This window comes from Teleopsis dalmanni, chromosome 1, assembly GCF_002237135.1.
Source record: "Teleopsis dalmanni isolate 2A chromosome 1, ASM223713v2, whole genome shotgun sequence".
In the NCBI taxonomy this organism is placed as follows: Eukaryota; Metazoa; Arthropoda; class Insecta; order Diptera; family Diopsidae; genus Teleopsis; species Teleopsis dalmanni.
The window spans coordinates 132337968-132410056 of NC_051846.1; the positions used below are offsets into that span (position 1 = coordinate 132337968).

General features: G+C 35.3%; 2 protein-coding genes across 2 annotated transcripts; both read right to left on the bottom strand.

Annotated features, from left to right (window-relative positions):
• Nucleotides 1–23931: 23931 nt before the first annotated feature.
• Nucleotides 23932–25048, bottom strand: LOC119666168 (uncharacterized protein K02A2.6-like). The gene is made up of 2 exons (XM_038075450.1): nt 24825–25048; nt 23932–24748 (listed from the first exon to the last, which is right to left on the bottom strand). Exons 1-2 carry the CDS (start codon nt 25046–25048, stop codon nt 23932–23934), a joined length of 1041 nt encoding a protein of 346 aa, XP_037931378.1.
• Nucleotides 25049–27002: 1954 nt separating this feature from the next.
• On the bottom strand, nt 27003–28442 carry LOC119666169 (uncharacterized protein K02A2.6-like). Its single transcript, XM_038075451.1, has one exon. The coding sequence runs from the start codon at nt 28440–28442 to the stop codon at nt 27003–27005; it is 1440 nt and encodes a 479-aa protein (XP_037931379.1).
• Between the last annotated feature and the right edge of the window lie 43647 nt (nt 28443–72089).

The following is a 72089-nucleotide window of genomic DNA, read 5'->3' on the forward strand; positions in this document are numbered from 1 at the left end:
ACCAAAGGCTTTTCTTTGATCTGAGTTAAAATTACAATGTTCACAAAAAATAAATATAGCAAAACGTAAAAAAACCAAAAACTCTTCAATTATTCAAATTCGCGAAAAGTAATGAAAACACCAACTTTTTTTAGTAAGAGTAAATGAGAAAACTGAAACTTTATTTTTCTTAGGAGTGCACGAAACTCAACGAGTATATTTTAACAATTTGTTTTTGTAAAATAAAAAAAAATATAATATTTTAAGTAAAGTTCAACCCAACAAGCTCAGTCATTGTTTCCAATTAATTGTCACAAAATGTTTTCAACTTTTTTTTTTGATTTCAAGTAGCAAGTCTAAGTAGACGGGTTAATTGGAGATGTTTCAGAAAAAACAGAGTCATAGGTTTTTTTTTAATTAAAACATGTGAAGATGTTAGCAAGAGCTCAGTCATTGTTTAAAATCAATTATCACAAAATATTTTCAACTCTTTTTGTATTATCATGCAAAATAACGAATTTTATTATCATTTATTGGGTTATCAAATAATTGATTAATGCTAAAATTTGTCAATGGATCTATTTCTTCGGCATCAGCAATATTAGTGTACAAAACTTCAGGAGCATTTCTTTCATAAGAATCTTAGTTTATATCATCTGGTTTTTTGAATGCTGCATTCTAATCTTAATCAAAGTGTTCGTCGTTGTCCTGTTCACAATTTTGATATCTTGATGCAAAAAACAGTTTAGATGCTATAAGTTTTGCACAAATTTGATTAAACTCGAAAATGTTTGGATTACTTTTCTTGACATATTGAGATCTTATTAACGAAAAAACATTTTCAACTAGACCTTGATTAAATTTGCACATCATTAATACACATAATACATATAATACACATCACTATGGATTGTGAAAATGTTTGATTGTATATACTATCAATAAATTGCTATCAATAGTACGAATAAACAAAATGAAGATGTACTCTCACAGATCCTGCATAAACTTCAAAAGCAGGAGGCAGTAGCCAACAAAGTAAGCTAGAACAAAAACTTAACGAAAATTCAAAAAATAAAAAATGAAAAATTGCTTAAGAATTATGATATGGAATGCGAACGGTCTGTTAAAACACCAAGAAGAACTAGAAATATTACTTAACATGGAACAAATCGATGTTTGCCTTGTGTTCGAAACACATTTTACTACACACTCTTTTATAGCATTCAAGATTTATTTTATATATCACACTATACATCCAGATAACTGTGCGAGAGGAGGAAGTGCTGTAATTATTCGGAAAAGCATAGATCATTATAAAGAAAGCAAATGTAATACTCAAATATTTCAAACAACAACTATCGCAGTAAAATCAAATAATCAGCCTTTGTCAATAACTGCTATTTACAGTCCCCTAAGGCATATCATTACAGCAGAGTAATATAAACAGCTAATAGGAAGACACAAATTTAAGTTTATTATAGGTGGAGATTTCAATGCGAAACACATTCATTGGGGCTCATGCATCACAACGATAAAGGAAAGAGAACTGTATAAGACTGCAATAGAAACGAGATGCGAATTTATTTCAGCAGGAAAGTCAACTTACTGGCCGACCGATCCAAATAAATTGCCTGACCTCATAGATTTTTTTCTCACTAAAAAATATCATTAAACTACATGGAAATCAAACAAGGCTTAGATCTGCACTCCGATCCTTCGGCAATATATTTAACTTTAAGTGATACGATCATAAGAAAAATCCCGGTCCGTACCTGACTAATAAATCTACAGACTGGAGCTGTTTTAAAGCATTGCTTGAAGACAGTGTAAACCTCTCAACTCCACTGAGCATTTGTGATAAAATTGAAAGAGACTACGATCAGTTCATTAAGCAAATTCAAAGAGCGGCTTGGAACAGTACACCTAAATATAAAAGAATCAAAGCATCAAACTCGATTTCCTCTAGATAAAAGCAGGGTTAATGAAGCTACTTAACGTTTAAAAACTGAAATTTATCTTATCAAAAATGAGTCAGTAAAAAATTATATTTCATCACTCGGAGTTGACAAAAAATCAGAATACTCATTGTGGAAATCGAAAAAAACCTAAAGAAACCCATTACCTTCACACCAACGTACAAAGATAGCAATAGAAAATGGGCTAGAAGCAATGAGGAAAAAACCGAAGCTTTCGTAAATAGCCTGACAAATATATTTCAGCCTAATAATGTACAGTGTGATGAATTACTGATTGTCACAGAGAGTAGAAACCAGCAAATCGATCGAATAACAATACGCAAACTAAAATCAGCAATAAAAGACTTGAAAAATAAAAAGGCGCCTGGCTTTGACCTTATAACATCCGAAGTTTTAAAGCAGTTACCAGATAAAGCTGTTCGCAAATTATTAATGAAATTCAATGCAACAATAAATCTAAAATATATTCCTAGCCTATGGAAGATCGCAGAGGTAAATATGATTCCAAAAGCAGGCAAGCTGCTAGAATGCATATCGTCATAAAGACCAATTTCAATTTTACCAACCATTTCGAAGCTCTTTGAAAAGCTATTCTACAAGAGACTAATTCCTATAATAGAATCCGAAAAGCTAATACTAAACCATCAATTTAGTTTTCGTGGCAAGCATTCGACTATAGATCAAGTACACCGCATTGTCGATGAAATTGAAAGGGCTATTGAAGGTAAAAAGTGTGTTCTGTTATATCCTTCGATGTCGCACAGGCTTTCGACAAAATCTGGCACAAAGTTCTTTTGAATAAACTAGAAACATGTTTGGGGTCGTCATATTTTGCGATTTTGAAGTCTTACATTACCTCGAGGTTGTTTTATGTAAAACACGAAAACTGTTATTCAAATCTTTCTGCGATAAAAGTGGGTAGTTATAATGTTGCTATGTGCTCAGTGCATTTCATTGAATTTCAAAAATTCGGCAAATCTAAATATCTCAATGAAAAATGGTTACTATAATTAATAAAATTTATTCTCAATAATATGTTCGATAAGAATTAGTTAATTGTTGCGTCGAAGGTGTAGTTTATTATAGTCGTTATACAAGCAAAGCTCATATTCGACTCCTGTGGATCAAGGGTTCTTGGACTAGTACTATGCTTGGGTGCGATTTTAGCGGTGCCCTTGCAATAACTGTCGATGCAGCTCTTGCATGGTGAAGGATTATTCAGGCTTCTTTAGTGCTGGGAATTATGTCATTCTCTACTTTCTTCTACCAGACCATGGATTCTGATATTCTGTCTTAGTCGTCCGCAGGCACCAAGAGAAATCTGAAGCATCAATGCCCTCACTTTCGTGATGCAGTAAAACTTATTTTTCCGATCTTCTCATTCCTGGTCGCTTCCTCCTCTACCTGTTCCGCAACAGTTTTAGGTACGGTTCATTTAGCTGGTGTGGTTTTCCGAACTGAGTTATTTTCCCTCTTTGTTCTCCCGTCCTATGTGTAGATATATATCATCATATGTATACTCGGTATGTTGTCCCCGGTACTTGTGGTGAGCTCAACGCTTACCCATACGTCCAACTAAGGTGCCGACTTGTGAATGAGTTTTGTGACTTTTCCGTCAATACAATTCCACAAAATCTAAGCTTTCCCTGTTCGTCTCTCGAGAGAGTTATCACCGGAGAGGACTTTGGAAGGATGACGGTTCCCAAATTTTTGGAAACGTTTATGATAACGTTTTTCTCGAGTAAAAGCTTGTCATTCTCTTTGTTTTTCTTAGGCGAATGAACCAGAATCGGGGTAATCTTCTGAGCGGACTCCTTCTTAGAGTCTTGACTACCCTTTGGGCGATTGAGCGCGTTTTCCTTTGCTTCCTCAGCCTTTAAGCCTTCTTTAAAATAGCGCAAGTACCATTTCATACCCACACTACTCAGATCGTTTTATTCGCATCGCGAGTGTTTTGGTCGGAGGTTAGTTCAGTACCTGTCGAGAGCTGTGGTAGTGTCTTGACGGTTGCATCTTATGGTGCAACTTTCGAGCCCACAATTTCTTGACTTTTTTTCCGTATCGAAATTCCCGTTTTACTTTCAGTCAGCATTGAGCTATACTTGTCCCTAGTTTCTTTGATCTCAATGCGCTTTTTCCCTTTTCGTTTAGGAAAGAGTACATGGTGATAGGTATGTTGGATATACCATAGACTCCTGCTGTGATCCTGCTAGTTTTTTCATAACATTTTTTGATTCTACATAAATTCTATGAGTGCGGGAAAAATGAAGTCCGCTATGTCATAGCCACGGGTAATAAGGTAAGTCTATAGTTACTCACTAATGTGGGCAGGTATCACACAGGTGCGACACTGAAATACAGTCTGTTACCCCTGACTGCAAACAAGTCCGATGAAAACGCACAATTCCTGATTAGGGGAAATGGAGAAGGATTGGGAGAAAATACTGGAATAATTGCAGTTAGGCGCTCAATTAATAAACATAAAATACCATTTAATTGTAATTTAATACTATTCGAAACACGGCTCTATTGAAAACAATAGTTTATATCAAAAATTTAGTTTTTTTCGTCTTTCGTCACGTTTAAATTCAATTTAATTAAATTGATATAATTATAATTAATTAAATACGTATACATATCAATTAAATTAGTATAATTATTATTAATTAAGTTGAAAATTCACAACAATAAATCAGCTTATAAATGTTACAGAATGGCATTACTATAATCATGACAGTTAACAATAGTGACAGAAGAGAATCGAAGCAGTTGTTGACAGTTAGTGTAGGGAGTCGGTTGTGTGTGGTCGGCCGGAGAGTGCAAATTAAATAAGAATTATTATTTTTTTGTGTAGCTTCTGCTACCACTTTATTTAAAATGTTTCTTAAGACTAACTATATCCATAATTTTTACTTGTATTTATACCAAGAATTCGAAGTATCGAATCCCGATAATATATTTTGTTGTTTGCTTAGGACAGCCAACAATAATAAAAAATATTTGGTTACAATGTTTAGTTACAATGATTAGATAATACAATAGATAATATTTCGTTGTTTACTTAGGACAGACAACGATCATTAAGAAATGTTTAGTTACAATGATTAGTTACAATGTTTGGTTATTTCCAATTTCCTGTTTAATACAATAGATAATATTTCGTTGTTTACTTAGGACAGACAACGATCATTAAGAAATGTTTAGTTAATACAATAGATAATATTTCGTTGTTTATTTAGGACAGACAACGATAAACACAATAATCAGTGTAGGAGACGAGACTTGATAACTTGCATTGCGATAAGCGTTGACCATATAACAAGCAATAATCACTGAACATTTAACAAACAATAATCACTTAGCATTTAATAAACAATTTTTATAACTTAATAATAAGCGTATTATTATTATTTCTTACATAAATATAGGTATAACGATTAAAAAAAATATATTTATCATTATCTAAATTTTAATAAAATGTTTCGACAATGAAAATACGGAATAAAAAATGTACAAAAAAAATGCAATTTTCAACGACTGTACTCTGATTTTTTGTTTGTATTGTTTTTACTGCAAAAATTTGAACATAAAATAGCAAGAAAAGCAATTGTATTTCGTTCGTTTAGCTTTCAAAATATGAAACAAAAAAATTATTCCTCATTTTGTAACGACTTTTCCTCACGGTCGTTGCTTATTTGCTGAGGTATGAACAATCTTGCCAAAGTCGTCACAATAAATTTATAAATTGCGACTAAAATATGTCGTAATGTTTTTTGTTTCAATTTCTTTAATTCTACTTTTATTAAGTATAGCCAATTTAAAATTTATAATTTAAAAAAATATATATATATAAAAAAATAAAACTTCAGAAAATATAGATTTAAAAGAATAGCGATGACTTTCTAATAATCTTCAGTATAAACGTATTTAAGTGTCTTTTAAGAGGTCTTCTCCCATCAGGTCCCTGTGTTATATTCTTATTATTTTATTTACCTAAGAGAATTTCATAAGGATATATGATTGTTAGAGAGCTTATTTTAATGTTGCAAGGAATAACTTCATACACAGTCGACGTGATACCATCTGTCGTGTCTTAGTATTTCAATGCAATTATTTCTTCGTTTGGAGACTTTTGTTATAGAAAGTATGCCTATATAGATAAATATAAGTATTTATTTCGGGCACAGTCGGAGTGAGACCACCTGTCGTGCCTTGGTAATTCTATATTATGTAACGACCCTATTTTTCCCTGGAAAAAAAATAAGGGTTACATAATACCACGCTGCCCTAACGTATTTATGCAAATAATAAAAATAAGCATGAGCAAAAATTGTAAATATGCAAAAACAAAACTTATACAAAAAAAAATGCATCACAACAGCAAGCCGTAAACGGCCAAGAACAATTCTGCACAGAGAAAAAAAAAAACTTAGAAAATAATAAGCATGGGCATAAATGGTAAACAAGTAAAAACAATACTTATATGGAAAAAAATGCAAACTTGAGGATAGCGGGATCAAAAGCATCGACAAGATCGAATAAAAGGGGACAAAAATGTGAATTCGGTCTCTTTTTTGAATATCAACCTCGAGTAGAGTGGACGTCTTTTTTATCATCCTAGAGCAGAGTGAACGTTTTTTTTTTAACATCATCTTAGAGCAGAGTGAACGTTTTTTTTTGAACATCATCCTAAAGCAGAGTGAACATTTTTTTTAACATCATCTTAGAGCAGAGTGAACGTTTTTTTGAACATCATCCTAAAGCAGAGTGAACATTTTGTTAACATCATCTTAGAGCAGAGTGAACGTTTTTTTTGAACATCATCCTAAAGCAGAGCGAACGTTTTTTTTAATATCAGTTGCGGATAACAGTTGCTGGACCATTGCGCGCCCAGGATACCGATCTGGGAGCTTTAAAAGTTGCCAGATAGAGAAATCTCATAGGAGGCTTCAGAAGTACCCTATGGGAAATCTCAGTGAAGGTATGAACTGGCACGTGACTTTGGCAGACACCAGAAGAAGCGAGGTACTGAAGAACTGAGCAGCCGAGAAAACGATAAGATATTGGTAAGCATTTTTAAATACTTTATATATTGGCGTCTTCGACATGTGCGTTGAATAATTATAAATACGTAAATACTTTATATTCCTGCGTCTCCGACTTGTGGTTCGAACAAATGCAAAATACGCTGGGGAATCGTAGTTATATTCCTGCGTCTTCGATCTGTGCTTTGACTAAATTAAATTTTTAAATACTTTCTATTCCTGCGTCTTCGAATTGTGGTGCGAACAAATGCAAAATACGCTGGGGAATCGTAGTTATATTCCTGCGTCTTCGATCTGTGCTTTGACTAAATTAAGTTTTTAAATACTTTATATATTGGCGACTTCGACATGTGCGTTGAATAATTATAAATACGTTAATACTTTATATATTTGCGTCTCCGACTTGTGGTGCGAACAAATGCAAAATACGCTGGGGAATCGTAGTTATATTTCTGCGTCTTCGATCTGTGCTTTGACTAAATTAAATTTTTAAATACTTTCTATTCCTGCGTCTCCGACTTGTGGTGCGAACAAATGCAAAATACGCTGGGGTATCGTAGTTATATTCCTGCGTCTTCGATCCGTGCTTTGACTAAATTAAATTTTAAATACTTTATATATCTGCGTCTTCGACATGTGCGTTGAATAATGATAAATACGTTAATACTTTATATTCCTGCGTCTCCGACTTGTGGTGCGAACAAATGCAAAATACGCTGAGAAATCGTAGTTATATTCCTGCGTCTTCGATCTGTGCTTTGACTAAATTAAATTTTAAATACTTTATATATCTGCGTCTTCGACATGTGCGTTGAATAATGATAAATACGTTAATACTTTATATTCCTGCGTCTCCGACTTGTGGTGCGAACAAATGCAAAATACGCTGGGAAATCGTAGTTATATTCCTGCGTCTTCGATCTGTGCTTTGACTAAATTAAATTTTAAATACTTTATATATTTGCGTCTTCGACATGTGCGTTGAATAATTATAAATACGTTAATACTTTATATTCCTGCGTCTCCGACTTGTGGTTCGAACAAATGCAAAATACGCTGAGGAATCGCAGTTATATTCCTGCGTCTTCGATCTGTGCTTTGACTAAAGTAAATGTTAAATACTTTATATATCTGCGTCTTCGACCTATGCGCGGAATAATTATAAATACGTTAATACTTTATATCCCGGCGCCTTCGGAAATTGTTAAGATTTTTGTTAAGAATTATATTGCTCAAGATAAAATCTCTTTATATGATAATAAAATAAAGTTTATTGTAAACTCTATTGTATTGAAATAATATCTAGACTTGTATATATAAACTCTATTTTTTATTTATGAAAAAATTGTTAAGATATTTTTTTTAAGAATTATATTGCTTAAGATAAACTCTCTTTATATGATAATAACATAAAGTTTATTGTAAACTCTATTGTATTGAACTAATATCTAGACTTGTATATATAAACTCTATTTTTTATTTATGAAGATTGTTAAGATATTTTTAAGAATTATATTGCTCAAGATAAAATCTCTATATGATAATAAAATAAAGTTTATTGTAAACTCTATTGTATTGAAATAATATCTAGACTTGTATATATAAATTCTATTTTTTATTTATGAAAATTGTTAAGATATTTTTGTTAAGAATTATATTGCTCAAGATAAAATCTCTATATCGCAACAAAAATAAAATTTATTGTAAACTCTAGTATACTGGAATAATATATGTAATACCAATAAAGAAGAAGTAGATATAAAAGTACTGTGGTTTTAAATAAAACAGAGGCTAGGGATGGGTGAATCAGACGAAATTACGCGGGGAATCGCAGTCGAGTCTAAAAATATAAATGGTCTTGTAAGTACCCTGGACACCGTTGAACTATCCCAGCTATAGACTGCCCCACGTAAAGGGGTTCATTACAAGTGGCGCCCGAGCAGGGACCCTCGACTTAAGAACACGATTCGAGAGCTGATCTACAGTATAGCACCGATTTCACCTGACCGAGTAGTGACGTTAGACGCTAGATTAGAGGATACGATTTAAGTGGCGAGACACATTGTTTAAATCAAATTAACCGTTCGGTATAGAGTAGCACATTAGCAACATGAAACGTACATGGATAAGAAATGTGCGGAAAGAGGACTTAATTACATATCTGGAGGAATTTGGCTTGGAGATAACGGGGACCGTCGAAGACTTACGTCGTCGTCTGTCTAACTTTGTGGCCCACACAGATCATAAACCAGCAGAACACCTAAGGTTGAGTGAGTTGGAGGCTAAACATAGTAAAACATCTACTGAAGAGTTAAATACGGACAGCGGAGACCAGGAACCTGTGGAACCACTGTGTAACCCCCGACTAGAAATACCCATGAAGCAAAGGACTCCAGATGAGCCGCCTCTGGCAGAGCCGCCAATGCGTGATGCACTTACTCTCTCAGTTCCGTATACGCCGCATAGGAATACGCAGGCAGCAGTCATCGACCAGGTTAGAAAATGGTCACTTCGGTTTGACGACAATCAAGATCCGTTAGCATTCGTTGAACGAGTCGAAGAATTAGCGGAAGTTTATGACATTTCAAAAGATATGCTGGCTAGAAGTATGCCCGAACTATTAAAAGGACAGGCTCTGGAGTGGTTTCGTCATAATAAAAAAGAGTGGAGGTACTGACACTTGTTCAAACATGACTTTTTAAGCTTCTTCCTGCCGCACCGATATTTTGAACGTTTAGAAGATGATTTGCGAGCCCGGTTGCAATGAGCGGGAGAACCATTTCGACGATATGTTCTTCAAATGCAAAAACTGATGCGACACTTGAAGCTGACTGAGCAGGAGAAATTAGAACGACTATATCGTAACTGTGGAACTGAGTATCAGAAATATATAAAACGGCGAGACTTTAGTTCGTTGGACGAACTCATCACCCTCGCAAACGATTATGAGAACATTAACAACGAGGAGCGCGGAAGAGAGGAAAGACAAGCAAGAGTCTCAAGGCGTGGTAACATACCTCTTGAAGATGCTAACGCTGAGGAGAAAGGTAGGAGAATAAAACATGATAATTCCTTCCCACGAGCAAAGAAAGATATTTCATTTGCGGAGATCGTGCCAATAAACATCTCAACAGCATGCTTCCGGTGTGGCAGATCAGGCCACATAGCTAGAACATGCCGGAATCCCCAAATCCTATTTTGCTGGCGATGTGGTAAGCGGGATGTACGGACCATCGAGTGTTTTACTAGAAGGCCGGGAAACTCCAGGGGGCCACGTCTACCACAGCCCCGAGACGTGACGGAAAATCCAATACAGGGGCCCAACTGTTCACAATAGAACAAAATCGACTCTTTGTGTGCTTATTTATCGAAGGACAACCGATGAAGGCAATTATCGACACGGGAGTCAGCAAAAGTTTTATAAACCCTAATGTAATACGAAGCGTGCACGGAAAGGTTGCCGACACGAATGTAGTGGTTCGATTGGCGGATGGCTCTCCACGACAGGTGAGTGAAAGTTTCAGAGCGACAGTTAAAATAGGCACGCAACAGCACAAGATGGACTTCTTACTACTGGATGGAATGACACAAGAGGTAGTATTGGGGATGGACTTTCTAGCTCTGACGCAAAGCGTACTCAATGTTAGTGGTATTAATATAAGGCTCGATGGAAATACACCACCAAGTGAACAACGGATAATATATAATTCGACATTGAACGAAGCACAGACTATCGAAGATTTTCTCCAAAAAGAACTGGCGGATTTTGATACAGTAGCTGGATTGTCAGACATCGCCTCTCATGTAATCACTATGAGGGATGACAAACCTATCAAACAGCGTTATTACCCAAAGAATCCGGCAATGCAGAAAATCGTTAATCAGGAGATCGATGAACTCCTGGAAAAGGGTTGTATAGAACGCTCCAACAGCGCATATAGTTCCCCGTTGGTGCTCGTGAAGAAGAAGGACGACAGTTGGCGTTTGTGCGTAAATTATCGGCAAATAAACGCGCGATCGATTCCGGATGCTTACCCAATACCACGAATCCAGCATATTCTAGACCAACTGCGAGATGCGAAATACATTAGTAGCTTGGACTTAAAAAGTGGGTATTGGCAAATCCCGATGGCTGAGAATAGTAAGGTATATACGGCTTTCACGGTGCCAGGACGAGGGCTATACCAATGGCGCGTGATGCCATTTGGACTGCATTCGGCGCCAGCAACTTTTCAGAGGGCGTTAGACACTGTAATTGGGCCCGACATGGAGCCGTATGCCTTCGCCTACCTAGATGACATCATAGTCATCGGTCGCACGCTGGAAGAGCATATGACCAATTTGAAGGAAGTATTCCATCGGCTTAGAAAAGCGAAGTTAAAGTTGAATATCAAGAAATGTAAGTTCTTTGCGAAGGAAATCAAGTATCTTGGCCACCTGGTAACACCAAAAGGCATCCATACTGACCCGGATAAGATTGCCGCCATTAAAAATCTCCCGGCGCCGAAGAACATCAGTGAATTAAGACGCTGCATTGGAATTGCCTCATGGTACCGTCGATTTGTTCCACAATTCTCGAGTACTATACAGCCCTTAACTCGGTTGTTGAAGAAGGGTAAGCGATGGCAGTGGAAGTCGGAACAACAATCCGCGTTTGACATGTTGAAAGAAAAGCTAACAAGCGCCCCAATCTTGGCTTGTCCCAACTTTAATGAGCAATTTATGTTACAGACAGATGCCAGCAATTATGGTTTGGGAGTTGTCTTAACGCAGAAGATAGATGAAGAAGAGAAGGTTATTGCTTACGCTAGTCGCACGCTAAACCCAGCGGAGAGGAATTACACCACGACAGAAAAGGAGTGCCTGGCAATTGTGTGGGGTGTCAGGAAAATGCGGCAATACGTTGAAGGGTATCGTTTCACAGTCATTACAGACCATTTGGCTCTGAAATGGCTAAATAAGATTGAAAATCCTTCTGGTCGCATTGCGCGATGGGCGTTAGAGCTCCAACAGTATAATTTCGAGGTACAATACAGGAAGGGTAGGCATAACATAATAGCAGACGCTTTATCACGACATCCCCAAACCATACTTACACAACTCGATACCACCGAGGGCCAGGAAGACGCATGCGCATGGCTCAGCAATCTGAAGAAAGCAGTATTGAAGAACCCGAAGAAATATCCAGACTACACCGTAGAGAACAAACAATTATATCGCCGCCTTCCAACACAGTATGGGAATGAGGGACAACCCGCTTGGAAACTATGCGTACCCCGAGGAGAGAGGGAACGAGTATTAAAAGAGTCCCACGACGACGCTACCGCCGGACATGGAGGACAACACAAAACCATACTCCGAGTTACGGCCAAGTACTATTGGCCAGGTATGTACCGGGATATAAAGGACTATGTGTGGAAATGCGTAGTGTGTCAGAAGTTTAAAGTAAGTCAGAACCTAGTCCCAGGGAAAATGTTGACAGTGGTTCTTGATGAACCATGGTCTATTCTTTGTGCCGATTTCATAGGCCCATTGCCACGCTCAATCCGAGGCAATACGATGGCCTTAGTATTCTTCGATAAATTCTCGAAATGGGTGGAGATAATTCCTATGAGGACAGCCACGACTGCAGGTGTGAAAAAAGCATTCAGAGAAAATATATTGGCGAGATTTGGGGTACCGAAGATTTTGATAACCGATAACGGTACGCAATTTACAAGTCACGCGTTTAGACAATTCTTAGAGGATCTGGGAATTAGGCATCAGACAACCGCACCATATTCTCCGCAGGGCAACCCCACTGAGCGTGCAAATCGCACTATAAAAACAATGATTGCACAGAACACAGAAACCGAGCAACGGCGTTGGGACGAGGGTATACCTGAGATAATGTTGGCCATAAACTCCAGTATTTCCGCTTCAACAGGCTTCACGCCAGCGTATGTTGTCCAAGGTAGGGAACCACGATTACCCAGAACATTGTACGATGATGTAACTCTGGGCAGTGGAGAGAAGTCAGAGTCACCAGACAGTAAAGCACGACATTTGATCGAAATTTGCGGGATAGCCAAAAGATACATGGCCAAGGCAGCACTGGATCAATCTAGGTATTACAACTTACGCCGACGGGAATGGAAACCATTACTCGGGGAGCTGGTCTTAACAAAAACGCACCCACTGTCAAAGGCACAAGAAGGTTTTGCTGCGAAATTTACACCAAAATACACGGGGCCCTATGAGGTTATTGATTTCACGTCACCAGTTATAATAAAATTGAGGGAAATGTCCACGGATAAGGTTATTACGGCACATGTGAGTCAGTTAAAGCGATATCAATCCTAGAAAAGGTTAAGGTTTTTTTTATATACATAATTTATTTTAACATACATTTACATCTAATACCGTTGAATATATAATTTCTCTTAGAAAGACAAGGAAAAAATGAATATATTAAACGTACAACTGAAAATAAATCAGGGTGGACGATTGGCATATAAATTCATGGATTCTATTAGTTAAAAAAAAAAAAGTTTGCCTAGAGCGGCATGATGCCTTTAAAATAATTAGACTAACTCTTTTATTAGTGTTGATATTGAATAACTTTAAATAGCGTTTGTAAATTTTAAGTTAAAAAAAAAAAAAATAATAGTTGTTCACACAATAATTACACGTAAATATAAATTTTGAAAATTCCAACGTTAAAAGAGAAAAATTATAGTAAAAAAAAAAACGATTGTTATAAATACATTCTAATATAATATTAATATAGTATATATGCATTATAATATATTAAGAAATAATATAGTAAAGAGAGAGTTGTTCTAAATACATTATAATATCAATATTAATATAGGATATGTATTATAATATAGTATCGAATAAGTTAGTAAAAGAATTGTTAGTAATACATTATAATATATTAAAATATATTATTAAATAAGTTAGTAAGAAAAAAAAAAGAGAATTGTTATAAATACATTATAATCTTAAAATTAATATAGAAAAGATGTATTAAGATATATTATTATAAGTGCATTATAATTTCAATATTAATATAGTATATATATGTATTATACTATATTATTAATTTAGTAAAAAGAATTGTCATAAATATTATAATCTTAAAATTAATATAGAAAACATGTATTAAGATATATTATTATAAGTGCATTATAATTTCAATATTAATATAGTATATATGTATTATAATATATCATTAATTTAGTAAAAAAAAAACGAATTGTTATAAATACATTATAATATACATATTAATAGAGGATATATGCATTATAATATATTATCGAATACGAATTGTACAAATACATTATAATATAGTAAAATACAGAATATATATATATTATAATATATTATCGAATAATTTAGTAATAAAAAAAAAAAAAGAAGAATTGTTATAAATACCTTATAATATCCATATTAATATAGGATATATGCATTATAATATATTCTCGAATAAGTCAGCAAAAGAATTGTTACAAATACATTATAATATATTAATATATATCATTAATTAAGTTAGCAAAAATAAATAAGTTAGTTATAAATGCGTTATAATGTCAATTTTGATATATTATATATATACTATAATATAAAGATCACTATAGTGTGATGTATGTAATAATTATTACTGAAAATTGTTTGTACTAAAGTATGCTAAATTTGTAAAAAAAAAAAACAATTGAATAATGGAAAGAAATGAATTATGAAGTAGAGTATTATTATTTTAAAGAAAAATTTTGTTGTTGTATTTCATTGATTGAGTATTATTAGTATTTAAAGCAAACAAAAAAAAAAAAGGAAAACAACAACAATATACACGCCTGACCGTTGAAACGCTATAGCGCATCATATATAACTAATGCCGCATCGAAGAATCCAGACAAATGTGAAATAAATAAACACAAGTAAACATCACCATGAAACGACAAGACAATAAGATAAACCTAGCAACAAAGCGTAAACTATATTTACGGTATATCGAACTTTTCGGGGAAGATTCGGATACCAAAGCTATGGGACGCGAGGTGCAGCAAAGCATGATCAGGCAGGCTGATACCGGAAAAGGTGCACATGATAGGGAGAATAGCAGGTCTAAGACCAATACCTCTTTGGAAGACATATTACTGGTCACAACCTTACCGACGAAGTGGGATGAACCATCGTCTCCACATCATGGAAAATTTAATTGGGGATATCCGCCAACTCCACCCCTGGCAAAAACTATGCTAAAACTAGCCAAGGAGCATGAATATGATCATCCCGTGATAAACCATGAGACACCACATGAAGACATCTTGTTGGTCACAACATCTCCTATACCATGGGATGAACCACATTCCCCATTACATACAGCCTTTAATTGGGGATATCCACCAACTCCACCTACGGCAAAAACCATTCTAAAGGCATCAACCGAGAATGAAGACGATAGCCCAGTAATGAACCATGCGGTTATAACCAAGAACAAAGGTCCATCGCCCGATACATGCCTGGCCGACACACTGGCAAGACATGGATATGATTCGGCAAGATGGGCCAAAGGGCAAAGACACCGCTTCAAGGCACTGCTTGATGGCAAATGGATGCTCGTAAGGATTGCGAAAAATGGAACGATTCGACTTACTCCATTTTCTGAAAGAAAGGGGGGAGTGTAACGACCCTATTTTTCCCTGGAAAAAAAATAAGGGTTACATAATACCACGCTGCCCTAACGTATTTATGCAAATAATAAAAATAAGCATGAGCAAAAATTGTAAATATGCAAAAACAAAACTTATACAAAAAAAAATGCATCACAACAGCAAGCCGTAAACGGCCAAGAACAATTCTGCACAGAGAAAAAAAAAAACTTAGAAAATAATAAGCATGGGCATAAATGGTAAACAAGTAAAAACAATACTTATATGGAAAAAAATGCAAACTTGAGGATAGCGGGATCAAAAGCATCGACAAGATCGAATAAAAGGGGACAAAAATGTGAATTCGGTCTCTTTTTTGAATATCAACCTCGAGTAGAGTGGACGTCTTTTTTATCATCCTAGAGCAGAGTGAACGTTTTTTTTTAACATCATCTTAGAGCAGAGTGAACGTTTTTTTTTTGAACATCATCCTAAAGCAGAGTGAACATTTTTTTTAACATCATCTTAAAGCAGAGTGAACGTTTTTTTGAACATCATCCTAAAGCAGAGTGAACATTTTGTTAACATCATCTTAGAGCAGAGTGAACGTTTTTTTTTGAACATCATCCTAAAGCAGAGCGAACGTTTTTTTTAATATCAGTTGCGGATAACAGTTGCTGGACCATTGCGCGCCCAGGATACCGATCTGGGAGCTTTAAAAGTTGCCAGATAGAGAAATCTCATAGGAGGCTTCAGAAGTACCCTATGGGAAATCTCAGTGAAGGTATGAACTGGCACGTGACTTTGGCAGACACCAGAAGAAGCGAGGTACTGAAGAACTGAGCAGCCGAGAAAACGATAAGATATTGGTAAGCATTTTTAAATACTTTATATATTGGCGTCTTCGACATGTGCATTGAATAATTATAAATACGTTAATACTTTATATTCCTGCGTCTCCGACTTGTGGTGCGAACAAATGCAAAATACGCTGAGGAATCGTAGTTATATTCCTGCGTCTTCGATCTGTGCTTTGACTAAATTAAATTTTAAATACTTTATATATTGGCGTCTTCGACATGTGCGTTGAATAATTATAAATACGTTAATACTTTATGTTCCTGCGTCTCCGACTTGTGGTGCGAACAAATGCAAAATACGCTGGGGAATCGTAGTTATATTCCTGCGTCTTCGATCTGTGCTTTGACTAAATTAAATTTTTAAATACTTTATATATTGGCGACTTCGACATGTGCGTTGAATAATTATAAATACGTTAATACTTTATGTGCCTGCGTCTTCGACTTGTGGTTCGAACAAATGCAAAATACGCTGAGGAATCGTAGTTATATTCCTGTGTCTCGATCGATCTGTGCTTTGACTAAATTAAATTTTTAAATACTTTCTATTCCTGCGTCTCCGACTTGTGGTTCGAACAAATGCAAAATACGCTGGGGAATCGTAGTTATATTCCTGCGTCTTCGATCTGTGCTTTGATTAAATTAAATTTTTGAATATTTTATATATTGGCGTCTTCGACATGTGCGTTGAATAATTATAAATACGTTAATACTTTATACTCCTGCGTCTCCGACTTGTGGTTCGAACAAATGCAAAATACGCTGGGGAATCGTAGTTATATTCCTGCGTCTTCGATCTGTGCTTTGACTAAATTAAATTTTTAAATACTTTATATATTGGTGTCTTCGACATGTGCGTTGAATAATTATAAATACGTTAATACTTTATATTCCTGCGTCTCCGACTTGTGGTTCGAACAAATGCAAAATACGCTGAGGAATCGTAGTTATATTCCTGCGTCTTCGATCTGTGATTTGACTAAATTAAATTTTAAATACTTTATATATTTGCGTCTTCGACATGTGCGTTGAATAATTATAAATACGTTAATACTTTATATCCCGGCGCCTTCGGAAATTGTTAAGATTTTTGTTAAGAATTATATTGCTCAAGATAAAATCTCTTTATATGATAATAAAATAAAGTTTATTGTAAACTCTATTGTATTGAAATAATATCTAGACTTGTATATATAAACTCTATTTTTTATTTATGAAAAAATTGTTAAGATATTTTTTTTAAGAATTATATTGCTTAAGATAAACTCTCTTTATATGATAATAACATAAAGTTTATTGTAAACTCTATTGTATTGAACTAATATCCAGACTTGTATATATAAACTCTATTTTTTATTTATGAAGATTGTTAAGATATTTTTAAGAATTATATTGCTCAAGATAAAATCTCTGTATGATAATAAAATAAAGTTTATTGTAAACTCTATTGTATTGAAATAATATCTAGACTTGTATATATAAATTCTATTTTTTATTTATGAAAATTGTTAAGATATTTTGTTAAGAATTATATTGCTCAAGATAAAATCTCTATATCGCAACAAAAATAAAATTTATTGTAAACTCTAGTATACTGGAATAATATATGTAATACCAATAAAGAAGAAGTAGATATAAAAGTACTGTGGTTTTAAACAAAACAGAGGCTAGGGACGGGTGAATCAGACGAAATTACGCGGGGAATCGCAGTCGAGTCTAAAAATATAAATGATCTTTTAAGTACCCTGGACACCGTTGAACTATCCCAGCTATAGACTGCCCCACGTAAAGGGGTTCATTACAATTATTATTCCTTTGTGCACCAAGTGCTTAGCAGAACTCGATATTTGAGATGTATGTGCCTTAGAAGTTACATTGCTAGTCGCCGTCTGAACAAAAACTCTTTCTTAAATACCCAACCGACTGAGCTTTTTCGTAGCGTATCATTTTTGTTTACAGCTGATCTCACACAATTCTTGTTTACTTTGCTTTTCTGTAATTTTTTGTTTCATGTTGTGTGCTTGTGCATTTTACTTCGCTTACGGCGAATATTTTGGCAGATTACTTTGAGGTGTTTCTACGGTTTGCAAGCGGGTTGGCTTTTGGTAAGTTGTTTTAAATAAATACTTTAAATATTAAGTATTTCATTTAATTTCAGATATTTGCACATTTATTACCAGTGAGTGCATTTTTTTAAATTTAAATATAAATATAAAAAATGTGTTTTACAAAAAAAAAAAAAACTGTGTTGTGTTAGCGTGTTTTAGTTCGTATTGTTATTGTCTTTAGTGCATGTTTATGTAGGTGGAAATTTAGTGTACATTTCCATCCATACATTTCCCTCCTTCTTCGGAAAATTGAACTGAATCTGAGCCACTACATGCTTGAGTGATTTCTTTTTCGTTCTTTTGGAGATTTAAACACCTTGTAAAATTTGTCTTGATATGTGTTAATATGATCGTGATCGCTCTGCTGGAGTAAACCTTGATTTTCCATTTGTTTTTGCTGAGTTCGATTGCTGAAGGAATTTCGAGTTCCGACATCTTTCTTTTTTTGTCCAGAAGGATATTTACTTTTTCTTTCGGTTGAGTAGAATTATCTTTTCCTTGATGTGAAAGTCGTTGTGATTCTTAAATGGGACTAAAGGTTTCAAATTCCAATTATGCAACAGCATGGCAGTTATTTACAAGGAAGGTATGAAAATCCTTGAGTGATAATTTCAGCCATTCTGCAACGTCTGACAGGGCAACCATCTCTACCAGATGATGCGTCTGCCCATGCAATAAAAACAATGCCTGACGTTATAAGTGAGAGTTTTTTGGAACTAAACAATCTTGACGTCAACACTTCATCATAGGATTCGATCCTATTATATACCTGCTGATCAAAAAAGAACGAGAGACCTATTTTTGAATTCCTGCGCTTATCTAATCAGTAAATTTCTATTATTTTCACGCTGGCAACACTATTACACACATTATGTCAAAGTTTAACGCATATCGTACGATTAGTTTTTGCCGAAACTGTTAAAAAATGATAAAAAAAGGCCTTTGGTGATTTGTGTGTGGTGCAACCACGAGTATACGAATGGTTTAAAAGGTTTAAAGACGGTCGTACAAGCTTGGACAATGATGAGATCCTTGACCGCCCAACAACTTCTGCTACTGAAGAAAACATTGAATCGGCGAAGCAGATCGTGTTGGAAAATCGTTGTGAACCGATTAGAGAAATTGCAGTGTTGTTGGGCATCTCATATCTATCGACTGAACACATTTTAACTGATGTTTTGGGTTTAAAACGCGTCGCTTCTCGGCTGGTGGCAAAAAAGCTGAATTTCATTCAAAAAAGCCGCAGTTTTTGACTAAAAATTCCACCAATATCATCAACCAAGCACCGTACTCTCCAGATATGGCCCCGTGTGACTTTTTCCTCTTCACCCGACTCAAATTGCCATTGCGAGGAAAGCGCTTTGAGACCATAAGGCCATAAGGTAAAAATCGCCACTCGAAAATTTCGACTTTGCATAGACGCCATACAAAAACTTATCGTACGATATGCGTTTGACAGAATGAAAATAAAAAAAATTTACCGATTGGATAAGCGCGGGAATTCAAAAATTAAAAATTAAAGTTCTTTTTTGATCACAAGGTATATTGTAGAAAAAGTTGGATAAAACGACACATAGTAATTTTGAGCAGTCACTCGAGGCAGTAGGCATACGAGATAAGATTGTAGTTAGACCTATTACAAAAACGTTTACGGTAGGTATCTATCAACAACAGTATTTAAGTAATTGCAGTTAATAAATAAGACCTGCTGTGTAAGTAAATATCTTGAACTTACTTATTGTGGACTTGTTTTACTTTAATTAATAAAATATCCAGATTTGTGCATAAGAACATTTATAGGTTTATTAAAAAATGACAACTATAATTAATATACAATATAAAATGCAGCACACAAGCAAAACACGTTCGACTTTTTTCTCCTTAACAACCCGAACACCCTGGCAACCAAACACGTCACAGCACTAACACAAAATTGAACCTTTTGTGTTTCGTGTTATTGAGGTTACCACCTTTCTTGTCCATGCCGCCCCCGAATGCTGCATCCAGCATGATAATTCATTTGGTATTAATCAGTGGTTTTAGGAGCTGTGTCGGTGCCGTAGCTAGGAATAGGAAGCCAACAGAGCTTTGAAATTGAACGTTTGTATACGCCATGTTTAGTTTTAATAGTAACTACTCTTGTCAGTCCATCAGCACCAGGATGGAGTGCTATGATTCGACCTAGAACCCATTCATGCGGCGGAGAGTGGTCATCCTTGACAATGACAAGTTTGTTCAATCGTAGATTTGGATTTTCACTTCTCCATTTTGGACGTGTTTGTAAATGAGACATCCAGTTGGATTTCCATCGAGCCCAGAAACTACGTGCCATACTTTGCAAAACAACATATTGATGTTGAAGTGATGAATGGTTTGTAATACCATCCGGTGGCGTTAAAAATGTATCACCTATTAGAAAGTGAGCCGACGTCAATCCTAACAAGTCTTCTGGATCCGAGTTGAGTTGACACAGAGGTCTAGAGTTCAGACATGCTTCAATTTGGACCAAAACCGTTGATAATTCTTCATATTTTAGGCATGTGTTAACTGTACGCCGAAGATAATGTTTTACGGATTTAACATTGGCTTCCAATAATCAGCCGAAATTTGGTGATAATGGAGGATTAAAATGCCATTGGATTTGCCGATTGGTTAAATAGGGGACAATGTCGCGCTCTATATCTGACCTCCATTGTTGTTGTTTGGTTTGAAGCACCCGGTTTGCTCCGGCAAAGTTGGTACCACAATCGCTATATATGTCATTACAAATCCCACGACGCCCTATAAAACGTTGTAATGCCCAAAGAAAATGGTCGGTACCAAGACCGGTTACCGCTTCTAAGTGAATAGCCGTGGTTGCTAAACAAATAAATATGGCGATATACCCTTTATATTTAGTGTTTCCTCTGAATCGTGATGATTTTAGTTCTATAGCTCCGGTGTAATCGACGCCTGTCGCTAAAAAAGGCCGAGATGGAGGATTTACACGATGAAACGGTAAATCACCCATTAGTTTATTTCCTGGCTTAGACTTACATCGGAAGCATGTAACACATCGGTGAATATGCTGTTTTATCACCTGTCGTGCATTCACAATCCAAAAGCTGTGTCGTAAATATGTCAGTGTTAGTTGAATACCATCATGCAGGGTTATATGACGAGCGTGTTTAATGATTCATTCAGTGACATAGTGAGCCTTTGGAAGAATAATAGGATATGTTCTGTTGAACGGTAAATTTGCGTTTGCAAGTCTGACACGAATTCTCAAAATATCGTCTTCATTTTGCCAGGGCACTAAATTGCGTAATTTACTATGATGTGGTAAAGGCAGAGATGTTTTGATTGATTTAATTTCTTCATGGAACACTTCTTGCTGTACCTTTTGTATAATGATAATTCGGCTGAATTGTAATTCAGTATCGGACAGTGGACAGTGCCTTGGTTGATTACTGTTTTGTTTTCAAGCATTAAACGTAAAACGTAAAAGATAAGCAACTACACTTTGATGTTTTGAAAATAATGAAAACTTAATAAGGAGCGAGTTTTGCATCGTACTGATGTTGGCCCGTATGGGTGACCTTTTTAATTCAAGATCTGCTGCTGGAATGTTGTCATTTAAAACGTAGGTTGGCAAGGCTTCTTCTGGAAGTTGTAACCATTTCGGACTATTCCACCATAAATCGAAGTCATTTAACTGGTGAACGGTGAGCCCCCTTGTGGCGCAGTCCGCTGGATTCTCAAACGTGTTCACATAATACCATTGCGATGCAGAAGTCAGTCTAAGAATTTGTCCCACTCTATTACTTACAGCCGTCTTCCAGCGATGTGGATCACCCTTAATCCAGTGAAGGACAACTTGTGCATCTGTCCAGTGGTACTGGGATACATTATTGGTAAGAATAGATGTATGTTTTATTACCCAGGCAGTTAATTGTGTTGCCAATACCGCACCGCAAAGTTCAACTCTTGGAATGGTCAATGGTTTCATGATAGTGCTATGACTATTCGACATCACTAGGCGTGTAAGAATTTTGCCGTCGCAAAATTTTATTCTAAAATATATACTAGTTGCAGAAGCCTTTGACGAGCCATCACAAAATGCATGTATTTGGAGCGAAACAACTTGTGACGAATAATACCCCAGCCATCATGGTATAGTTATGGTTTTTAAGTTTTGTAATTCAATAGGAAATCCTTGCCATTGGTTTTCAAGATCGAACGGTAATGGATCATCCCAGTCCAACGGTGCTAACTTTTGATCATCAGATAAATGTTGATAAGAACACACTGCCTTGAAAATTATTTTTCCTGTTACCAATATTGGATTGAGGAGTCCTAACGGATCAAATAGTCGTGCGATGGTAGAAAATACTTTTCGCTTAGTGAATTGACTACAGCTGATTTTAATGCTCCGATAACCTCATCACGAACTTTCACTGCCACATCCAATGAATCGTTGTATTGTATCTGTTTGTTACTCAATTCAATACCAACTGTAACATAAAATATTTACACAAAATGACAGTATTCATACTATGTCAAACTATCATAGAATATGGTAAGTGAAGGGATATAACAGTCTCCCCCACTTATAAAAACTAACAATTACATAATTTCATGTTATTCGTAGTCCCTTAAATGTGGCGGTCGTGTTTTTATTCTGGTTGATCTTCTTAACGTTTGAGGTTCCTCAACGCCTTCAATGATGCTCTCACTTACGGGATCATGTACTTCCCCGTTATTAGTCATCCCATGATCTGAAGTTTTGTCAGTCTGAACTGCTGGTATATCAGAAATGTATTGTTGATATTGTTGACTTGGCAGCGATATTTCATTATGTTGTTTTGATGTTACTTGAATTTGCTTTGATTGTACTGCGGTGCTTTTTAATTGATTTATGTGTCGCTTCAATGTGCTTCCGTCATCCATTTTTACAAGATAGTGTAAACGACCAAGTTTTTTCAGAACCTTCCCAATTTTCCAGATTCTTTTCCAGAATCCAGAATTGCCTGGATCCTCTGACCTTCTTTTAGCGTTCGAATACCTCGAAAGTTCTTGTTTGTTTCCTTCTGGATAACGGGCTTAATTGTCTCTAACTGAATTCGAATTTGACAATTAAGATACAATTCTGAAGGGCTGCTTTCTCCGCCGATCAACGGTGTAGCTCTATATCTCATAAGAATTTCATTAACCTTCTCGTTAATAGGTCTCGCATCCGATGCCATTGCTTTTAATTTCCTTTTTAAGGTTTGGATGCTTCGTTCTGCCAAACCATTTGTGCTTGGATGGTATGGAGCAATAAATTTTTGAAATATACCATTCTGGTTTCAGTATTTTTTGAAAGTATCACTTGTAAATAAAGTTGCGTTATCCGATACCAATACGTGAGGAAAACCGTGACTTGAAAATATTCTGTCTAAACGTTTGATAGAGCTCTCTGAATTTGGAGATTGCTTTAACATACTTACTTCTGCCCATTTTGATTTCGCATCAATGACAACTAAGAAGTAATAACCTTGAAATGGACCGGCATAATCTAAGTGAATTCTCTCCCAATTGGTTTGTGGTGATTCCCAATGATGAACGTGAACCTTATGTGGCATTGCCTGAATTTTAACACATTCTTCACAAGATCTTACTGTTTGCTCAATGTCTTTATCGATGCCTACCCAGTAACAATATCTTCTAGCTAATTGTTTCATTTTTTTAATGCCACAATGAGTACGGTGAAGCTCTTTTAATATTATGCTTTGCAAACTGTTGGGTATGACAGCTCTTGAACCTTTAAATATAATACCGTCGTTTACGTAAAATTCTTGAATGTTGTTAGATTTTAAAATATCTGTTTTTAACTTTGATAATTTTTCATCTTTTCCAGTTTCAAATGCAAGAATCTTTGAATCTAATTGTTCGTTTGAAATTTCAAAAATGGTTGTATAACAGATTTGACTGACATCCTCGTTGATGCTTTTGTCTGTAGATTTTCTCGAATTATTTGCTGTTGCTCTTGATAAACAATCCACGTTTGAGTTTTCAATCCCTTTTTTGAATATAATTTCATAATCGAACCCTTGTAAAAACTCTGCGTAACGTAATAATCTTGATTGAGTAATTGAAGGTAACTTTGCATCGTTCCGAAATATTCTGGTCAATTGACCAGTTTACCGAAATATTCTGGTCAATGTCAATTACAAGTTTGAAATGCCTTCCATACAAATACATGAAAAAATGATCAACTGTAAATACAATTGCTAATGCTTCTCGATCAATTTGGCTATAATTGCTTTCAGATTTTGTAACCGATCTCGACGCAAATGCGATTGGCCTTTCCGAGCCGTTTATATTATGTGATAAGACGCCAGCAATACCTGTTGGACTTGCGTCAGTAGCAACAATTATAGGTAATGTTGGATCGAATGGTATCAGTACCATATTACTACACATTATGTTTTTGAGTCTTGTAAATGCTCTTTTGCAATCGTCTGACCAATAAAACTTTTGATTTTTTTGAAGAATTTTTCTTAGAGGATATGTTTCCGTGGCTAAATTTGGAATGAATCTTGAATAGTATGACAACATTCCTAAAAACTTTTTACGTCATCCGCATTTTTTGGATGTTCTATTTTATTTATGGCCTCTACTTTCTCGGATGATTTTGAAATTTTATCATGTTCAATTTCGTAACCCAAATACCGGATCTTAGTTTTAAAAAATTCACACTTACTTAAGTTTACGTTGTAACGACCTTTCCGGCCTCTACCGCGGCCGGGGTATACTCAGCGTATACCAGGGTTCAGTACAAAAAAAACTCAACAACCAAAAAATTTAATAGGCCATATTAAATTACAAATAATTATAAAAAAAAATACATTACACGATTTAACATACTTCAAATAATTATATTTAACTATCATGGATATTCTTAGAAAATTAAATAATACTTCAAAAAGCTAAAACAAAACATACTTCAATTAATTATATTTAAATTTTATGGATATCTTAATTATTATATAAAAGAAACTTAACTCGGAGTACTTTCAAAAAAAACTAAGTAAATAAATAATTAATGTAATAGGTAACAGTATTCATTTAGTTATTATTGCTATTCTGGCAATTGATGCCTTATTGTTGTTAACGTTCGCGCCACTGCTACTGTCGCCGTCGCCGTTGCTGTCCCAGGTGTCAGTTTGATTTTATTACATTCAATGCATTCGATACTTGATTTATTGATATAAAAAAAACGTTCATTGGATATATGTTATTGAAATATAAAAATTGTTAGATGTTAACTCTTTTCTATTGTTTAATTTCGTATTTATAATTTAGTTAGTAATATATTTGAATTTCTTTAAACACTTCATTTGGTTTCCTTTGTGGTTAATAATGTAACATATTCTGCGGTAAAGCAAAGGCACTAGAGATAAACACACGTTTCTCAAAAAAAATTGGGGTGTTTTATATAATTTTTTTTTTTTATATTTAAAATACTTGATAGTTATTATGGTATAAAACACTGTTCCAGAGTATAAATTTATATATTAAAATCTTCACGCCACTTCCGATAAGAGTTTCATATATATCTTTTTTTTATATTTCTTGTGTATTTCTTTGCGGATCACTGAAGTTAAACTCTGTCATACGTTCTGCCCGTTCCGTTCTAAATAAACTCCCCAAGAAGACAGAAAATCCTCCGAATGCTCCTTTTATTTACTTTTTTATAACTGCTTAACTCATACTTTTTAATCCGCCGTTTCTCGGTCAATCCACTTAATTAATGTTTTCTACTTCGAGACTCACGAAAGCTTTCCATTATTTTGTTATTGATTCTCTTACCTTGCAATGTTTACGCTGCATTCTCAGCTTTTCCTATTACTCACTGCAACTTTTGGCGATCAAACGAAAATTATAACAAAACAAATTAAAATGACATTTCTCATATTGCAGGTTTTTTTTTTTTGTTATAATTTTTATAAGCGTGTTTGGATGTCAGTGATTTTTTTTATTTATTTTTTTTAAATTATTTTAAAAAAAAAAAAGAATCATCACTGTAAGATCAATTTTATTTTTACTTCAAAAATTGATCATTACAACGTGTAAATCATATTGTTGCAGTGTACTTAAACAATTTAATAAATTATGTTCACACTCTTCTAGAGTAGATCCATGTACAAGTATGTCGTCGAAGTAGGATACTGTCTTTGATAAATCTTGTAATATGTTATCAATAAATTTATTAAATTCAGATGGTGCTGTTTTAATACCAAACGATAGTCTATTCATCCGAAATGTTCCTTTGTGTGTTGAAATTGTTTGTATTTCACTCGATTCTTTGCTAACCTTTAAATGTAGATACGCTTTGAACAAATCTAATTTGCAAAAATATTTTGAACCTTTTAAACTATTTAGTATATTTTGTTTTCCGAAACGGGTAGTTTGAAGAAACGAGAAATGGGTTAACGCTTGCCTTGTAATCGACACACAACCTTACTCCTCCGTCTGCCTTTGGAATCACTACCAGTGGCGAACCCCAATCACTTGCATCGATTTTGCTTATAATGCCTTCTTTTTCCAGCATTTCTAGTTCTTGATCAACTTTCTCTTTTAGCGCATATGGTATCTCTCTAGCTTTCATAAAAACAGGTTTTGCATTCTCTCTTAACCTCAGATTTAATTCGATATTGGGAACACACCCTATTTTCTGCGTAAATACTTCTGGAAACTTCTGCCTAATGTCATTTATTTCTGTTATTGAATTTACCACTTGACTCTCTTGTTTGTTTATTTTATTGTCTATCTCATGGAGATTTATTTTTAACTTCCTGATCCATGACCTTCCTAATAGTGGTGAATACTCATTTGACACAATGTACATGCTTTCTTGAAAAACGCGATTACCATACTTAACTTGAACTATAGCTACTCCGTCTGGCACAAACACATTTTTTGTGTATGAACGGAAAGCTATCTTAGATCGCGAAACATTTACTTCTAAATTCAAGTTTTCGAATAATTTTTTTGGTATTAATGTATAACCTACGCCTGAATCTACTTCGAATTTTTGATACTTTCCATTTATTTGTACAGTTACGAAATATTTTGGTGAAACATTGCTGTCTATTTGTTTGTTTTCGAAAATATCAACTATTATATTATAATCATGAATTTGATTGATTTCTGTTTCATCGTCACTGACTTGATTTGTATCTCGCATTAATTTCTGAATGCATACTTTTTCGACGTGTCCCTTTTTTCCACAAGTGTAACACTTTAGCTTAGAAGGATTTACCCGACAGTCTCGGACTCTATGATTACGGCGGGCACATCGAATACACAAGTCTTTAATACCGAGCTCTTCGAAGTTTATTTTTGAACGTTCATTAGTTTTGAAATTCATTCTTGGCAGATTGTTTTTGTTTGTAACACGATTGATATCTGTGACCGAATTTTCAGTCGCTTCTACTTGATTTGCCCTTATCTCTCTGCTATCACTTTTTGATGCTTCTAACACAACCGCTTTCTCTACAATTTCCTTGAAGTCTATATTTTGAGTCTGTAGCAATTTTTCTCGAATTGAATTATCTTTAACCCCACGAATAAATTGGGCTCGTAAAAACACGTCTGCTATATTTGCTTTGCACTCACATGGAGAAATAAAATTGCATTCAATGACCATACTTCTCAGTTGAGTCACATATTCAGCAATCGATTCATTTTCCTGTTGATAAATAGATAAAAACTTATGCTGAGACACCAACACGTTTCTTTTCGGACAAAGATGATCTTCTAATGCTTGAATAATTGTATTGTAAGGTAATTCCGTGACTTTTTTTGGTGCCATCAATGCGACTACTAATTTGTAGTGAATTGCACCAATTGAATTTATCAGCATTTGGTGGCATAATTCTTTATTTTCGAAAATGTTCTTGAGTTTTAAGTAATTTTCAAATCTTTGACGGTATAAATTGAAACTTTCCTTGTTGCCGTCGAAATTTTCAAACGGTAGTAGTAATGTTTGCGCCTGCCCCGAATTTTTCTCTGGCTGCCAACTACCCAATTGTTGAATAAGCTTATTTTGATTTGCATTAAATGGATCTAACAATTGTGCAAATTGAGAAGCATCCATTTATTATTTACTTTTTTTTTTCTCCTCGTCGCCAATTATTGTATCTGTTTATTACTCAATTCAATACCAACTCTAACATAAAATATTTACACAAAATGACAGTATTCATACTATGTCAAACTATCATAGAATATGGTAAGTGAAGGGATATAACACGTTGCTATAAAGTATATCATATATTTCGTCTTCGGCGATTTGCTGAATTACTCGGATAGCAGTATATGGCGCAGAGGCAGTACCAAACGTTACGGTATTCAGGCAATACTCCAGAATCAGGCCGTCATTATTTCGCCACAGAATTCGCTGAAATTGTGCGTCATCAGGATGCATGCTGATGCATCTATACATTTTTTCAATGTCTGCTACAAAGACATATTGATGTAGTCTCCAATTTATCAAAACTGCCGCCAAATCGTTCTGTAGTTTAGGACCTACGCATAGAATGTTGTTTAATGATTTGCAGTTTGATGTTTTACATGATGCATCAAAAACAATTCTCAATTTTGTTGTGAGGCTTTCTTCTTTCAAAACTGCATGATGAGGCAATACATAAGAGTTATTTATTGGTACGTGATTTTGATTCAATTTGCACCGTTGTTGTTCAGTAGAGTATGCACGGGTAGCGTGTTCTAAGCTGAAATATTCGTTAATCACCTGATGGTACTGTAATTGGCTAGGAATGCTGAACAAATCTTTCATAATATGCATAAATAAAATTCGGGGATTATTGTATCGAGTCACCACTAGTTCCCATGCAATGGGATAATTAGCTTCTGTCAACTGCATGTTGTGAATATCTTAATCATTGTCGTCTGGGAGCGCCTTTTTAAGAAAGTGGAACTTCTGAATTAAACTTATCTCTTTGTTGGTATGAATTAACCGTTCAAATGCATCGTGAAACGCAGGCCAATCGATATATTTTCCAAAGAAGGTGGGCACAGAAGAGTAGGTAGTTTTATGTGTGCTACAGGTTCTGGCATCGGGACAATTACTGGCGTTGATTGTGGTGGAGGATATACCTTTTCGAAGCTCTCTTGTATAGTGCAGAAAGCATCTAAATGAGTTTCATCGAACTTCTCACTTACACATTTCACAAAATATTCAGATGTTCGATCGTTGCTACTACTTACTATTGCTTCATGAGTAACTTCAAACTGTTGATATTTTGTTAGTAATGTTTTATGCGATTTCATTCCTCGAAAAGCAATCACGTTGCAGTTGGTTAAAGTTACAGCCGACAATTTTAAATGCAACTTATAAAAATGTTCTTTTTCTTCGATGTTCCCCCCATGGGCCACCAAATATGTGTAAGTAAATATCTTGAACTTACTTAATGTGGACTTGTTTTACTTTAATTAATAAAATATCCAGATTTGTGCATAAGAACATTTATAGGTTTATTAAAAAATGATAACTATAATTAATATAAAATATAAAATGCAGCACACAAGCAAAACACGTTCGACTTTTTTCTCCTTAACAACCCGAACACCTTGGCAACGAAACACGTCACTGCACTAACACAAAATTGAACCGGTCAAAGCTAATACGCCAACCGCACCATCTGCAATTAGTACCAACTCAACTTCTGGTATACGTTCCCACCCTAACCCCTGAACAAGGGCGTATAGAGCGCGAAGGTCAGCATACCGCATCCTCTCTAGTCTCAATGCCGCGGATCCTTTCTCGCTCTCAGAAAGCGATAAGGCGTCACTAAAGTGGGCAAGGGAAAATGTCCATCTCCGGCACTCTGACATCGCTTCTACCTCTACACCTGCTCAGAAACGACAAAGGTCGATTGTGCAGGCCGGTAAATCAACTTTGACAAGCGCTCCTAAGCGCCCTAAATTTGGTCCTCTGAGACTCCCATCTCTATCAAAACCTCTCAGTGAGATAGTCAAGGAGAGCCTGACCTGGGCCATCATCGACGTTGGCAATAGTGATGGCACCATCTCTCCAGCAAACTGGAAGAAAGTCGAACGGGCTCTCCTCAAAATAAATATGGAAATTATTGCCCTCAACCCTGGGCCATCTCCTAGTTGTAAAGACGCTGGATGGTACCAGGGCCATATTAAAATTATCTCCTGCTCAGACCAGCGCTCCGCGGATCTTTATAAATAGGCGATCGAAAAGGTTGGGGAACTCTGGCCCGGCGCATAGCTCAGAGCTGTTTCGGTGGAAAATATACCACAACGCCCCCGCTCCAAAGTGTGGCTTCCTTCGGAGCTTACTTCCCCTGAGGAAATTCTTTCCCTTTTAAGGGCCAGTAACATTGAGCTCCCCACGCATAACTGGAAAGTTGCGAAGCTCAGTGACCCCAAGGGCGACTTCGTCGAAGCCGTCGTAGTTCTTAACGAACAATCTTTGGCACCCCTTCAAGCCCGTAATGGGGTGATTCACTATGGCTTCGGTTCGGTCACCTTACGTGTTTACAAAAGTGACTCTCAAGCCGCTAAACAACAACCTTCTGGGGGTCGATCTCCTTCGGAAACGATCTCCGATGACGGAATCGGTTCCATCTCCGTTCCAAATAACCCCGATGCAGGGACTTTCGATTTAATCGGCACTCCTTCCTCCGAAGACGGAGGTAGCGTAATCTCGTCTTCCGAACTGGTCGGCGAGTTCTTTACAGGTATGGCGCTTTCCCGGGAGACCTCACCGATGTCGGATGAGGAAGAACTGGACAGTACCATAGTTGAAAAACAACCAAGCTGTTGAAGGTCGTCTACATTAACCTCCAACACTCCAAAACTGCTTTGGCAGCCCTTATCCTCCGCCTAGCTGAAAAAGGAGAGGACATAATGCTGATCCAAGAACCTTGGATTGTAAACAATCGGGTTTGTGGACTGAATACAAACGGCTATCGGTTAGTATTCACAGAAGGTCAAGGTAAACCAAGATCTTGCATTCTAGTAAAAAATAACATAAATGCCTTTTTACTCCCTAGGTTCAATGACAATGACAATGTAGCCATGGCCATCGAATACGACTCCAAGGCCCTTTGGATTGTCTCAGCATATATGGCACACGATCACGGTGCCACTCCACCACAGGACTCCCTCAAGCTTCTGGTGTCAGAGGCAAATAACAGTAGGATCCCGGTGATCATAGGAGCTGACGCCAACGCACATCATGAGATGTGGGGTAGCACAAATACTAACGCGAGAGGTGAGTGTCTATTTGATTTCATTCTTGCAGGAAACTTGGTGATCGCTAACATAGGTAGGGAGCCAACCTTCATGAATTCAATTAGAAGGGAAGTTCTCGATATCACCATGATTAGCGAGCACTTCTCTTACTTTATTACTAAGTGGTCCGTATCGCAAGATTGTTCCTTTTCTGACCATAGGTACATCAATTTTGATCTAGATTTTGTGGAGAACCCTGAAATGAACAGATCATTTAAACCTTTAAATAGGAAACGCACTGTATGGCCTATTTTTCGAGCCAATCTGGAATCCAACTTACAGTTGGACCCTCCCACTATTCTCAACTGTTCCGATATAGATCGAGCGGTTGACCTTCTCACATCAGCATTTAGATGCGCCACAAACGCGGCCTGCAAGCCACCCGAATTTAGGGGCAAACCCAAACCTCCTTGGTGGAACTTAAACATTGCAAACCTCCGAAAAACCTGTAGAAAACTTTTTAATAATGCTAAATCAACAGGAAACTGGGTTCCATATAAAGAGAAACAAAGAGAATTTAAATACGCCATTAGGCGGGCCAAAAGGGCAGCTTGGAAAAATTTCTGTGGCAACATAGAATCATCTTCCGAGTCAAGCCGACTGCGCAAAATCCTCAATTCCACCCATAAGACACTCGATTGTATCCAGGCTCCAAATGGTCAATGGACCAACTCCAGTAAGGAAACTCTCGACATCCTTCTGGACTCGCACTTCCCAGGGAGTATAGCCTCTGATGTGGTTTTATCAACTCAAATCAGCTTACCCCCTCTAAATAATCCTAAACCGTTTCAAGTGACCAACACTCAAATAAAGTGGGCTATCCAAACTTTTAAACCTTATAAATCTCCAGGTCCGGACGGAATTATTCCCGCAGATATTCAACAGGGTGAATTCGTAATCCTCCCCTGGCTTCTAAGTATTTACAATAGTTGTATTAAGCTTATGTATGTCCCAAGCTGCTGGAGAGTGGCTAGAGTAATATTCATTCCCAAAGCAGGGAAAATAACTCACTGCAGTGCCAAGGACTATGGACCAATCAGTCTGTCTTCTTTTCTTCTGAAAGTACTGGAGAGAGTTCTTGATTTGCATATCAGGAACAAGATAAACCCAGCGCTCTTATCTCCATCACAGCATGCTTATACTAAAGGCAAGTCTGTCGATACTGCGCTTCATGCACTCATCTCGCAAGTTGACCATTCCATCTCTCTCAGGGAATATACACTTGCCACCTTTCTCGATATTGAGGGCGCTTTCAACAATGTCTGCCCCAACGGTATCATAAAATCCCTCTCAAAGTTAAATCTCGACAATAGTCTGGTTAAATTTATAGAGGCCCTTCTCAAAACTAGGATTATCACATCCGACATCGGAAGTGTTCAATCCTCCAGAGCAGTTTGTCGGGGAACGCCACAAGGTGGGGTTCTCTCTCCTCTTCTATGGAACATAGCGGTTAATTCGTTGTTAAAACTTTTGGAACAATCCGGATGTAGTGTTATAGCTTATGCGGACGACATTGCTATTGCCTCATCTGGCAAATTCCCCCAAGTTCTATCCAATGTTATTAACTCTGCGCTCCTCATTGTAACTGAATGGTGTAGGGAATTCGGTCTGGATATTAACCCCGCAAAGACAGGTTATTCTCTTCACCAGGAAATATAAAATTCCGACATTTTCCTTACCAAAGATAAAGGGCGTTACTCTAAATCTAAGTTCGAACGTCAAATATCTGGGTATTATTCTGGACTCTAAACTCAGCTGGAAAGACAACTTGGCTGAGAGAGCCCGCAAAGCGGTATGCGCCACCTACTGTTGCAGAAGAGCTATAGGTCGCAGTTGGGGGCTCAAACCGTGCATTACACTCTGGCTCTATTCAGCTGTTATCGAACCAATTCTTCTGTATGGGGCTGCTTTCTGGTGGCAGGCAACTGAAAAAGCATGCCACACCAAATTAATTGACAAAACTAGGAGGATAGCTGCACTACAAATCACTGGGGCTCTTCGCTCTACCCCCACGTAAGCTCTTTTCGCTATGCTTCATTGGCTGCCATCTCGGCTGCTGGTAAAACAGCAAGCCAAAATAGTTGCTACTAGGCTCAACGCCCTCTCCTGCTGGTCAAGAACTGATATAGGCCACGCGATCATACTGAATCAGGATCTGCCAACTCCCGTCTCTATTGACTACATGTGTTGTTACCCAGACCTAAGTAGGGGGTTCGAATCTCTTATACCTAGCAGGGAAGACTGGATCCTTGAAAGTGTGATCCCTCTCCAAACGGTTGACATTTACACGGACGGCTCCAACGAGTCGGCTGTGGCATTTTCTCTGAAAGACTGGGTCTCAGCATCTCGCTTCGACTTCCGAACCACTGTAGCGTCTTTCAAGCCGAAATAATGGCAATTCACCAAGCTGTAAAATGGGTTCTAAGCAATCGAACATCCGATTTACCAATCTCAATTTTTTCTGATAGCCAAGCTGCCATCAGATCACTGATTGGCACCTCAGCCACATCAATCACAACTCAAGACTGCCGTGCTTCACTAAATGACCTAGCTAGGTTTGTTAGGGTCAAACTCATTTGGGTTCCTGGTCACAGGGATATCACAGGAAATTGTAGGGCAGACAACCTAGCCAAGGCAGGTGCTCTTCTCCCTAACATCAACCTCTCTGATATAGGCGTCCCACTTGCTACAGTTAAACTGGCAATCATACAAAAATACCTGAGCATAGCCAAGCAACACTGGGCTGATGAACCTCAATGTCAGATTTCTAGGTTGACTTGGTCGAACTTTGACAAGAAAAGAACCAGTCAGCTACTTCAACTAAGACGGAACCTGCTCAGCACTACGGTATCTGTGCTGACGGGACACTGCGTAATAGGAAGGCACGCTATGAGACTGGGTCTCCCCTTTAACGACTTTTGTCGAGGTTGTGGCTCTGAGGATGAGGAGGAGACTCTACTCCATCTCATGTGTCAGGGCCCTTCCCTAGCCAGAAGAAGATTAAAAATCCTTGGTTCTCCTTTTCTAACTGACCTGACTGAGTTGTCATCCTGTAATGTTAGGAACCTAGCCAATTTCATAGAACTGTCAGGTTGGTTTTCCTTTACCTAATAGGGGAGTCGTTACCTTTCTTCGGCATTAAATGTATACTGATTATAATCTATATACTAATAACGTAACTCCTGTGGTACCACAATGGGCCTTTATTTGTGCTTAAGTGGGCTTTTTGGGATACAAGGCCGCCACTCCAACCTATACCTAATATAATAATTAATATAATAAAATAATATAATATTAATTAATTAATATAATATACAAAATTAACACATTAATAATACATTAATGTATCGATATTAATTTATTTCAATATTAACTACTATAGTTTTCCAATTTACAACAAATGTTGGACTACATTCTCGAATTAACATGTTTTCAACTCAGCTACAAGCATTCGTACTACCTAACATTGTGTCTCCTCAAGCCTCGAAATAAATCAAAATTGCCAATTGGACAATACCAAAGACAATCGTACTAGCAGATCCACTATTTTATCAACCTGACAACATTGATGTACGGCAGAGTTCTATCATCAAGTAATGATATCAGGTACAATTCGACTGGCTTTTAACTTACCAACGTTGGTAAGTTTGATAGAGTTGATAGAGTTCTTGAAGTTGAGTCTGTGCACCACAAAATTGGTTCCGTTGTCGGAATACATGTTATTTGTCTTGCTACGAAATACAGCTAGGAAAGCTGCTGTTGACAATTCACTTGCTATCTCGAGATGTACTGCTTTTGTTACCAGGCATTCGAAGAGAACAATTCAACTTTTTTATTGCTTTGCTCCGCGACCTCTCCACGATCTGACTAGAATTGGTCCGGCGTAATCTACTCCGGTATTAAGAAATGCAGTACCAGGCTCCAATCGGTGTCTACGCAAGTTCCTCATTTGTTGTTGGTATGGTATGGCAAGAAATTTCATGCAAGTTGTACACTTGTAGATAAAGCGCTTCATTACATATATGATACTTGAAAACCAATATTTTATCCTAATCAAATATTGAAGTTGTCGACTTCCTGCGTGAAGATTTCGAACGTGATGGTCACGTACGAAAAGTGTTGTTAAGTGGTGGTCCTTGTGTAATATCAGTGAACGCTGCTAAACGTAGCTAACATTAGCGTTTATGATTCTGCCACCGACCCGGAACAGTCCATTGTCATCAATAAATGATGCAAGCACAGATAATTTGTTTGATAACTGTAATTGCTTGCCATTCAAAAAGTCTCGAATTTGAATATTATAAGACAACATTTATGCTGTTTTCACTAGGGCATTGTGTGCTGCCTTTAATTCAACTATTGTTAGAAATCCTGTTGTAATGTCAAGCTTGAGATTCTTCCTTCTGCAATTTTAAACGAATCTTGAAATTGGAGCTGCTATCCGATTTAATTTGACAAAATCGGAATAACGACTGATGATGTTAATATCTGTTATTGTAACTGCATGCGTTACACTGTCCTTGCGTTCTTTCATATCGATGCCAGAAGACACCGTCGGTATTTGATGATCTGAGCCGGGATGCCTAAGCACGTCAGGTCCATTCCACCATAAATGGTTGCCAATTATGTCTGTAGGCAAGATCCGCCTTGTAGCTAGATCTGCTGGATTCGGTTGTGGCCGGATATGTCTACAATGTTGTACGGGTATAACACTAAATATTTCTAATGTTCTGTTAGCAATGAAAGATTCGCAGCAACAAGGGTGATCTGCTATCCAAGCCAAAACTACTGTTGAGTCTCTCCAACCAATCAGTTGTACATCTGCTAATTCTAGAGCAAATCAAATTTTTTTTATTACTTTTGTCATTAGATGTGCAACGCTCAATTCTAGTCTAGTGTTATTGGCAATCAACTTAGTAAAAACTACACCATTTTCGATTTGAACTTGAAGATATACTACTGCTGAGTATGCTAATTTAGAGGAATCAGCAAAACCGTGTGGCTCGACATTTTTCTCATTTGTATAGTGTAACCATTGAGAAATCTGAAGGTCCTTAATATTGTCAATCCTTCGACGAATTTCAAGCTATTGATTACGAAGGTCAATTGGCAATTCTTGGTTCCACTCCAATACTCTTAACCAGAGTTTTTGCACAAATATTTTCATTTTAATGGTAACAGGAGACAGTAATCCCAGTGGATCAAAAATTTTTGATATATCTGATAAAACTGTGCATTTATTGATTCTTGTTGGGAGCTGCCGAAATACATACACTGTATTTTAGGGAATTCTTCATTGTATCTCATAGTAGTCCAAGTATTACTGTCAGAGTATCATCTATTATAGTTTTCTGTTTCTCGGTTATGTGGTTGAAATTTCCATAAAATTTAATTAATTAGATGACCATTTTCTGAGATGAAATCTAGCGCTAGAAAGAACATCACAAACACACTTCTTTAGTGCTGTTGCAGTGTGTATATCTGGTGCACAATACATGAAGTCATCGACGTAAAAGTTCTGTGAAATTGCAGCAGCTACTTCTGGGTATAATTACTGGCAATCATACGACAGCTGCTTTAAGGTTCTCGATGCAAGAAATGGTGCTGCAGAGGTATCGTATGTTAAGATTTTCAAATAATATTGTTTTGGCTGTTCACTTTTGGAGTCTATCCATAATATTTGTTGAAGTGAACGATCTTCAGGATGGACGATATACATTTTCTTAATATTGTCAGTAAATCCCACCTTGTAACTAATAAGTGATCATTTCAGGAGAGACCATTTGTTGTCTTGCATGAGGCGTCGAAGACAATCCTTAATTTTGTTGTTGAACTGCTTAACTTCATCACGGCATTATGTGGCATAAAATATGTTCTTGACGATGACGAACTCGTTTCAATTTCCTTATGAACAAGATTGATGAATTCATTGATAAATTTTATGTATTCTTTTATCAGCTGATGGTAGTGAGCAAATCTACGTTCCATAGCATAAAGTCGTTTTAATGCTGCAGCTTTTGAGTCCCCAGGATCTATGTTGTTTGATTTGATTGGGAGTCTGAGTACATAGCGACCATCATTATCTCGCTGTACATTTTTCTTAAAATGTTGTTCAGCTCGTTTCTCTTCTGGGTTTATAATATCTGCTGGTGCTCCTATTTCTTCGCATTGCCAGAACCTCTGCAATAAAACGCTTTACTTCATTCACGGATGACGACTTCATTGATGGCTGATCAAATAGAAGTTCCAAATACATTTTTTTTAACTTATCGGATTTGTCATATTTTTTATTTATAAGTTTCCAGGCAATCTCATAATTTGAATTCGTTGGCTTTATATGTTTGATGAGGGAAAGTACCTCACCTTTCAGTTTTGTCTGCAAATATTCTAATTTTTCTATGTCTGAGATATTTGTCTTTGTATCCACTATGGCTTCAAACAGATCGCGAAGCGTACCCAATCGGTGTATGAGCCATCAAACTCGAGTAATGAATCTGCGATAAACGTACTTCACCTTATGCCTGCTGAAGATGAGGCTGTTGTGATGAAGCTGCTACAGGGCTCGTGCTAGACATTCGTTCTAGATTACCAACTAGAGTCTGCATAGCTGATGCCATATTTTGTGAAGCTCCATCTTCAACCATTATTTCATATGTCTCCAATTCACTGTTGTAAATTGATTTTATATGAAAGTATTCGTTTTCGACTCCAATGATATAGGCTTCCTCGATAGCTGCGAGTTCATCTGTGTCGATAAGAGCATCTATTTGCCTTTGAAGATCTTCAAACTGTTTGAATATCTCGTCAGCTTTTTCTGCTTCAACCTTTATGTCCTCAAATTCGAAGTTTACATCTGTTGCATAATTGTGTATTTTTGTTAATGCACTCTTGATGCCTTGCCTTTGTCGTTTTAGAATTTCCATCATTTATGTTTAAATGTTGATTTTGACTTCGTAAAAATTAAAAAAAATATATTTATATATATTAGAAAATAAATGCCTTATAGAAAATTTCTATATGGATGATGTTCTAGAAACAGACAGCATAGGAACAACACTAGACATGCAGCCACAACTCATACAACTGTTACAAGGCGCAAGATTTCGTCTACGTAAATGATGCGCAAATGATCCGAAATTACTTCGAAAGATACCTGTATCACATCAGGAGGTAGATTTGGATTTTGATTCTGATCAAGCAGTTAAAATTAAATCCTCGCATGGTTACCGCAAGGAAACAAGATTAGTATCAACATACCCACCTATTATGAATCAAGAATCGCTAAAAGAATAGTGAGCACTGATTTGGCTAAAATTTTTGATCCATTAGGACTATTAGCTTCAGTAGTAGTCCAGGCCAAATTATTTATGCATCAGCTTTGGGAGCTAAAATGTAATTGGGACGATCCACTACCCGACAAGTTGCATGATTATTTAGAGATAACCTTAAGCACTTAAAACCACTGTCAATACCGCGGCATGTGGTTAGCACAGAAGTTCCAAAATTCAGTGAACTTCATATATTTACAGATGCTTCAGAAAAGGCGTATCTGGCATCAGTATATATGAGAACATTTGACAAAAACAATAAAATTACTTTACGAATTTTGTGTGCAAAGTCACGTATAGCACCGTTGAAGAATCAACCAAATTCCATAAAATCCCTCATAAACTCGCATCTAACCATACCAAGATAAGAGTTATGTGGAGCTTTATTGGGTAGTGAACTAGCAACGTGAGTGTAACATGATTTAAAATATGACAGCAAGGCTATATATTTCTGGTCTGATTCAATGATGATTCTTTCTTGGATAAACACCGATTCAACATTACGAGATATATTCATAACCAACAGAATAAAAGTAATTCAAGAGCTCAAATCCAGATCAATGACGATATGTAAGCTCAAAGGATAATGCAACAGATTTTGTTTCACGAGTAATGTCCCCACACAAAATGAGGACATGTCATCTTTGGTTTTATGGATCACTGTTTCTACATGGTGATAAACAAAGATAGCCAGTAGCGTATGATAAACAGTTGAGTATAAATTATGAACACAAATTTAATTTGAAAGAACAAACAACATCATTGATGCTAACGACTACCAGTCAAGAAGAAATGATCTACACAATTAACCATCGAAATTTATTCAAGTTTTTGAACCGAATAGTAACTTATGTAGTAAGGTTCATTAATCAATGCAAAGTAAAAAACCACCAACGCAAATCCGGTATCTTATTAACTCCAGAGAAACTAAGTGGGAGTTTGACCACAATTGTCAAAGCCCTACAAAGTTCAGACTTCAAGGACGAAAGGCGAACATTTCTAAAAATTTTTGCAGTCAGTCCAAGTAGCGCTTTAAATGAACTTACACCATCTGTTTATATAAATGGGATAATTAGAATTGGCAAAAGTTTGGAAACATATTCATTAAGGTATGATGCAAAACAATGTTCCATTTATTAAGTTATTGATGCAGAACACCCACAAAGAAAAACTACATTGTGGATTGCAGACATTGCTAGCACAAGTACGACAACATAGTATTCGGTGGCAGAGACCCAGAGACCGACATTGTATAAACAAATAATGGAAAACTTGCCGAGCTCAAGAATAGAACCTGCACCTTTTTTTCGTTCCGGTATCGATTTTTGTAGTCCGTTATTGGTACATTACAAGAAACGCGAAAAACAGCCTAGTAAGGTGTACCTTATTTATCTTAAGGTGGTTGGTGATCTCAGTACTGACGCATTGATCGGAGCCCTTAAACGATTCTTAGGAAGAAGAGGTCATTGTAAATTTCTCCATTGTGATAATGCAACTAATTTTGTAAGAGCCAAAAATAAGCTTAATAAGTTATTAGTCTAGGGACCCTAAAGTTAGGGACACTGACTTAATACTATCTGAGGAACTAGATAGTTCATTTCCTCAGAGTAATTTTATATAAAACTCTTACTTCGAAAAACTATTTATCATATATAACTGGCGAAGCTCTATGAATAACTTATGCGTGCCAAAGAGTGTATAGTAAAACATGGGGTCTGCGACTAAAAATGATGGCTTAGTCGTGCACCACCGTAATAGTACCAATGATCACCTATGCTTCCTTGGTATGGTGCCCAAAGGTTACTCAGACGAAGGCTAAGATGATTTTTAATAAGATTCATCGAAAAGCCTGTCTGAGCGTAACGGGAACAATGAGAACGTGCCCCACAGAAACCCTAGCAATGCTTACTGGACTCACTCCATTACACATTACGGTTAAAAGGACTGCGACCAGTGCTTCACTAAGGCTTCCTTATCTATGTAATCTGAAAGAGGGCAATCTGACAGGAAGCGCAAAGATTCTAGATGATGTCTGGAATTCTCCGTGCCTTAAGGCCTTTGATAAGATAAATAGAAAATTTGTTTTCTCCAGGAAATTTGAATTGGTCATCAGTGACCTATCAACTTGGAGAAACAACGAAATTATCTTAAAACAGTGCTCTCAATTATGGTATACTGATGGGTCCAAAATGGAAGATGGCAGTGCAGGAAAAACTGCTTCCATTTTTCAGACAGAGGTCCATGCCTTAGAGCTGTGTGCGAGAGAAAGCTTACATAGGGTCACCTGAGGTACCAAAATATGCATTCTTTCAGAAAGCAAAGCAGCTATAAAATATTTGGCAAAATCTTCAATCCAATCAAAGTTGGTCTGGGAATGCTTTCAACTTCTCAATACCCTAGCATCGAGGAACTATGTTACTCTTATGTGGGTGTAAGATTATAGATGTGGTAGAAAGTGACTCCTGTCGACTCTGTCATGAGGAGAAGGAAACATCAGAACATATTCTAAGCAATTGCCAAGTGGCGACAATACGTAGATTCGACTTCCTTGGAAGCGGGATGTTAGTATATATATATATATGGTATATATATATTTTAAAAAATGATTGCTTTTACTGGTTTTTAGTTTTTAAATAAAGACTATAAATTATTAAATTATATAAATTATTAATCAAATAGGTAAAATTAAGCCCAAAGCATATTTAAATTATATAAATTATTAATGAAATAGGTAAAATTAAGCCCACAGCAATTACAAGATTTATAAATAGTTTAGAATTATCTTAGTTGGGCCTTTAGGCGCACAATAGATCTTTTAGGTCGCGGTGCATTAATAGCCTATTATTTTAATAAATAATGAGTTATTATCTTCATTACATGCAGCTGAATCACAAGAAACAATCATAACGACATGTGCAAATGATGAAATTCATTTTAACTTCATACTCACAAGGGCACTTTATTTCGGAGGACTTTGGGAAGGTGCTGTAAAATCAACGAAGCAATTATTAATGAGAAGTGTGGCAACAGCATCGTTAACAAATGAGAAGCTTAAGATAGTTATAATTAAAATAGAAGCAATTCTTAACTCTCGTCCATTGACACGTCTGTCAAATAACGCAAATGGCTCTACCGCACTGACACTAGCACGTTTGCTGATTTGGGAACCAGTGACATCGACAGTAGATGTGATCTCAAATCAACTTCAAGGAGGATTGTTCACAAGATGGAAGTTAGTATCTCGCCTAAAACATCAACTGGAACCGATGGAGTCAAGAATAATTTGTAGTGGACCTACCTCACTTACCTCTTAGCCACTTAACATTACTCATAAATTATAATAAGCAAATTTATGAATTACCGCACAAGAAGCATAAGCAAAGCGACATACACAAAAGAGTTTCGTATTACCAACGAAAGTATTGCCACACGCTGTTCCAATATTTGACGATTGCTGAACACATGTTACAATACTTTCAATTGTAGTGGCATATTAATCATGACCACACACAATACGTTGTGTGCGATATTTAATGTGTCACACAAAACCGAAACACTCAAATATCAAGCATGACCGAAAAACCTAAATTGTCAAGTATGAAATAATTTATGAGTCAGAAATTTGACTCGTCTATTTTGTCATTTCTTTATGACAAAATATTTGTATGCATATTTAATTGTTCCAATATGCATTTGACAATTTGGATTGCGGCATGCTCAGCACATGAATTTGTGTTAAATGTTTTACAGATCATATTGCAAGCAATTCTGCATGCAATATGATTTACCCTCAATACAGTTGGTCACCAGATGTGTGCCACTGTGAAGTAGAATATCACTGATAAATGTATGTAAACTATTTTTGTTGTAAAACATTATATACGTCTAATTTGGGTTAACCAATTAGACGATTGTAATTTAAGTATTAACTAATAGAATCATTAGATAAGATTCTATTGGAAATTAGTCATAAGAAATTATGTTAGAATTAAGGAGAATGTAAAAATAAAAATCAGTCTAAAAATGACGAGCAAAACGTGAAGTGTTTGATTTAATTGATACGGAAAAACTAACTAATATATATAATCTTATTAATACAAGACATTATTATTACATGGCGATCCTGCCAAAAAGGCTAAGGACCAAAAATTTTGAAATCCTAAATTGATAAAAACTCAAATAAGAGAAACGAAATAAATTTTAGTGACAATAATAAAGTGTAAATAAACATTAAATAAAATGATTTTAAAAAAGGAATTTCTTTTAAATTCAATATTTAAAAGAAAGTGAAACATTCAGTCTATTACAAAAAAAAAGAAAATAAATTTCAATAACAATAACAATGTATAAATAGACATTAAATAAAACGTTTTAAAAATGAATTTATTTAAAATTTAAATTCAAAATTATAATCCATTTATTTAGTGAAAGTGAGAATTTTAGTGACAATAACAATGTATAAATAAACATTAAATAAAACGTTTTAAAAATGAATTTATTTAAAAATTTAAAATCAATATTATAATCCATTTGGTGAAAGTGAGAATTCAAAATAATAATGCCCATTGAAATAATTATTCAATTATCAAAGAACTAAATTTTAGTGTCAAAATTAATGATTAATCAATATGCGAAGCGTTTTGAACATTAAGTTATTTAAAACTAAATTCATTAATTAAACAAATAACACAGACTCAAGTAAGCAGTAAACAAAGTACATAAAAAAGAAGACAAAATGGGATGGTTCTCGAGCGACGAATACAACGTGGGAAACAAACAACAACAGAAGACCGATGTCACAAACAACATAAACAAGAGCCAAACAACATCCTCAGGAAATTTACAGGTAGCACTTATTACGTTATTACTAGTAGCTTTAATTATATTCATTGCCTACAAGATAAATAAACACATTAAAAAATATGTACATAAACATGTACGTAGGAATATAGGCAATGATGTGTAAAATAAATTTAAAATAAATAAAAAAAAAACAAAAAAAAATATATATATAAAACAAATGTATAAAAATATTCCAAAATTTTTTTTTGTCATACAAAAATTATGTAATTCAAATATACCTATAAATTTTTTTATTATATAATAAATATATAAATAAATAGTTACACTTGTTAAATGATAAGTAATAAAATGTAATTGTATAAATTTAAATTAAGTTTAAAACTGATGAAAATTATATGACTGTTGTATACTTGACTAGCTTATTATAATATTGATTCGTTGTTCCACTATTCTCTTGAAAGTTTTAACCCAATTGCTAATCTAACCCCACTCAATCGCTTTAACAATATTGTTGTCTCATGGACACAATCATAAAAAATCTAGGAGAGGTACAATTAATTTTTAACAACGCAAAGAAATCAAGTAGTAGAGGATACACTAGACAAACAATAGAAAACAAATTACTTAGGTTAGAGAATCTAAAAAAAGAGGTGAATTCACTGTATATAACCTCAAAATTAGAAGAAACTGACATACTAAAAGAAAACTTTTTCCATAATTACAATAAAACAAGACTTTATTTAGTAAATATGTCCACTTCAGAAGACAATACTAGCAGCATAGACACTGCTAGCAGTAATAATTCTTCAGCAACATCTAACCAAACAATTAATACAGTCATGTCTACCCTTTTAGGACTCAATGTTGAGTATGTTGAAAAATACATACAAACCTTCACAGGAAAACAAGAAGAACTGAGTTCGTTCTTGCACAAATTGATTACATATGATAAAAAATTACGTATCGAAGACAAAAACGAATTCTTAGAATATGTGGTAGAGTGTAAAATTCATCACAATGTTCGTGCTAGGGTTTCACCTGTAGGTTACCCTAATACATTAAATGAACTAGTTGAAAAATTGAATTTAAATTATATACCTACATAGTCGGTTCCCCAATTACTCCAAAAAATTTACGATTTAAAACAAGGATACAATCAACCTATTAGAGACTTTGGAGACAAGATGTCTAACTTACTGGCAAATTTTAATACAGCAACTTTGTTAAAGAGAAATAAATAAATAAAAACTCTTTAGAAGGGGACATAATCATGAGATGCAATGAAGAACATGCATTTTTAGCATACAAAAAAGGTTTAAATGCTCAGTACTCTCAAACAGTACAAGCAGCTCAACCTAAAACGTTTGAGGAAGCTAGGACATTCGCCGAAAACTTGATTCTACCAGAGAATAAACAACAAGTTTTATATACACAACAACACCGCGGTCATTATACTCAAAGACGTTCACGGTATGAGGAAAGACCCCAATATCGAGTACAAAATAGGTCATACGGTAATAGAGACGTAAGCTCGTACAACAATAGTATCAACACATCGTACAACAATAGATACAACAATAATAATGGTTACAACCGTAATCAACAGAGGAACAATCGCGGCAACCATAATAGAAACTACAACATGAGGGTCAATAATCAACAGAGAGGAACCCAAATACAGAGGAACTCACATACAAACTTTAGACGTATAAACGTGGCTGCCATGCAGGAAAACTGCAGGCGACCGGAGGGAAACATGGAGAATTCACCTCTGGTATAAAGAAAAATAAAATATATAATCTAAATAAAAATATCTCCAATTACATAAACATTTTTTGTATAAATTTAAACACCCATGTGAATCTACTTATTGACACTGGAGCAGACGTCTCCATAATAAAAAACAAATTTAACCTAATATACGACTCCAAAACCACATGTAAATTAATAGGTATAACAGACAATTATAAGTCATCTTTAGGCATCTCGACAATTGAAATGGATTTTGAAGGACAGTTAGTAAAACATGAATTTTCTGTAGTGGTAGAAGATTTCCCTATCGAACTTGACGGTATAATTGGAAGAGACTTTTTAACAAAATACTTTTGTAATATAGACTATTACAATTTTTCTTTTACAATCACGATTAATAGGCAACAAATAATAATACCTATTCAGTATAAACCGATAATATTATCTGTTAGAACAGAGAACATATTACCTATAGATATAAAATTTAAAGAAGATATGCTACTGATTTCGAAAGAAATCATTAAAGGTGTCTTCATAGCAAATACTATAGTGCCAGCCAAAGGAAACTCTCACATACGAATACTTAATACAAACGAACATGATGTCACTCTCAATAAATTGAATATTGAAAGTCATCCTTTAAGCCATTATGACTGCATTAACAATATATATATACCAAATAATGATAAAGATAGATTTCAAAAAGTTCTAAGTAAATTACAGTTAAATACTAAACAAATAAGTGATAGTGAGAAACTTACCTCACTAATAAAAAAATACCAACATATATTTCATTTGGAAGGTGAGCCTTTAACTGACAACAATTTCTATTCAGAACACATATCTACCACAGACAATGTGCCCATTTATATTAAGAATTACAGACTACCTCATACCAACAATTACGATATCAAATTACAAGTATACAATCTTTTAAATGATGATATCATTCAACCATCGAAAAGTCCTTATAATTCTCCAATACTACTGATACCCAAGAAATCTACTGACGACAACAAAAAATGGCGCCTAGTGATCGATTACAGAGTACTCAACGACAAAATAATTAACGATAAATTTCCGCTAACACGCCTTGAGGACGTATTAGACAGACTTGGAAGAGCTAGATACTTCTCTACTCTAGACATGACTAGTTCATTCCACCAGATACCAATAGATAAGGTATCTCACCAAAAAACAGCATTCTCAACGACGGATGGCCACTACGAGTTTAAAAGACTCCCGTTTGGATTAAAAATTAGCTCAAATAGCTTCCAACGGATGTTAACTTTAGCGTTAACAGGCCTCGACAATGAAGCATTTTTGTATGTAGACGACATTATCGTCTTTGGCAGTAGTCTGAAACATCACAATTTAAATTTAGAAAAAGTATTTCAGAGATTAAGCAAATATAATCTCAAATTGAACCCAGAGAAATGTAACTTCTTAAAACACGAAGTCACATACCAAGAACATCTAATAACAGAGCAAGGTGTTAAGACGGATCCACTAAAACACAAAGTGATACAAGAGTATCCAAAACCAACAAACGTTGACGATGTGAGACGATATGTTGCTTTCTGCGATTATTATAGACGTTTCATAAAAGATTTCGCATTGATTGCAAAACCACTAAATCTTCTACTCAAGAAGAAGCAAAAATTTCTATGGACCAAAGAATGCGACAATGCATTTGATACACTCAAGACTATACTAATAAGTCTCCCTGTTTTAAGATATCCGGATTTCAACAAACCCTTTTTAATAACAACTGACGCCTCCGACTTTGCACTTGGAGCGGTACTATAACAAGGTGAAATCGGTTCAGATTTGCCAATATGCTACGCAAGCAAAGCCCTACAAAAGCATGATCTGAATAAACCAGTCATTGAAAAGGAGCTACTTGCGATACATTGGGCAATAAACTATTTTCGACCATATGTATATGGCAAACATTCCTATGTGATAACCGATCACAGACCTTTAATATCTTTATTCGTACATAAGAATCCCTCGTCAAAGATGACAAGTATTCGGGTAGACTTATCTGATTAAGATTTTGAAATCATTTATAAAAAAGGAAAAATAAATACTAACGCCGATGCCTTATCTAGAATCAAAATAGATTCTAGTATACTACAATCACTAATACCAATAAAAGATGACACGACCGCAACACGTAAATTATCTAATCCGGTTGAAGAAGAAATATTAAGTAAATTGAATAACGAAGCTCTAATATGTATAACTACTCGAAGCAAATCAAAAAGCGCTTAAACAAATACAACTAATACGGATACGAAATTAAATACGAGAACCACTGAGCCTGATCAACTCTATAGTTGGGATTGTACTTCAATTAGCGACATTCGTGGAGTAAGAAAACTGCAGTTTAAAATGAAAAATATACAAAGAAATAAGGATGCATCCATATTATATAACGATAAAGAAATTATAGTGGAATTATGCGAAGTACCTCCGAAGCCGATTTCGATTATGGTGAAGCTTATTACACAAATAGAAAGATTAAATATTTTACAGCTAGCGTTAGCAGATGATGATACTATATTTAAATCCATGGATAAAAATGAATTTAAGACGATGATAAATAAGTTGCAACAAAATAATAAAAGTAAGAATTGTTTAAAAATATTGTTATACAAAAAGCCGGAATACGTGAAACATACAATACAAATATTTAGATTGATAGAGGAATATCATAATAACCCTCTCAGCGGTCATATGGGAGTTCGTAAAACGATGATAAAACTTAAACAAAAATACACATGGAAGAAAATGAAACAAATGGTATATAAATATATTACCACTTGCGAAAAATGCCAACAAAACAAACAAATCCGTCACAGTCGAGAAGAATTTCAAATAACCACAACCCCTCATACAACTTTCGAAACAGTACAAATCGACACCGTTGGACCTTTAAGACCAGCGAACGGTTATAGGTATATATTAACTACGCAATGTGAATTAAGTAGATTCATAATTGCATACCCAATGATTAATAAAGATGCTACATCCATAGCCAAAACATTAGTAGAACAACTCATACTAAAGTTCGGTTCCTTTAGGATTCTAAAATCAGACCGAGGTACAGAATTTTTGAATGATTTGTTAGCTAAAGTTAGCTAAAACAAATATTCAACCCCATATTATCATGAAACACTTGGTACAGTAGAAAGGAACCATAGAGTTCTAAACGAATACCTACTAAACTTTGCTGATGATAACGACTGGAACGTTTGGTTACCGTACTATACTTTTGCGTACAATACTGCCCCCCACTCTGATACAGGTTACACACCACATGAGCTGGTATTTGGTAAGTTACCATCCTTACCAAACGAAAAGATAAATGATACACAAGGTAGATTTAATTTAGATAATTACGCTAACGAACTAAAAGCATGACTCAGGCTATCCCTAGAGAAAGCAAGAAAGTATAGCATAGAAGCAAAAGCTAAACGAAAAGAAATATCTAAAAAAGACAGCTATCCAGCAAAACTGAAAATAGGTGATGAAGTATTAGTAAAGACGCATGGTACACGAAAAGGTACAAGTCCATACTCAGGTCCTTATACAATAACAGGCATAGATAACAGTAATGTAATGGTTAATATAAACAATGAAATAAAAACCCTACATGAGAACAATACAAGATTATTTACAAGAAGATGAAAGTAGAATTTATAATAAAACGAGTAGTAATAAAAATTTAATCAAGAGAATAATAAAGACAACCTTATATCATTGAGTAAAAATATTATAGAGTCACAATGCCATAGAAATGAATTTTTGTTCTAGGTATCTATTATTGGGTACCCAAATCACTCAAATCTCTGCCGACGTCGCTTCAGTCGTTTTTGCTTCATACCAAAGAAGATTTTGCAATATTCTCTGCTTCATAGGTTCAAGAAATTTTTATGTTTCTTTCTTGTGTTTTTTGTTCCTTTTGCTCTTTGAGGTGTTGTTATTGCTTCCTTAAATTATAATGTAAGTAGTAAAAAGAATTATTCTATATTTTATATTCATTCATGCCTACTTACTTGGTGTTTAAATATGAACATATGGATATATTTTTGTATGTAACTTCGTGGGCAAGAGATATTAAAATTTTATTTGCAGCAATGAAACAATTTTTGATTATGATGACATTTGAAGAAAGAGTTATAATTGTTTTCGTAATTAATTGTTATTAAGTATGGATTTCCAATTTTATCGCATTTACATAATATTTATATTAAATCTTAGAACATGCGGAATTAATTAAAGAAAGTAAAATTCCTAAACCACCACCAATATTTGTAGCGGGTGTTGGTAACATTCAACCATTGCGGGCACTGCTAAATGATGTGGCTCCAAATGAGTTTGTACTCAAAATTTTAGGTAATAATGAAGTCAAAATACAGCCCAACACAGCGGATATCTACTCAAAAGTTACCAAAGCTCTTGCAGAAAAGCAGACGGAATTTCATACTTACAAACTAAAGCAAGAGAGAAGCTTTAATGTAGTGTTGAGGGGCCTACATCCATCAATACCTATTGATGAAATCAAACAAGATTTAATTAATTTAGGCCATGAAGTAGTCAATATCAGTAACATTCGACATCGTGTTACAAAAAAACCACTTCCTCTGTTTTTCGTTGGACTAAAGCCCTCAGACAAGGTGAAAACAATTTACAACTGTACTGACTTGCTGCACACAAAAATTTCCATTGAAGTGCCTAAAAAGAAGCGCGAATTGCCGCAATGCACTCGGTGCCAACGATATGGTCATACAAAACATTTTTGTAATCATATGCCACGCTGTGTTAAATGCCCTGAAAACCACTTATCCTCAGATTGCCCACGCAAATCCCCCGGTAATGATGTATGGTGTGTTCTTTGTGAAGGTAATCACCCGGCTAACTATAAAGGGTGCACAGTCTACAAACAACTCCAGAAAAAAGCGTTTCCAGCCCTACGTAGAAAAATAACAACTGATACAGAAAGGCAACAGAACACCAAATTGAATGTAACAAGCCAAACGTATGCAAATGTTGTTAAATCTAACAATATAAACACTCAAGAGCACGTAAACTCTGCTCAGCAAAACGATTTTCCTGAGCTTAAATCAATGCTCAAAACGGTTATGGAACAAATGAGCTCTATGCTCAACCTCCTAACCGCATTTGTCGCTAATACATCCAAATAATGAGTAGTCTAAATATAGCTATTTGGAACGCTAACGGGCTGACCCAACACATTTGCGAAATTAAGACTTTTCTTCTTGACAAAAACATTGATGTTATGCTTATTAGTGAAACTCACTTTACATCAAGAAGTTATCTGAGGCTTCCATATTACACAATGTACAACGCAAACCATCCTTCTGGTAACGCCCGTGGTGGCGCAGCAATAATCATAAAAAATAATATTGACCACTCATTTCTCACCAATCATAATGAAGACTATCTACAATCAACAGCCATATCAGTACGAGATATATATGGTGAAATAACTATTGCCTCTATATACTGTCCACCTAATCAACCAATTAAAAGTCATCAATTCGCAAATTATTTCAAAACGCTCGGGCCCAATTTCGTAGCAGCAGGTGACTTTAACGCCAAGCATACTCATTGGGGCTCAAGATTAATAACACCCAGAGGACGCGAGCTATTAAAAACGATACAAGAAAGCAACCTATTTCACCTTTCTACTGGCGAACCCACTTACTGGCCGACAGATCTAAATAAAACACCAGATGTCATTGACTTTTGCATTTGTAAGGGTGTACCCATAAATAATCTAACCTTGCGGTCGTCGTTAGATCTTTCGTCTGACCACTCTCCTCTTCTGTTAGAAATTCATTCGAATATCGTTTTAAAAACTCCAGAACTTAGACTTCACAACAAAAGAACTGATTGGGCTATTTTCCGTAGTTACATTAGCGAACACCTCTCGACACATATTCCTCTTAAAACTAATCATGACATTGAAGCCGCAGTAGAACAATTCAACAAAATTGTACAAAAGGCAGCTTGGTCTGCAACTCCGTCTACACAGAATTGTAGGACTGTACATCTAGACAAGGATATCAAAGAACAACTACTTGAAAAACGTAAATTACGTAGGGTTGGCAGATGACGAGAGATCCTAACGATAAGAGGCGCCTGAATGTAGCCACTAAAAAACTCAAAATAAATCTAGAGGCAAGAAAAAATGCAAGCATTGCAACTTACTTAGCAAGCTTGTCTCCCTCTGAGGCCACTGAGTACTCCTTGTGGAAAGCCACACGCATACTTAATGCACCAACATCGCATATACCACCAATAAAGATGAGTAATGGGCAATGGGCTAAAACTGATGCTGATAAAGCGAAAACTTTTGCAGTGCATCTTGGTAAAGTCTTTCAGCCACGCTGCTCAAAAAATAATCTGAAAGACTCTGAAGTTGAAGCTTTTCTTCACACACCGCATCAATTAGACTTTCCTATTCCTAGGTCTTTGACTCGTGAATTAAAGTGGGTCATAAAAAACAAAATTAAAACCAGAAAAGCTCCAGGATATGATCTGATAACCGGAAAGGTGCTACATGAGCTACCAGATGTGGGTTTTAAATTCATAAACCAATTGTTCAATGCAATTTGCACCTGTGAACACTACCCAGCTCAATGGAAAGTCGCTCAAATTATATTAATTCCAAAACCCGGTAAGCCCGTCGAACTTGCAACATCTTACAGACCGATCAGCTTACTTCCGGTGTTGTCAAAAGTATTTGAGAGAGTATTCCTAAAACGTCTAAAGCCAGTTATCGAAAATAGATGTCTGATTCCCAACCACCAATTCGGGTTTCGCGAACATCACTCTACCATTGAACAAGTAAATAGAGTATACAACTTTGCAAGACTTGCATTGGAAAATAAAGAATACTGCACAGCAGCCTTTATCGACATAACACAAGCATTCGATAAAGTATGGCACACTGGACTTCTCTACAAATTAAAGTTACAACTCCCGCATAGCTACTTCTCCGTCTTAAAATCATATATACTAGATCGGCACTTTATGGTTAAAATGAATAGCTGTTACACTGAACTTTTTCAAATAGAGGCTGGAGTTCCCCAAGGAAGTGTGTTGGGTCCTACTCTATATACTCTGTTCACAGCAGATCTCCCACTCAGCGATAAAACATACACTGCAACATTTGCGGATGATACTGTAGTGATGGCGAAACACGCAGATCCTGTAGTAGCTTCACAACTTTTGCAAAGTAATCTGAACGATGTCAACGCATGGCTAGACATTTGGCACATTGAAGCTAACGATAACAAATCAGTTCAAACTACTTTTACACTCCGCCACGGTACCTGCCGTTCCGTTAGACTGAATGGCCGTGAATTGCCGCAAGCTGAAAACGCCAAATATCTAGGTGTACATTTTGATCGCCGTCTAAATTGGCGTCACCACATCTTTACAAAACGGAAGCAGTTAGGACTAAAGCTACGCTCACTTTACTGGCTACTTAATCCCAAATCCAAATTATCGCTACAAAATAAAATACTTTTATACAAGGTCGTCTTACAGCCAATCTGGACGTACGGTATACCCATCTGGGGTATAGCAGCGAAGTCAAACCTAGATATGATTCAGAGGTTTCAATCAAAAATACTACGTATCTGCGCCAACGCCCCATGGTTTATCCCGAATAACGTCCTACATCATGATCTTGGCATCCCTACTGTGTACGAGTCAATACAGCAGATAAGCAGCAACTATCACTCACGACTGGTAGTTCATTCTAACCCCCTTGCCGCAGGCCTAACGAGGGATGCTTTTAACATTCGTAGATTAATACGCTATGCAACTTCGGATTTGCCGAGCAGATTCTAAAAATTGTAATTCTTCATAAGGCGGTGATTACCACTGGGTAGTCCCGTACATGCCAATCATATATTGTTATTGCCATAAGTAGTACTTATTATTCATGAATAGAATAGATTGTATTTAATAAAATGAAGTTTAAAAAAAAAAAAAAAAAAAAATCTTAGAAAGTAATACAATCATAAGAACACATATGTATATAAAATAGTTACCAATAATTGGTAAAAGATTTTTTAAAAATAGTATGATTTAGCTTTGCCAAATGTATTACAATAAAATTATATAGAAATCGATTTAAGATTAAACCTTCAGTTTATATGGCAGTTTGAATAGTTAACGCTATTTTACATATATATGCACTTAAAAAGTACTGAATAAGTATAAACGGAACATCAGTACAAGGGGTACAAGTGTATCGACTATTAGCTTTTGCAAGCGAATAATTGCCGAGAAATGGAGATTTATTTAAATAACTGCATAATCATTTATAGTTACTAGATCGACATACACGAAAGGTTATCGTTAATTAAATAGAAGTGACAATTTTCATGTTACTAGTTGCGTACTAATTTCCAGACCACCTTTGAGGTATAATGCATCGCGCGTTTTTTTTACATGGTATCCCCAGAAGGCCTAGTCCATGTTAACGAAGAAATTTTGTTTAAAAAAAATAATATAGAAAAGAGATTTTTTTTACTATTTCAAAGTTTTTTTTTATTATTTGTTCTCTATTTCGACTATAGTTTTTAATCGTCCTCAAGAATTTGAAGAACTTTAGTTTTTTATATTAATATACATTAGTATTTTCGACAAAAAGATTTTTTGCATATACAAGGTGAGATGAAAAAACTGCAACCAACTTCAGACTGCTGTCATTTCTAAACCGCTCGTCCCACAGCTGTCAGATTTATTCTAGTGACAGCTCATTATATTGTTTACAAGCGCACAAAAGCATTTTGGTGGGAATTTTTCAAAAAAAAAGTTATTTGTGATGGAATTCAAGCGTGATAGTGTGATTGCTTTGCATTTGGCTGGAAAACCACAAGTGGCTATCGTTAGAGCCCTCCAGCATTTAGAAGTGAATAAATGTTTTGTGTCTCGTACCATCGCTCGTTACCATGATACTGGTAGCGTAGCCCGACGTCAAGGAAGTGGACGAAAAAAAACAGCAACATCGGCAGAAATGGTTCGAAAAGTGAAAAAGCGAATTGAACGAAATCCGCGTCGCAGTGGACGAAAAATGGCTCGTGAGCTGAACATATCGCAATATGCCATTCGGCAAATATTGAAAAATGAGCTTGGACTAAAGCCATTCAAGTTCCAAAAAGTGCAAGATCTTACTGATGCGCAAAAAAAAGTTAGACTCGAAAAAGCTAAAGAGTTGTTTCGCTTGGCCGAAAGTGGTGAACTGCCGAATTTGGTTTTCTCCGATGAGAAACCATTCGTTATCCAGCAGTTTGTAAACAAACAAAATGATCGTGTTTACTTGCCAGAGAGGTCAGCTGAAAATTTGCAACTTCGGTTGGCCATCACAACTCAAAAGCCGGCCATGGTGATGGTGTGGGCCGCCATAACAGCCGATGGTCGCTCGCCGCTCGTATTCATCGACCGTGGTGTCAAATTAAATGCGCAAATCTATCGCGAAAATATTTTGGAGGGAGTTCTGAAGCCCTGGGCACGCAAACATTTCGGCCGCAGACCTTGGACATTCCAACAGGACTCAGCACCATCGCACTCAGCACGCGCCATCCAAGAATGGTTAAGAAATGAGGTTCCTCGCTTCATTTCCACCGCACAATGGCCACCAAAATCTCCGGATGCCAATCCGTTGGACTATTGTGCCTGGGGTATTTTGGAAAGCAAGGTTGGAACTAAAAAATACCAAAGTGTCGATCATCTCAAGCAAGCGCTTCGCCGAGAATGGGACAAAATACCGCAGAGAGCCACTTTCGGGCCAAAGGTGGCCAATTCGAACAAATCTAAACCGATTCTCAAATTTGATGTTATTTCCGACATTTTTTGCTTTCATTCAATAAAATTTAAAAAAAATGAAAAAATTATCGCGTTTTACTTTGTTGCAGTTTTTTCATCTCACCTTTTAAATGATAAAGATATATATTATCACTCATAAATAATTGGAAAATAGAATGGTAAAAAAGAAGAAAGAAAACAACCTGCAGAAGATTTTCCGAAAATACTCCTAAACCTGCCTAAAATCCTACCACAACAAGGCCCAATGACAAAACGACAACAAACAACGTTCAGGAATAGAGGAATACCACCACCAATAAGAGAACACATTTGTTAGTTCTTGCCGTTATTAGATATATATATGATACATTATTTTTTATTGTTTATATGTATAAATTGCTTTGTTTAAAATATTAATGTATATTAACACAAAAAATTATAAATTGATCAATATCCCGTGAATAACCATTAAAAATAGCGAAAGTTTCTACGTAATGAATATTAATATTTACGTTTTTATACATATTTATTAACACATGTTTATTAATAACTATCTTAAAATTAATTCACTTAAACTATGTATTTTGAACAAAATAAATAAATAAAGTAAGTAGTTATGGTAATAAATAAATTATAAATAAATGATATTAAGCCTGTATTAGGGCAAATTTATAATATAAGGTCATATAACAATTTATGCCTTAGTCGATTTCACTTTCTCTACCATACAAAGGAATTGCTTACGAAGTAATATAAGCAGAATAAAGTCCAGCAATTCAATTCGATGAAGTCTGCAGGCCCCAATAAACCAACTCGGTAAATTATGGTAAAGTAAACTGAAATTTCCTAGGGTTTTTTTGCACTACACTTATGTTAAAAGTTTTCAAATTTATTTATTTTTTTATTATACATCTTATAAAATGTTCCCAATGGTAATACCTAATTTACCTAATTCACCATACTCGAAATTCTGGTAAATACCAACATTCGCTGCCATACGGACATAATTTATCATTTTCCTCAATTTACCATCAATTACTTGAACTCGCACACGGTCAATTACATACAATTATCTTATTTTAGCTAATACTAATATAACATACATATAACTGTTATTATAACTGATTAAAACAAAAAATTGAAATTGGTTGCATTTGCTTCAAATGTTCCTAAAATAAGATCAAAAAATATTCATATTCTTCCAATGTTTGTAAATGTTTATGTTTATAAATATACATATACTTATTTATACACATACATATATATGTAGGTCAGTAAACTTCCAAACAAGTAGGGATGTTTCTCATGTTTGCATTATAAGCGCGACCGATCTAGCTGCAGTGCAGAAAGAAGTAAAATCTTCACTCCGCCCTCCCGTGCCTATTGCTGAAAATTTGAAAATTGAGTCATTGTGACTCTATAATATTCTTACTCAATGCTTATATTAACATTTAAACTCAATTAGGTAAATTAAAGCATTGAGTATAAATATTATAGAGTACAAATCTGAAAACAAACTCAATTTGCTAAGTAGACCTGTGGGGGCGCGGGTAACAATGTTACATGAAATAGAGAGTACAATGAATTTCTCTACAACGCTCTATAACATAGTGATGTTATAGATGTCATAATATGTTTATTATGACGAACAAGTTCGCATATATTCGTACAAAGTGCGCGCAAAATAAATCGCTCCGCAACTTTTAATGTTTTTTATTAAAAAAATGGAACACAGTGATCACAACTTTAATTAAATAAGTTGAGACAGTGACTCTAAATAAAAAGCTAATAAAATTGTGCCTGATTTTAAAAGATAAGTGAAACTTTTATTGAATTTAAAACATTTGTTTTTTATCAAAAAAAGAGTTTAACTTTGCAAAATTATTTTTGTTTTGAATTTTATTTTAATATTTTTCACACACATCTAAAACAGCTGATAGAGACAGCATATAAAGCTTGAAAGCTTCACATAAAGAAAAAAAAAAAGTGTTGTAAATTGACTCTGAAATTATACCAATTGCAATTCGCTTACCGTGTAATTGTGTAATTTTTTAATAAAATCTTTTAATTTGTTTTTTCTTTTTGTATTCTTTTATATATTTTTTATATTTTATATAAAACGACTGCACAAATTTTATAAAAACATTTCATGCCTATAAATAGAACACCACCTCCGGTAAAAGAAGGTGGTACACACCAATTAAAAAGTGAAAATTCACCAGCAGATGTTGGAACTAAACAAGTTCAAAGTTTAGAAAAAATGAATAAACAAAGTACAGACATTGCGACTTTACTAAAGGTTTCTCAGCGAGAACGAGCAGGATCTATGAGCGAAATCCATAACGCCAAAATTGATTTTCCGTGCAGAAAAGAAGAATGGAACGAAGTTAAAGGTAGTAAAAGACTTAGAGACAGTCCTGAAAAAATGAAAAAACCAAAGCAACAAAAATTGAACTACTGGCTCAGTAATTCGAATAGATTTGATGGACTAGTAGTGGAAGAAAAAGAAGACCAACCTGCTAAACAAGAGGAAAAACCGCTTAAATCACCACCAATTTTTGTAGATAAAGTTGAGGACGTTCGCCCACTTTTAAATCTGCTTAACGAAATTGCAAATAATAAATATGAAATGAGAGTGATTTCATCTACTCGGGTTCGTATACAGCCCGGTGCACCGGAAATTTATTCAAAAATCGTTAAAATGCTAGAAAGTAAGAACACGGAATTTTATACATACAAACCTAAAAATGAAAGGAGCTTTAAGGTCATATTAAGAAATATGCATCCCTCCGTCGATATTGGGGATATAAAAACAGCTCTAGAAGAATTTGGACATGCTACTACAAATATATGGAATATGAAACATCGCCAAACAAAAAGGCCCCTTCCAATGTTCGTTGTAGAAATAGAGCAAAAACCAAATAACAAAGATATCTACAACATTAAAAGCTTACTCCACAGTCGAGTTACCTTTGAGCCACCCCATTTTAAACGTGAGTTACCTCAATGCTCAAGATGCCAACACTATGGCCACACTAAATCAGGATGTAGAAGACAACCCAAATGCATTAAGTGTGCTGGTAATCACGCATCGGCTGACTGCGAAAGAAAATCCAGAACAAATGATGTTAAATGTGTTCTTTGTGAAGGTAACCACCCAGCAAACTACAAGGGCTGCTTAGTGTATAAAAAACTGCAAGCGTCTACTTTCCCACCACTTAAAAAAAAATTTCTAAAACCTGATGCTGAATTTGTATCCTCAACTAATCAGCATCAAGAACAACACGAAAAACAGCAAACTTTCGCTCAACCTGCACGCGCTCAACCAGGTCAAACTACTCCAAATAAAAACTCTCAGCAAACTTACGCTCAAGTTGCTGCCAACCAAATAGATCAAATTTCTTCCAATAAAAATAATCTTCACAGCGATGCATTGGTGAGTGAAATGAAAGAAATGATGAAACTAATGCGGGAAGTAATGAATCAAATAACTACCATGACAAATCTTTTAGTAAGTCTTGTTTCTAAACAAACCATATGCCCATAAAGCTCGTCTTATGGAATGCCAATGGGTTGTCAAAACATTCCTCTGAACTGAGATTATTTCTATCAAAAAATAACGTAGATGTATTATTAGTTTCAGAAACTCATTTCACAAAAAAAAGTTTTTTTAAAATTCCATCCTATTGTTTCTATCAGTCTCCGCATCCGGACGGAAAAGCTCATGGAGGCTCTGCAGTATTAATTAAAAGAACACTTAAACATTATGAATGTACTCACTATAGCACTGATGAAATTCAAGCCACAAATATTATGATCGAGGACTCAGTCGGACCAATTCTTATATCTGCCATATATAGCCCACCAAAACATAATGTGAAGGAAGAAATCTACACAAAATTTTTTTCAACATTAGGGAATCGATTTATAACTGGTGGCGACTTCAATGCGAAAAATATATTCTGGGGATCACGACTAACCACAACAAAGGGACGTGAATTATACAAAGCAGTGAGACTCTTGAAACTTAAAGTTTTTTCCACAGGAGAGCCCACATACTGGCCATCAGATACAGATAAAATTCCCGATCTTATTGATTTCTGCGTTACCAAAGGCTTCCTTTATGAACATGTGCAATGTAAGACCAGCTTAGAGTTATCATCGGACCATTCTCCAGTGATTGTAATAATAGATAAAGACCTTAGAAACAAGATCCAAAAATGTCAATTATACAACAAGCAAACAAATTGGACTATATTTGAAACAATGTTGTCATCGTCTCTAAACGTCAAAATGCCACTAAAAACTGAAGAAGATATAATTGAAGCGACTGAATACCTAACCAGATCTATTCAAGAGGCAGCATGGGAAGCTACTCCTCCTCCAAAAGTCTATATGAAGAATCTAGTAACGTATACTGGGGAGATCACAAAAAAACTAAAGGATAAACGAAATGCTAGAAAAATATGGCATCGCACCAGATTTCCTGAAGACAAGAGGAAACTTAACAAAATTATTAAAGATCTAAAGACTCTGCTGAAACGACAGACGGAACAAAATACGCAGAAGTTCTTACATAGCCTCGACACGTCTCACTTATCTCACTATTCTCTATGGAAAGCAAATAAAAAAGTAAATAATACAATAGATTATCGACCCCCACTTAAAAAGACAGATAATACTTGGGCAAAAAAACCGTTTGAAAAAGCTCAACTTTTCGCAAGCCATCTAAAAAACGTTTTTATTCCACATGATATGGCGATTCAGAAATAGATGTCAATGTTTCCAAATTTTTAGAAGAAACTCACCAAATGGAGTTACCAATTAGGAAATTTAAAAAACGAGAATTAATTTCTACAATTAAATCTCTTAAAAATCAAAAGGCACCTGGTTATGACCTCATAACTGCTGAAATTCTTAAAAAACTTCCAGATGTTGCTTTAATATTTATTACTCATCTTTTCAATGCATCCTTGTTAAAAAGTTTCATCCCTGATCAGTGGAAAGTTGCCGAAATAAAGATGATACTAAAACCAGGGAAACCAGCTGAAGATGTAAAATCCTATCGTCCAGTAAGTCTCCTTCCCATTCTTTCAAAAGTTCTTGAGATATTATTTTTAAAACGTCTTATGCCGGTAATTCAGTCGAAACGAATAATTCCGAACCACCAGTTTGGATTCAGAAGAAAACACTCAACCATTGAGCAAATTCATAGAATTGTTGAAAAAATACAGACCACTTTCGAGCGAAAAGAATACTGCTCAGCAGCGTTTTTGGACATATCTCAAGCGTTTGATCGAGTATGGCACCAAGCACTTCTTTACAAATGTAAAAAGCTTCTGCCACTTAACTATTATACGTTCATAAAATCGTATCTATTGAAAAGACTCTTTTATGTCAACAATGAAAATGAAATGTCTTCTCTACATGATATTAGAGCTGGAGTACCACAAGGCAGTGTACTCGGTCCAACCCTTTATCTGCTTTTCACATACGATTTACCGAAGACGGTAGGAATTGTAACCGGTACATTTGCAGATGATACAGCTATCCTGGCGAGTGCAAACGATCCCTCTGTAGCCTCATTCAAAATACAAGCTGGTCTTGATCGTATATCAAAATGGTTGCAGTATTGGCGCATGAAAGCAAATGAAACAAAATCTACTCATGTTACATTCACAATGAGAAAAGACACCTGCCCGGAAATTAAACTTAATAATATAATAATTCCGCAATCAAATAGCGCTAAATACTTGGGCATGCACTTAGATAGACGTCTGACATGGAAAACACATATTTTTAACAAAAGGAAATCCCTTGGGATTCAATACAGAAAAATGTTTTGGCTACTAAATTAAAAATCTTCAGTATCCCTAAAGAATAAACTTATTTTATATAAAAGTGTGCTAAAACCAGTATGGACCTATGGCATTCAATTATGGGGAACAGCCTCAACATCCAACATAGAAATTCTTCAAAGATTTCAATCTAAAACTTTACGGGAAATAGTAAATGCTCCATGGTATGTAACTAACATTCAAATCCATCGGGACCTTGGGATAATCCCGGTAAGAGATGAAGTAAAAAAGGTAGCTAGAAAATACCATGAACGAATACAAATTCATCCCAACATCCTAGCTTCGAATTTGATGTCCCCCTTAAATATATTTACGAGACTGAAAAGGAAAACGCCGCTTCAAATTTTATTATAAAAATCAAATTTTATTATAAAGAAATCTTAAATTAAAAAGAAAAGAGTAGCTCTCTACAGAGAGAACTACTTTAATTGTAAATGATCAAGTCTCAAATAGTATTTATTAAAAAATTGTAAAATGTCACCGTACTATGTGACAGAATACATATTGAATTTAAATTAAATAAAAAAAAAAAAAATTTTTGTTTCAGAACTTCCTAGAAATAAAGGGTACTCATGTTTTTTTTAATGAATTTTATTAGTTTTGGGTTTATTCTCATATATTCCTTACATTCCCATATATATATATACATATATACGTATATATAATATACGTAGAGAAATAGATTTTTGGCCCCAAATACGGAAAGAAGATGAGGTTGTAACTGCACCATCAGAATTGGTTAAACATTTTTATATTTATTCTTTTTATTTATTTATTTATTAACACATGAAGCTCATAATATATACATACATACATATGTGTATACTGAAGCAATTAGTAAGCCTTTACATATACATACATATTTTTAAAAACAGTTTTAAATCCGAATCAAAACAATAAAAATAATAGTAGCATTGTTTCTGATATGAAACAAAAAAAAACCAAACTTCTTTTTCCGCTTACAATTTCTTAATATTGGATACAAAATTAATACAAACATACCTACATGCTGAGAAATAGAAAAGAAATATGTAAACATATACAGTGATGAACAAAATTATTGGCACAGCAAGCAAATTTAACTTTTGCACTATTTTTATCCTGTTAATAATGCGATTTTTAATAGTTCAAATTGCTTACTGTGCCAATAATTTTGTTCGTTACTGTATGTATGTTAGTAAAGTGGACATGCAATATGAAAGCACATAAAAAGACTAGAGTAATATTTTTTTCCTACATATACCTTCCTAATAAATTCGCAGAAGCACTGATCAATATAACAAACGACGAAAAGAGTTATTTGAGAGAATCGTTTTGCCCTTTACTTTAATTTCCAAAGCAATTCAGAAAACAAGACATGAAGAGAATGGAGTGTTTTTTGAGTGCAAAAAGGTTGCCAGCAGCAGCAACCTCATACAAAAATTTGCTTGTACGAGTACATTATCATATATTATATATTACGTCTCACGTTATTTGGAGATCTTGCTTACATACCAGCATTCATTAAACATTACAAATTGCCTGAGCTACAACAAAGAAATAAATGGAGAACCTGTTGTGAAAATGCCCAGCCAGGAACAATGGTGATCATAAACGAAGACAATGAGCCTGTGTTACATTGGCCGCTAGGAAGAATTATAAAAACATACAAGGGAATTGACGGAGCCGTCCGAGTTGCAGATGTAAAAACATTCAAAGGAATTCGTAAAAGGAATTTGTATCGAGGGCTACTATATATATTTCTGGCCATGGCAACACTAAGTGCTGCCGGGTGCAATCTGACATTTCCATTGGAAAGGTTGACATTTTTTAGCATAACATCACTCAGAACGTATTGTCATTTCATTGTGAATTGTTTTGTTTACAGGCACTTGAAAAATTCATCTCGGCCAAAAAATGGAATTAACAAGTGAACATTTTCGTGCGATCATTTTTTACAACTTTCGACATGAATTCTCACGACAAGAGTGCATTGATGAACTTAAATCTTTATATGTCGATGAAGCACCATCTTATAGCACTGTGAAAAACTGGTTTAATGAATTCAATCGTGGCCGACGCTCGCTCAACGACGAATTCCGTGAAAGTCGTCCAAAAACATTGATGTCGTGCGTGAACTGATCGTCATGTGACATACCGTAAGACAGTAGCATCCTTGGGCATTTTTCCCACCAGCATATGTTCGATATTGCATGAACACCTGGCCGTAAAAAAGGTTTGTTCTCGTTCACAATCGCTTAAAAAACGGCTCGTGTCGATTGGTGCAAAGAAATGTTGAAAAAATACGTACGCGGTATTTCAAAAGACGTTTATAAGATCGTCACGCGACGCGAGCTCTCACACATCGGTTCAAACCAGCGCCTTTTTGACCGGCCAAAACATCTAATTGATGTGTCATCCGCCGTACAGTCTTGACTTGGCACCCAATGACTTCTTTTTATTCCCGCACATCAAGAAAAAAATGCGTGATCAACGAATTTCGTCGCCAGAAGATGCTGTTTAAGCCATGCTGTTGAAAACCATGTTTTGGAGGTATCTTAATCGGAGTAAAAAAAATGCTTCGACAATTGGTTTGTGCGCATGCAAAAGTGTATAAATCAGGCTGGAGAATACTTTGAAAAACAATAAAACAATTTTTAATGATAAATATTCGCATTTTCATTATTAGGCCAGAAATATATATAGCAGCCCTCGTAATAAGATTAGAAGAGTATCAATTTTGCCACCACCATAATGTTGACATTATTGTTTTTACCCTTAATATTGACCACGCCTGCTCAAATTAAATCATACAATAACCTTGAAAAAAACACTTAGTACAAATAGGACATGTCAAAACTACAGCATCATAATTTAAAACTGCAAGCGTCTACTTTTCCGCCACTTAGAAAAAATTTCTAAAACCTAATGCTGAAATTGCACCCTCAAACTTACGCTCAAGTTGCTGCCAGCTAAATAAATCAAATTTCTTTCAATAAAAACAATCTATACATAATCTACAATAATCTGCATTGGTAAGTGAAATGGAAGAAATGATGAAACTAATGCGGAAACTAATGAACCAAATAACTACCTTGACAAATCTTCTAGTAAGTCTTGCTTGCAAACAAACTTTATGCCCATAAAGCTCGTCTTATGGAATGCCAATGGATTTTCAAAACATTCTTCTGAACTAAGATTATTTCTATCAAAAAATAACGTATGTTACATGTGTTATTAGTTGCAAAAACTCATTTCACAAAAAAATGAATTTTCCGTCTACGCATCCGGACGGAAAAGCTCAAGGAGGCTCTGCAGTGTTAATTAAAAGAACACTTGAACATTATGAATGGGCTAACTACACCACTCATGAAACTCAAGCCACAAAAGTTATGATCGAGGACTCAGTCGGACCAATTCCTATATCTGCCATATATAGCCCACCAAAACAATATAAATGAATAAATCTACACAAAAATTTTTTCAACATTAGGGAATCGATTTATAACTGGTGGTGACTTCAATACGAAAAATATATTCTGGGGATCCCGACTAACCACAACAAAGGGACGTGAATTATACAAAGCACTGAGACTCTTGAAACTTAAAGTTTTTTCCACGGGAGAGCTCACATACTGGCCTTCTGATACCTGATCTAATTGATTTCTGCGTTACCAAAGGCTTTCTTTATGAACATGTGCAATATAAGACCAGCTTAGAGTTATCATCTGACCATTCTCCAGTGCATGTGATAATAAATAAAGACCTTTGAAACAAGATCCAAAAATGTCAATTATACAATAAGCAAACAAATTGGACTATATTTGAAACAATATTGTCATCGTGTCTAAACGTCAAAATGCCACTAAAGAGAGAAGAAGAAATAATTGAAGCGACTGATCAAGCCAGATCTATTCAGGAAGCAGCATGGGAAGCTACCCCTCCTTGAAAAGTCTATGGGAAGAATCTGGTAATGTATACTGGGGAGATCACAAAAAAACTAAGGAATAAACGGAATGCTAGAAAAATATGCATCGTACCAGACAAGAGAAAACTTAACAAAATTACTAAAGATCTAAAGACTCTGCAGAAACGACAGATGGAACAAGCTACGCAGCAGTTCTTGCATAGCCTCGACACGTCTCACTTATCTCACTATTCTCTATGGAAAGCAAATAAACAAGTAAATAATACAATAGATTATCGACCCCCACTTAAAAAAACAGATACTTCTTGGGCGAAAGAACCGTCTGAAAAAGCTCTTTTCACAAGCCATTTAAAAAATGTTTTTACTCCACATGATATGACTGGCGATCCAATAATAGATGTCAATGTTTCCAAATTCTTGAAAGAAATTTACCAAATGGAGTTACCAATTAGAAAACTTAAAAAACGTAAAATAATTTCTACAATTAAATCTCTTAAAAATCAAAAGGCACCCGGTTATTATATCATAACTGCTGAAATCCTTAAAAAATTTTCAGATGTTGCTTTACGAAACTGGAAAAGATGATATTCAGATATTATAATAAGATATTATAAGCTTCAGATATTATAATAAAAATCTTAATTTAAAATGAAAAGAGTAGCTCTCCCCAGGAAAAACTACCTTAATTGTAAATTATCATGATTTAAATACTGTTAATTAAAATTGTATTGTAAAATGTCACCATGTTATGTGACAGAATATTTATTGCATTTGAATTAAATAAAAAAACAAAACAAAAATATTAAAATAAATAACACAAATATATATAAGTCAATAATATATTTAGTAAATAAGAAAGTACATACGCTGCGTCGTTATGTATCTAGGTTAAGTCGTTAGTAAAAATTCAAATAAAAATTAGAATCAAAAATGCACTGATAAGAAGCGCATCAAGTTCTCCACTCTTATAATCTTTTTTTATTTAAAATAGAAATCAAGAATATAATATAAAGAAGTAACAATTCTGCCGGAAGTCACCGGCAGAATTGTTACATGGGCGTGCGCCACGTACTTTGCTTACACTGTTATCAGCACCACCAAACAACAATAAACCCGTCACTCGTTCAACTAAATTTTCGCCTAACGAAACCGTGTATATTAAACATTATGGTCGAGGTCCGAAGTGGGTGGAAGCAGTCATTATTAAAAACTTAGGATGCATGGTTTATATTGTGAAAACGTCAAACGGTTACGTGAGACGTCATCAAAATCAAATAAAACACCGTTCATCAACGTCAGCAGAAAACAACAGCAAATCTGATTGGTATATGTTGCCAACACCTGTTAGTGAGCAGGAGGATAACAACAACGCTAATCACACTAACACTGAAGAGCGTTCTCAGATGACTGAACAGATACCACGTCGAAGCGCTCGTACTCGAGCTCAACCTAATCGTTATCAACCTATTTAAAACTTTTATATATCTTTAAACCTTATACATAGAACATATATTTTGAATATATTACTTGAATATATATATTGAATATATTATTTGAATAATATATAATATACATACCTTTAAACCTTATACATAGAACATATATTTCGAATATATTACAATTTTAAGGGGCGAGATGTCATATTCAACAATATTAATAATTATTTTAAATATATAAAGTTGGAAACTCTAGCCTGTAAGTAGTTTAAGTAAATATTGTATAATGTAATAAAATAAAGTTAGTTGATTAAGATAACTCAAACAAAACACGAAGTATTCTATATACAGCGTCAACCACCCATCTGGAAACACTCGCGGAGGAGCTGCGATAATCGTGAAAAGCGATATCGATCACTCTGTGCACAACAAACATGAAAAACCATTTCTTCAGTCAATATCAATAACAGTTGAAAACAATAAAGGTCCAATTTGTATAGCATCTATCTATTGCCCACCAAACCAAAAAATTAAAAGTCATCAATTTGAGGAATTTTTCTACACGCTTGGTCAAAAATTTATATCTGCTGGAGACTTCAATTCTAAGCATACTCACTGGGGCTCCAGACTAATCACACCAAGACGACGCGAATTGTTTAAGACTATGCAGGCTAACAATTTGTTTCACGCATCAACTGGTGAACCAACTTACTGGCTAACAGACTACAATAAAGTTCCAGACGTGATCGATTTTTGCATATTTAAAGGCATTTCTAGCTTATTATTATCGATACATTCCAGTTTAGACCTTTCCTCAGAAAGTAAAGAACAAAGAGCCTCGATTATACAACAAAAGTACAGACTGGAGTATTTTCAGAAGCATCATAAATGAAAATTTAACAACAAACATCCTACTCAAAACCGGTAACGACATCGAATCTGCGATCGAGCAATTTAATACAACCGTACAGAATGCGTGGAACTCAACCAAGCATTTCAATGAATACAAAGAAGATCACATAGACAGAGGCATAAAGGAACAATTACTTCAAAAACGTAGATTGCGACGAATTTGGCAAATAACAAGAAATCGTGAAGACAAAAGACGTTTGAATGAAGCTATAAAAACACTTAAAGAAACCCTAAGGGAGAACAAAAACAAAAACATTGAAACATACCTATCTGAATTGTCTCTCAGTGAAGCATCCGACTATTCATTATGGCGGGCCACTCGCAAGCTGAATGGATCAACGCCACATATTCCACCACTCAAAATGTATAATGTCCAGTGGGCTAGATCCAGAATTGACAAGGCTCAAACTTTCGCAAAGCATCTTCAAGGTGTTTTTCAACCATACCCGTGCAGAAATTATGAAAACGACACTGAAATTAGGATTTTCCTGCAATCATCGCATCAAATGGATTTTCCGGTTCCAAAAACCACAATACAAAAAATTAAATGGACAATTAAGACCAAAATTAAAATCAAAAAGGCTCTTGGGTACCATTTGATCACTGGCAAAGTGTTGAAAGAGCTTCCAAACATTGGTTTTGTTTTCATCAACCAACTCTTTAATGCTATTATTAGCCAAGAATATTTTCCAAGTCAATGGAAAGTAGCCCAAATTATCCTGATACCAAAACCAGGTAAACCACTAGAATTAGTTACATCTTACAAACCTATAAGCTTACTTCCAGCGCTCTCCAAAGTCTTTGAAAAAAAACTTTTAAAACGTCTTAATAACATCATCCAAAGTCGCTTACTAATTTCTGCTCACCAATTCGGCTTTCGAAATCGCCACTCAACCATTGAACAGATAAATCGAGTTTATCAGTATGCAAGAGATGGTTTGGAAAAAAAATAATACTGCACTGCTGCATTCATCGATATAACGCAAGCATTTAACAAGGTATGGCACAGTGGACTGCTCTACAAACTGAAATTGCATCTACCACACAGCCTTTATTTGTTACTTAAGTTCTATATCAATAACCGATACATGATTAAAATAGAAGACTATAATACGAAAATCTTCTCGATAAAAGCCGGAGTGCCACAAGGGAGTGTACTAGGTCCAACCCTCTACACACTGTTCACAGCTGACTTACCACATAATCCAGCAACGTATACCGCAATTTTTGCTGATGACACAGTGATCATGGCTAAAAGCAAAGACCCAACAATCGCTACTAGTCAGTTGCAAACAAACCTAGACAGCATCCAAGTGTGGCTAAACAATTGGCGCATTAAAGCTAATGAATCTAAATCAGCATAAATCACATTCACTCTACGCCTTGGTTCCTGCCCACCAGTCACACTAAATAATAACATACTACCACAATCCGATCACGTGAAGTATCTAGCTGTTCATCTTGATCGTCATCTCACCTGGAAACACCATATATTTACGAAACGCAAGCAACTGGGTCTGAAAATGCGCTCTATGTACTGGCTTCTTTCTCAAAATTGAAAGCTATCACTGAACAATAAAGTACTTTTATATAAAGTTATTTTAAAACGAATATGGACCTACGGTGTCTCAATCTGGGGAACAGCTGCAAAATCTAATATAGCAATATTACAGAGATTTGAATCAAAAATACTTCGTTTATGTGCGGCTGCTCCATGGTATATACCAAATAGTACTTTACAGTACTCCACGTCCCATCAGTGCTTGAAACAACACAAACAGTCAGCAAAAACTACCGTACAAGGCTATCAAACCACCGAACTCACTGGCACACGAGCTGTTATCAGATTTCAATCATCCACGTCGACTAAGAAGATTTTCTACGTCGGACTTGCCAAGTCGAACCCCAAATACGTGAATCGTAAATATAAACTTACTAAAATTTAAACATTTATAGCCACATATTTGCTCATTAAATTATTAATTGTAATTACTGTCGTCATTAATTGTAATTTAATCTTTAGCGGTGTACACTACTGAGTGTCCCGTACATGTTTACATATCAGCTTATTCTATTTTATATTTTATCTTCATAAGTAATACTGAATGTTCTTTTACAGATTGTATTTATATAATAATAACAAAAAAAAATTTAACAAATACAATTTTGAGCGTTTGAGTCTTTTGCTGTGAGCTGATTCCTTCGTCGGTAATATCTTGCACTAGCCGCCTATATAACCTCGGTTATTAGCTCAACGCCTAAGTCTTTATGAATTTCGTTGTTCAATTAGCATTGACAATGGTTCTTATTATTTTTGATTGTTGCCTTTGAATAATTTTAGTGTTGGATTTCGATGCCATATCTAATTAATCACCATTTTATATACCAGTGTTTTGTTTTTCAAAAAAAGTGTATATTTTGGTCCTAGCATCCAATATAATTGGCCAAACTTTTGTTTCATTGCATATCTTTTTTGGATACTGTGATGTTTCCAAGTGAGGTTTTGGTATTGTTAACTGCTTATCCACAAATTTTTTGTTAGTATACGTCACTAGTGTGGTTTTATCTGTATTTTTTTTACACCTCAGTACAAGAGCCACTCAGAAACCATGTTTAGATTCTTTTGAAATTCACCTCTAGCGATGTCAATGTTGAAGTCTAACGCAGGTAGTACAGTATCGTCAGCGAAGGTAGTAATTATTTCATTTGCATTCGTTGAGGCTGGGACGTCGGTTGTATGAAGTAGACAGAGGACAGGACCTATTACACTACCTTGTGGTGCATCCGCTTCTATGTTTTTGAAGTTGGAGATACTGTCTAAGTGCTTTACGTATAAGTAATAAAGATAAGGCCGTTATTAAGCAGTTCTCGCAGGATCTTATCAGTAATTCCGTCATATCCCGGATTTTTTTTTACATTAATTTTTCTAGAAATTACATTTCACAACTCATTGATGGTTACTTTTTTCATGTCTTTACTTTCAATATTCGTAGTGGTTAGGTGTTTATTTGTAAATGTGGAGTGCTCATTAGTAAACGTACTTTTATTTCGTGTGTAGAGTTAGTTACGGTTGCTATTAATCTATTGTTCAAATTTTACATTTAGCTGAAGTTTGTCATTTAGAGTTTCCCAAAAATGTGTCCCAACAAATTTTGTTATTACATATATACTTGCTAAAGTCGTTTGGCTGCACTCTTGTAGAGTAGTAATTTAGTATAACTGGAGAGTGGTCTGAAGATAGGGCAGTTAATGATTGTATAATTAGTAGTTCCTTTTTCACATTTTTAGAGATGAAAAAGACTGTTAGGTCGGACGTCTTGCTAAGACCTCTTGGCCTATAGGTGGGTTAAAATTGGGTGGACAGTAAATAGCCGCAATTATGAGGTACCGTTGAAAATCAAAAGCATATTGTTCTATTATGCAAATGAGATAATTAGAAAAATTTTTTCATAAAAATTACTAAATCAGACAGCAGAACACTAAAGTAATTTCTATCTCTTATGACTATTTGGTCTAAAATCGAAGATTGTCTTAGAATAGAAAAAGAAAATTTTAACAAGGCATACAAATGCATAAATAAAAACACGTTTATTAGATCAGAAACTCTGAGAAAATATTTACTGACCTTAGTTAATAGCCTAGATAATATCAGAGCTATAAATATAATATATAGCCACAAACTAACAGAAACCCATGAAACAATTGTTAACTTTGTATTCTAGGAAACTGGAGACAGGTTTATAACCATTTATTCCAAATATAAGATAGAAGAAAAAATTACACATAATTTAGATGAAGACAGTGACAAATTAAGACCAATTGAAGAAGCAACTTGCGAAATTAAAAGTTTAGCAGAAATAGAAATAGAAAAATGAACATTACAAATATGATATAATCAGATGACCAATTTATTAGTACAGATTCACGACTCAACCCCGAGTATGACAGAACTGCATCTAGTTTAAAAAGTTTCCTTGACGGTATCGAAATGGTCGGTGAACTAAAAGGAGAACATGTTTGGCAGTCACATTAATACAAACTATACTAAAAGACACAGCTAAATAGGTAATAACCATGGAGAATTCAATATTAGCAATAATAAATACATTAAAGACAAATATTAAAGGAGAGTCAGTTGCAGTCTTAACTGCTAAATTAATGAATCTCCAACAGAAAAACAAAACTGCCAACCAATACACCAAAGAGGTTGAGCAATTAACCAAAGCTATTCAGGGCGCTTACATTTCGGATGGGATACCACCAAAGATAGCTACACAATACTCAACCAAGGCGTCTGTAGATGCAATGATTCAAAATTGTACA

Coding starts and splice junctions, on each gene's coding strand:
- LOC119666168 (XM_038075450.1), bottom strand. CDS start 25,048: ATGTGTAGTAATATGGTACTGATACCATTCGATCCAACATTACCTATA. Junction 24,749..24,824: donor ACAGTTGATCATTTTTTCAT/GTATTTGTATGG, acceptor TCAATTGACCAG/AATATTTCGGAACGATGCAA.
- LOC119666169 (XM_038075451.1), bottom strand. CDS start 28,442: ATGGCACCAAAAAAAGTCACGGAATTACCTTACAATACAATTATTCAA.